This window comes from Pseudorasbora parva, chromosome 18, assembly GCF_024679245.1.
Source record: "Pseudorasbora parva isolate DD20220531a chromosome 18, ASM2467924v1, whole genome shotgun sequence".
Lineage (NCBI taxonomy): Eukaryota > Metazoa > Chordata > Actinopteri > Cypriniformes > Gobionidae > Pseudorasbora > Pseudorasbora parva.
Genome location: NC_090189.1, coordinates 32898486 through 32963388, shown reverse-complemented (window position 1 = coordinate 32963388; position 64903 = coordinate 32898486). Strand labels below are relative to the sequence as shown.

The window sequence follows — 64903 nt, the reverse complement described above, 5'->3', positions numbered from 1 at the left end:
GATAGATAGATAGATAGATAGATAGATAGATAGATAGATAGATAGATAGATAGATAGATAGATAGATAGATAGATAGATAGATAGATAGATAGATAGATAGATAGATAGATAGATAGATAGCATTCACACTAAACACAAAGATACTACAGAAAATGCTTCATATCCTGACCCAAGATCACTCATTGAATTAATTCCAAAAAAGCCCTCTTGTTGTAAGTGGAGGGATCTGGCCTGCTCAATTGAAGAACAGCAGGCCTCCATGCGTGACCATGGCCACAGGCCCAGGTCTCACCCCTCCTCCACCACAGCTGTTGTTTTGAAGGTTTATCTCAGGGCTACAGGTCAAGACTCTCAGTCCAGCACTGCAGACTCAATGTGGTCTTTGTGTGTGAATGGACAGTAAGGTGTGCCCTTTGGCTTGGAGGCCCATCAGCGGGGCAAAAGACCCCCAAGACTATTCACACCAAAAGAAAAATGAAAGATCATCGGAATGCGCCCCATCTAAAGAGGGGTACATGTATCTAAGTTAGTGTTGTAGTACTTGAGACTGGTCTAAAGAAGATTTTTGAAGGTATTGTCTCTGTCTCAGACTTAGAGGACTCTGGATTTTAATTCAAGAGTGGTCAAGACCACAACGGATAGGATATTACTAAATTGCTGATGCATTGCTTGATTTATTTATAAACATCATTAACGTGACTGGATGTAAAACTTACTGCTTTAGATGCAGTTAATCAATTTCTAATTAGATTTTACCAATTCAGATGCATCTTCTGTACCACCTCTGCAGTGTAAAGATGGTCTTGGTCTTGGTCTCAACCCCTCAAAGCCCTGGTCTTGGCCTCGACTTGGTATCGGCTTAGGTGGTCTTGACTACAATGTACTGTATAAGTGTATAATCATAGGTCCTGTAACTGTTTACCATTGTTAGAAAAAATACAACATTTTAAAATGTTTAAATAATCATGCTGTGTGACTGTGTGATTAAAGAATATTGTCATAATTGTCATAACAGAAAACATACCACAGAATCAGCTCTTGCTTTTATTGGCCATCAATGAACACAGATGTACGTACACACTGTTCCACATGCCCTGTCCGTCAGAAAACAAGTGTTTGCAGGACTGGGAATGTGCACAGATGATTTTTCAACTGTGTGAAGGCTTGTTCACAGTCCTCAGTGCAAGTCATCAGGTTTAAAACAGATTTTGGGGTCAGGTTAGTTAGGCTGTTAGTTAGAACTGTGATATGAAGCACCAGTACCATCCAACTAGTCCTAGAAAATAACATACCTCCTTTTTTGTACGGGGTCTGGGATAGTTGCGTATAGCTTCAACCTTGTCCATCTGGCTGAGGTCTTACTTCGTAATTTCCAAGTATCGGGCCTCTTGCCTTGCCCAAACACAATTAGATTGGCGTCTGGCCAGCTTCACTGATCTTGCTCAGGACTCAGCTCAAATGTTGGAGGTGATTGTCCCTGGTGTTACTATAGATGACGACATTGTCCAAGTAAGCGGCACAGCAAGTCCTCACAGGACCCCCGTTCTTTTGGCGAGTATAGTCCATAAGTCGTTGAAATGTTGCCAGAACCCGTGTAAACCAAATGGCACAGTAGCGGATTGAAAGGAGCATGTGGGTGTCCCGAACACAGTGTATTTCCTGGACTTCTTTTCCAGTGGAACCTGCCAGCATCCTTCCAGTCAAACTAAGAGACAGCGTTGAGTTTTCTAAAGTCCAGGCACCCTGAGAGGTCTGCAGCTATGCAGCCCCATACGCAACAAACAGTGATGCATTGCGTATTCTGACACCTTTCTATCAGAACCAGCATTAACTTCTTGAGCAATTTGAGCTATAGTAGCTCGTCTGTTTGATCGAACCACAGGCCAGCATTCTCTCCAACGTGCATCAATGAGCCTTGGCCACCCAGGTTCACCAGTTCAAATATGCCTCCGGTTTACCACAGTTTCTTCCTTGGGCCACTTTTGATAGTTACTGACCGCTACAGATCGGGAACGCCCCACAAGAGCTGCAGATGCTCTTACCCACTCGTCTAACCATCAAAATGTAGCAACTCGCTCAAATCCTTACGCTTGCCCATTTTTCTTGCTTCTAACACATCAACTTTGAGGACAAATTGTTCACTTTGGCTTGCCTTGCTCAGTTGGTGACACTAAAATATATTTTCAAAACTAAATATCCAAATAAATTAACTGCTCACTCTACTAAATTAACTGCATCAACTATATTACTGGCCTGCCAACATTTGTCGCTATATGATCAACTGAAATGAGCTGATGACATCACCGTTTTCAACCCCAGAGCAACGGTACAGCCAAATCAAATTTTGTTGCAATATTGTCCTGTTTAAAACTGAAGCTGCTTTGCAACAATCGTCATTGTAAAAGCGCTATATCAATAAAGTTGACTTGACTTGCTGTCTAATATATCCCACCCACTATCAGGTGCCGTGATGAAGAGATAATCAGGGTTATTCACTTCACCTGTAATGTGTGGTCATAATGTAATGCCTGATAGGTATATATTATAGTACTGGCTAAATACAGATGACTGTTCTACATTAAATTTTATTTTTTTAAAAAGATCATAAAATGGATAGTTGAAGTTCTGGATACTGATCAATAATGTTCCAGTCATATGAAAATACACAATATAGTAACAGCTATTAAACAATACACCTCATTAGCAGTTGTGTATAGTGTACAGCCTTAGTTTGTGTGTAAGGGCCTACATCCTTATAAAATGTACTTAAAAATATTTAAATAAATAAAAAATGCATAGATAATGTTTTACTGGATATATGGGTCTTATATTTTTTTATATATATAAAAGCAATAAGCTTTCTGTTATATTATATCCAGATAAATTAACTGGAATTGTTCTGCGCTAAATAATGCATTATTAATAATGTAATTCTTCAATGTAAATCTATAACAGGTCTTCTAAAACTGATGAACACTGGGTAACTCTCATCATGTTGTAAGATAAGCTTGCTGCACCGTGTTGGAAAAGAATGCAACCCCGAAGTATGCGAAAGAACGTGTTAGAGAACACAAGATTTCTGAAAGAAATCATTTCTAGTTCATTTTATGTACAACAAAGTTCCCAGAAAATATCTGGACATAGGTCGCTGAGGTCTTTGGTCAGGCATGTTTAGTTTGTTCACAGAAACCAATAGGCTGTGGCTTTGGATTCTCGTCCACTCCAAACCCAAGTTTCCTCTGTTTCCTTGACCGTGTTCATTCAGACAAGCTGTGCTCACTCATGCTTTCCGACAATAACATATTCCTGGAGTGGTTTGTGTGTGTGTGTGTGTGTGTGTGTGTGTGTGTGTGTGTGTGTGTGTGTGTGTGTGTGTGTGTGTGTGTGTGTGTGTGTGTGTGTGTGTGTGTGTGTTTTGCTTTGCTTTTGGCTAGTAAAGATTATATAGCAAATCACTTCCTGAGGAAACATCTCTTCCACTGACAGCATTCCTTGAGGGACTGTTATGCTAATCTGGCCTTCCTTAATATTGCAGAATGCATGCGGCCAACGTGGGGAAATGCACCGTGAAACGCAATAGCTCCAGGCAGGAAACTAAAATCCTGAGAAGGAAGAGGCAGGAAGCGAGCACGGCATGTTTGCCCTCCTAAAGCTTACACCTTCGGCTTGCTCTAACCCGGCTGAGTGGGGCAATATCTTGTTTTTAGAGGGGGTCCCGTCTCTACCCAATTTTACAGCTGGATGGAGAACTTCAATGGAGTCTCTGATGCCGGGTTTAGACAATGGACTGGTAGCCAAACCGGCACGCCAACCCAGGATTTCCTGGCTTATGGCACAAAAAGGTTAGCCGCCGTTGCACAATGAAGAATGAGTCTTGTGTACCGATGATCTGAATCGCAGTTCCGAACTGCGCCACATCTGTACGTTGGTGTTTACATTAGAGCACAGCATTCCTCCTCTTCCTGTAAAGGAAGTACTTAACTGGTATTGGAAGTGGTGCTGTCTTGAGACAGATGGGTGGCCACTTCAAGGGTCAATGACATATAAGAGAGTGATAAAGAAATGGTCAAATCTTTTTAAAATCTAGTTTACGAGTGCAAATTAATTTTTTTTAACTCTTTTTACACAGTTTTTTCATGTTGGATTTATATAATGCGGTGTAACTATTAAGTAAAAAGTTATATATTTTCTTTACACCTTTAATAATGTGAGAGTTCAGATTTTACATTTATTCATTTAGCAAATGCTTTTATCCAAAGCAACTTACACTGTAAAAAAAAAAAAAAAAAAAAAAAAAAAAAAGTTAAGAAAACTTTAAAGTTTAAGGTAACCAGCTGCAGAACATTTTTGAGTTTTCTCAACAATAGTTGTACACACTTTGTTTGAGTTATATCAACCTTTTTTATGTTAAATAGTTGAATAAACTTTAAAAGCTGAATTTGTCATACAAAACATAAGTTGGATTTTTTTCACAACAATTGATTGATAAGTTATTAGTCATTTTCAATAAGTTTAGGGTAGGAAGTAAACAAAAACGTTAAAGTGAAATGTTTTATTACAAATATAATTCATTATTAGTTTGTTTAATCATCAGGTGCATGGGTACATCCACAGCTTGACACAATGTAAAAAAGTTGCTGCATAAAATATTTAAGTACAATAAACTTGGATGTTTAAGTAATTTCAACTTAAATTCCATTAAACTGCCTTACTGAAATGGCTTAATTTATTTGATGAGTTACAGTTTACAGTGCACCTGAATTCACATTGCCTTTGGTTGGAATATCAGCTACGTAAAATAACTACATATCAGGTCCTCTATACAGACGTGGCAAAACGTATTTCAGTTGACATAATTCCAGTGACATAAGTTTGCTGCTTCATTTGTTTTGATACTGAGTCATATTTTTTTCTAGATTACTGTGCAGAGTTTTCAGATGCATTTAAAATTATTGAAAAAGATAAACTTAATTGGTAAAAAATAAATAAAAATATTATATCTATAATAAACTATATCACAAATAAACAAAATTTCGCTTTTTTTTTTTTTTTTTTTTTGCCTCTGGTACAAAATGACCATCTAACATCATTACACTAATCATATCATCTGCACATGGGAAAATCTGAACAAGCATTAGTCAGTATCATTCTGATTGGATTATAAGAGCAGTCTGATTGCTATAAAAGAGAGAAGAAGTGCTTCCAATCATTGTGTTCTAATGTCAGCAATGGTTACATCCAAAGTAAGATGTGGAACCATCATTGCTTTGCATCAAAATGGCCTCAAGTGAAAACTGATCTGAATAAGAAAGTTCAGCAAAGTTCCTGTGTCATGCCAATAGAGAAGCATCCTGAGACCATCAATGTGTGGGGTTGCTTTTCACCCACCTCTCACAGTTTTGTCCAAAACCACTGCCATGAATGCTACCAAAACGCTCTGCAAGAGCAACTTCTCCCCCATGTTCCAAGAGCAATTTGATGATGATCCCTACATTTGTCAGAATGGTGGAGCACCATGTCACAAGGCATGAGTAATAATGAAGCAACTCTGAGATTATTAAATTGAAATTTTGAGGGGAAACATTTAGAACGTAACAGAACCTGTGGTCAATCCTCAAAAAGTGAGTGGACAAGCAGAAGCCCACAAACAGTGATGAACTGTGAGCACTAAAAAGGCAAGAATGGACATCAGTCAAGGTTTGGCCCAGAAGTTCATGTCCAGCATGCCAGAGCGAATTGCAGAGGTTATGAAAAAGGGTCAACTGTAAATAATGGCTCTTTGCATATACTGAATGTTTTTGCCAACAAAAGACTTTAAAACACGAAATGCTTATCATTGTTTTCCAGTATACCAAAGAAAGCTGTGAAAAATAATCTACAAATACTGAAGCAGCAAACTTTGCAAAACACAAAATGCATGACAATACTTTATTTTACTGCCAATGCTTTTGGCCACAGCTGTATGATTTATGGGGTGTGTTTTTTTTTTTGTTTTTTTTTGCGAGAAAAAAAAAACGTTTAACTTTTTCCAATGAATTATATTCATTTTGATATATCAATGCATTTAAGGTTTCATTTTCAAGACTTCATTCTTATAATGAGTAAGACTAGTTTTTTTTTTCTTCATTATGATATCAGGAAAGCTATATAACCCCAATATTTTTTAATAAAAATAATTCATTAAAAGCATGCTCATCATAGAGGAGGTGTATTCAATCTTTTTGTATGTGTACATTTTTTTTTTTTTTTTTTTTTTTTTTTTACTACAAACCCGATTCCAAAAAGGTTGGGACACTGTACAAATTGTGAATAAAAACAGAATGCAATGATGTGGAAGTTTCACATTTCAATATTTCATTCAGAATATAACATAGATAGATGACATATCAAATGTTTAAACTGAGAAAATGCATCATTTTAAGGGGAAAATAAGTTGATTTAAATTTCATGGCATCAACACATCTCAAAAAAGTTCAGACAAGGCCATGTTTACCCCTGTGTGGCATCCTCTCTTCTTTTTATAACAGTCTGAAAAAGGCTGGAGGCTGAAGAGAAAAGTTGCTCAAGTTTAGGAATATAAATGTTGTCCCATTCTTGTCTAATACAGGCTTCAAGTCAATTGACTGTCTTATGTCTTCTTTGTCGCATCTTCCTCTTTATGATGCGCCAAATGTTTTCTATGGGTGAAAGATCTGGACTGCAGGCTGGCCAATTCAGTAGCCAGATCCTCTATGCAGCTATGACGTTGTAATTGATGCAGTATGTGGTCTGGCATTGTCATGTTGAAAAATGCAAAGTCTTCCCTGAAAGAGACGACGTCTGGATTGGAGCATATATTGTTCTAGAACTTGGATATACTTTTTTAGCATAGATGGTGCCTTTCCAGATGTGTAAGCTGCCCATGCCACACGCACTCATGCAGTCCCATACCATCACAGATGCAGGCTTCTGAACTGAGCACTGATAACAGCTTGGGTTGTCCTTTTCTTCTTTAGTCCTGATTACATGGCATCCCAGTTTTCCAAAAAGAACTTCAATTTTGATTTGTCTGACCACAGAACCGTTTTCCACTTTGCCACAGTCCATTTTAAATGAGCCTTGGCCCAGAGAAAACGGCTGTGGTTCTGGATCATGTTTAGATTATTTTTTGACTTATAGAGTTTTAGCCGGCAACGGAAAATGGCATGGTGGACTGTGTTCACCGACGATGTTTTCTGGAAGTATTCCTGAGCCCATGTTGCGATTTTCATTACAGTAGCATTCCTGTATGTGAGGCAGTGTCGTCTAAGGGCCCAAAGATCACGGTCTACCAGTATAGTTTTCTGGCCTTGACCGGAAACAGACACATAGATTGTTCCAGATTCTCTGAATCTTTGGATGATATTATGCACTGTAGATGATCATAACTTCAAACTCTTTGCAATATATCTCTGAGAACTTGGGTTCTCCTTTCTCTTATTGCTCCACTATTTTTGCTGCAGAATTGGGGGAATAGGTGATCCTCTGCCCATCTTGACTTCTGAGAGACACTGCCACTCTGAGAGGCACTTTTTATACCCAATCATGTTGCCAATGGACCTAATAAGTTGCAAATTGGTCCTCCAGCTGTTCCTTATATGTACCGGTACATTTAACTCTTATTGCTACCTGTTCCAACTTTTTTGGAATGCGTAGCTCTCATGAAATCCAAAATGAGCCAATATTTGGCATACCATTTCAAAATGTCTCACTTTCAACATTTGATATGGTATCTATAATATATTGTGAATGAAATAGGAAGTTGATGAGATTATAATTAAGTTTATGAGATTTGTTAATTATTGCATTCCTTTTTTTTATTCACAATTGGTACAGTGTCCCAACTTTTTTGGAATCAGGTTTGTAGACAGGACAAAAAATAAATGAGCGTTACAAACATGCCACTCCTGAGATGACACAGAAGAGAGAATGGCCTAGAAAACATGCTGGCTGTATTCATCTCTTCCGCATTGGACTTGCATGGGGGCTGTAAAACCATGTTAATGGCCTTTAACTGACGCTGTGCCAGTGTGCCATTCTCCAGGCATCAGGATTTGTGCATTGGGTGCCTGCTGCCAGGATTTTTCCAGATTAACTCCCGATTTCAAAGAAAGGTCCCTGTGGTCTTGTCATTGTGCAAAGCAATACGCTTGTATTCATCTGTTCAAGGAACTATTCATCCCTCCATTCTCATTCATTCACTGAATGGGGTCTTATTTAATAGACCCATCCTTCTCCTCTATCTCAATGTACTCATGCAAACAGCACTTCCTCCCAGATTAGCAAATAATTATGGATCCTTCTACATTGCCAAAACCCCTAGAGCACAGAAAAGAGATTCCTTTAAAGATGTTTGCATCTCCAGCTAAGCGTGACATCACCGGCATTCTGCTATTTCCTCATCTCTTCTTTGAAAGTCGACCAAACAGTTCACCGAGGGGAGTTTCGAATCTTAACGGAGAGATACAGCAGCAATGCTCATTCTCACTTTACCGGTCACTCTTCAGCTCCTCTGATCTCAGCGGTAACGTCTGATTGGGCCGATACCTTCCTCCTTCCTGCCCCTCCCTCCTTCATTCATTCATCCTGTGCTTCTTACCACCCCTGGGTGAGGACATAAGCCTCTTATAGGCAGGACGGAGCATTGAAAAGCTGCGGTGGAGGCTGGCTCTGTTTGCCTTGCGCCTGGCGTTTGGGTGGCTCAGCAAACGGCAGGGAGGGCTGCCGAACCGTGCAGGCTCAACGCCTTTAAAAAGGGCCCAACAGAGTGACCATTGTGTGCATGGAACAGGAGAAGTCACTTATTACAAGCAGGAAAGTGAAAGATCCTTCCTCCATAAGTCCGAAGGAAGGCTAAAACCCAAAAGCCAAAGCCCAGCCTTTTGTTTCACCCCACCACCCAAAACAAAAGCGCAACTTGAGCGCAACATCCAGCTTATGAAGCAACAAATGTGTTTTGGGTTCTCCTTGAGTTCAAGCTCAGAATGTGTTTCAATAGGATACATTCATTTTATAAAACACATAGGTTTTTTTTTATTGGCTGAGCCACATACGAAGCTGTTGTAACGCACTAAGAGGGATTTTTGATTCACATGAGTCATGAGTCCATTCACCACACAGGTTCAGACATTTTTTAGACATCCTTTTGCAGCTTAAAATGTTGCAGCAATGCTATAACGAATACCCCTTCAATGCATGAATGTTTCACCAATCGTTATTATGTATTATTACATAAATATTATTATATTATTACAGAAGAATAAACTAAAGCATATTTTGTTATCTTTTGGAGTTTGGATTTCAGTTTGAGCAGATGTTTTATACCATCATTACTATCCTCATCAGAGCTCATTTTCACCAGATCCAACATTAAGTGACAGTAACAGTAATATTTAATTGTTCAGTACTTGCTCTCCAGTAAATCAAAATTTCATAAATCAGCTTTCCGGTAGCTCAAGAATAAAGTGTGGTGCTAGTAACAGCAAGGTCTTGGTTTCGATTCTCAGGGAAAGCAAGAATTGACAAAATGTTTTTGACAAAACTTTTGAACCTTAAATGAAATGTAAGTCACTTTGGATAAAAACGTCATTTTCATAGGCCTTTTCAGAAATTCTCTCCTTGTTGATGCCAAACTGTTCAGTCTTTGTTCTTAAACGAGATGTCTTAATCTGCTTTCTGATTGACAGGGCCCCTAGACAGTTCACTGCGATGGGATATCAGTTGAAGTTCACTTGACAAAACACCCTGCAATGTTTTCTCTTACAGGAAAAAACACACAGAGGAGCTTCAGGTATGACACAATATCGATTATACATAAATGCTAAAAAAATTGCATACATTTGTGTAATGAACAGTTGCAGATGTGTATTCATATAAATATGTAGACCTATTATTAATAATAATAATATTTGAAAGTGCAAAACTAGGTGATAATTGTCTGTTGCAATGTTCAATATGAAAATAAATACAATGGCCCTCATTTATCAATCTTGCGTAGAAACTGGTGTATATGTTGGCGTAAGATTATGCTTACACTCCTCTCACCGCCTGATTTATGAAACTGTGCGCACCTCTGCAATCCAGGTGTACGCAATACTTGGCCTTGATAAATGCGGCGGCTGAAAACGATCGTCATTAGAATAACACGCCCCTATATATTCAAGTCTCCGCCTCCCCAACGCCCTCATTTTACGCCATGGACAAACAGAAGACGGCAAAGAAGCGAAACTTCTCTGACGTGGAGATCGGGCGCGCTCAATCATCTCACTAGTCCACTAGTCAGGGCAGTGATTAGGACATAAGTCAATGCTGATCAGTGCCCTGACTACTGAACTAGTGAAATGATTGAGACGCGCCCATCGAGACCATCACCAGCGAAGTGAAAAAAAAACAAAAACGAAATTGTTTTATTTGGGAGTTTAAAGAGTGGGAATAAAGGCACAGACAAAAACAAAATATGGACCCAAATTACGAGTACTGTTAATAGTGTGGAGGTTGAGAAGCGCACTCCAGCAGTTTAAAGCTGTTTGGATGATAAATTACATTGCATTATTTTACAGCACGTTTTGAAAAAATTAGCAATTTCGTATCACGGCACATATATTGGGGTGTACAATAGTGATGATGATGTGATGTGGAGTACTACCATTCATTCACAATAATATTTACATGACAATTTGTAAGATTATTATTATTATTATGATTATTATTCTTAATGACGCTCTTTATTCAGAAGAAGAATGTCGTTTTTATTGATTTTATTATTATTTAAAAGAAGGTGGTCATTTTTATTATTCTATCAGTCTGAATTATTTTAGTCCCAGTCCGTGCGCAGCTGCCGGGCCAGGCGGGCCTGAAACGTCAGATGAAGCGCACAGGCTCGCGACTGGAGGAATACATATGCCTACAAATCAAACTCTTTGGTAAAGTCACACAAATTAAACATTGACGTTCATGTTGCACAAAAATAAACACTGAATGTTGTTGTTGTGGTTTTTAACAGTGGGTCATATAGCATATCTTTGTCAGTGCGTTTTGTGGTGTTAGGAATTGTTTTTCTGCGCATTTTTCCACTAACTCAAACGTGCGTACACCACCTCCTGAGCTGGCGTAGGATTTGAGCGTGCTGTACGCCAACGTCCATATTGATAAATCTCAAAGTCACCGTGGGTTTGGGTGTACGCAAGGTGTACGCTGGAAATTTGGTGTACGCACTTTTGATAAATGAGGGCCAATGTGGCTACATTAGACATGTCTTTTATCTTACCATAATCACGATAGTTGCATTGTAATTGTTACATCTAAAAAACTGGGACAAGTTGTCACTCACATGAGACCCACAAATTCCATATTGAGAAAAACAAGTCCCGCATTTTAAGAAATTTCACTTGGATATGTGCAGTGTTGGTAGCCTAGAAATCTAGACGCACCCTAGCGGCAGCAAATTTAATCTGCCCGCAAGTGTCGTCTAGGAACTCTCAATACTCTTCTGAGCTGTATTCCTCTCAATCTGGACGGCCCAATCACATCATGTATAGAGTCGGCGGGCGGGGCCATAATGACGACGGCCGAGTTGCGTTTGCGTGCTTCTAGTTAACACAGAAACTGGCGAACGGCGGCGGTCTTTCGAATCAGCTCTGACTGCGACTCTGGAAGACTTGGAGTTAAGCTTTTCTCTGAGAAAAGAACAAAGAGCGGGAAGATGTGTTCGTAGTTTAGCCGACTGGATACAGTGAATGTTTAATCAGTCAGCGAGCTCTGTTTCACCTTCGTTGCTGCGGTTGGTGTAGCGCTATCCTATCGCATGCAGAGGGAGTTTGAAAGACAACCGTTTATCCCGCCCCTCGGATTGAGCCCTGTCTATGGTGAGTTTCCAGACCAAACATCTTGATGTGGGTCTGGCTTGTCAGGCTACAGTGTTGGGGTACTTACTCAAAAAAAGTAATTAGTTACTAGTTACTTACTTCTGTAAATTGTAATGAGATTACTTTACTAATTACAGCATTTGAAAAGTAACTTCACTACTTATTATTTTACTTTCCCGTTTCTTAATTTAGAGTACATGGACAAACATCATAGCCCTATCATCACTTAGCCTGTCAGCATAGCCTGTCAGCATAGCATAGCATTTACAAAATGGCACGTGAAACCATACCTGGCCGAATTGTCCCCGTCTCCCTCTCTCCTCGCACCAGGAGCTACGTCACTCAAATCGATCTATAGCAACGGTGCCCAGGCAAGCGCATACACAGAGCATGTAAATAGGTCAAAACTTCACACACAGGCAAACACGACTCGGGTAATGCACGAAAGCGCGATCCTATAGTCTAGTAAAGTAGTGTAGGTACTGATATATTTAGTGTAATGCTTTACTTTACTTCGTTACTCAAAAAAAGTGTAATCAGACCTAAGATGGAGGAATATGCTAGAGGCTGCAGTCTTTAGCATCTGTGTTATAGTGTGCTAGCCTCACACACTGGCTAGGAGCGGGGCAAGTAAGACCGGTTATATTTGGTGCTGTGACCCGGCTAGGAGTGAGGTTTAGGGGGTGAGTGTAACAGATATAGGCCAGTAAGAGCTGTGCATGTAAACGTCAGAACCCTGGCCTCAAGAGCTACTAGCGGCTGCAGTCTTTGCAGTCCTTGTTTGCAGACGCTCCTCTCGCGCTGGAGACCCCGGTTTGTATCCCACTTGGACTGGGTCGAGTAAGACCGGTTACAAAAAGTCCACTTCACAGGGCACACACGGCTGAACTCAAGAGCATCCAGGTTTGAATCTGACCTGAATCCTGTTCGGAAAAAACTTTAAAGGGTTAGTTCACCCAAAAATGAAAATTCTGTCATTAATTACTTACACTCATGTCGTTCAACACCCATAAGACCGCCGTTCATCTTCGAAAAACACAAATGAAGATATTAGTGTTGAAATCAGATGGCTCAGAAAGGCCTCCATTGACACCAATGTCATTTCCTCTCTCAAGACCCATAAAGGCACTAAAGACGTCGTTACAAAGCCCATCTCACTACAGTGGCTCTACAATCATTTTATAGAAGCGGCGAGAATATTTTTTGTGCGCAAATAAACTACACTGTAAAAAATATTTCAAAAATAAGTTACCTGAAAATTTTGAGTTCATTGAAATTAAAAATTTGAGTTTATACAATGAACTTTTTTGAGAGTCGACAACCTTTATTCAAATATTATTACAATATTTTGTAAGCATACTGGGCCATTGAGTGTATTTTATTTGGGAAGATGCAGTGAAACATGCCAAATTGTGCTATTTTCATGATTTATCAAATTTTTTATTGTGGTTTAGATACAATAATATTTAAATAGATTCTATTTATTAAACCAATTTCCTTCATTGTATAAACTCTTTTATTTTTTATTTCAATAAACTCAAAATTTTAGAGCAACAAGGTTACTTTTTTTAAGTTAAACCAACAATATTTTTTTTACAGTGTAAATAACCACTTATATAGTGTTGGGCTGATTTCAAAGAAAATAAGCATATTGATTCATGATTCGGAGCGTGTGTCAAACCGCAAAAATGCTGAAATCAGGTGTTTGGCTTGACTGATGCTGATTCATAACCGTTCAAATCTTTGTTTTGAAATCGGCCCATCACTATATAAGTTGTTATTTAGTTTATTTATTTATTTATTTATTGTGCACAAAAACTATTCTAGTCACTTCCTAACATTATTGTAGAGCCACTGTAGTGAGATGGGCTTTGTAACGACGTCTTTAGTGCCTTTATGGGTCTTGAGCGAGGAAATGACATTGGTGTCACTGAAGGCCTTTCTGAGCCATTGAATTTCTACAAAAATATCTTCATTTATGTTCCAAAGATGAACGGAGGTCTTACAGGTGTCGAACGACATTAGGGTAAGTCATTTTAATGACCAGCCTGCATTTTTGGGTGAACTAACCCTTTAATGCCAAGTATACACATTGTTCACATGAGCATCCAGTGTATAAAAAATAAGTACAGATATATGGGGTAAGGACAATTAAAAAAGAATATTTTAACATTAAAATGAAATACAATACAATACAATAATACAAAATATAGAAAACTCACAATAGACAGAGTTAAGTATAGATGTAAAGTTATGTGCGAAATGGAGTGTACGAATGTATATGTACCTATATATGGTAATGTGCAAATGAAATTAGAATGAACAATATTGCATAAAAGCATTTAATTATTGTCATGTGCAACAAAAGAGACCCTGCTGTCAGCTAACACTATCTTGTTTTCCATTGCTTCATAATTTTCCGAACTCGATTTAGCTAGTCCAACAGCACTCCTGCTTTCCATGCTGGTGACCAGCAAAACATCATCCAACATCCCATGCTGCTCTTAGCATGCAAAACATATCTTATGCTGGATGATTTTATATGCTGCAGAGTATACAAAAGCAGGGCAAAAAGGAAGAACACTCTGGCACTGTTAATTACTCAGGGAAAGATTTTTCCGAACCAAAAAGGGAAGCTGATTCTTGTTTGCACTCACTTTATCAGCTAAAGGTGCAGAATCTGGAAAGTCACTTTACTAGCTGCATAGTACAAGTATCCACCGGCTCATGCCAGCAGCCTGAAAGAGAAGCATTGTCCTGGGTCAGTTCTCTCCCAGCCAGCCTGCTTTCATTATCTCACTGTTAAGGCCACCGCCACAGATCTGCTTCACATTGAGTGGATCAAAGCACATGGAACAGGTCCTGCAATGCAATAATGTGTGTCTACAGGGGGAACCCTGTTCTGGGAAAGTTCAATAGGTTAGAATATCAGTAAGATTTGCCGGCTGACCGTAACCGCTCACCTGTTGTCTGGTCTATGGGCTCTTAGAGCAGCACTCCGTCTCTGCTTCCTCGGACACTTAAACTATCAAAATGATATCCATCTGTTGGCACGCTGTGGGAAACACCCCCTTTTTGGGGTGAAGTTAGAGATGTGTCATCTTGAGTAGGCTCTGAATGAATCACATTTACTTTTTCTTTTGCTTTTTCTTTACAAAAAAAGTTAAATCCAACAGTCCTTTTCAACTGCTTCTAAATCTGTTTTATACCTTTAACATATATCGACAGACACCATAATAACACTAATAAAGAGAAAGACACAATAAATCAAAGTTCATCACAAGTATCCCCATCCTAAGGCAAATACTATATAGAATGTGTACATTGTCAACACTAAAATAACACAATAAACATTAATTAACAACATAAGATGTAACATAAAACCCTATACACAACTAATAAAAAACTAAGAGCAACAATATTTATTCAAAGTAAACTGAAAAAAACTGCCTTTAATTTATTTAAGTATTATTAACGTGGATGTTTAAGTCATGTCGAATTGAATTATATTAAAATGACTTAAAAATGTGTTGAATATTGTATAAATTGTGTAAAAATGGCTTAACTTATTTTGATAATTTAACACAATGCAATGTAAAGCATGTGTTGTCATATCTTATTGACCAACCTTTTCGCAGATTTTAGTGAAGCATTTTTAGTGTTTTACAGTAAAAATTACAATGATTTTGTGACACTTTATTTTACAGTGTCCATGTTACACATTTTACATGAAGTTACCAAATTAATTACTAAATTAACTATATCAACTATATCACTGATCTGCCCACATTTGCAATACGATACATTTAAATAAGCTGATAACATTACCATTTTCTCCAGAACGACTTTACAGCCGAATCAAATTTTGATGCAATATAGTAACAACAGTCATTTATATAACAGAATAACAGTTCAACTAACTCTAAATCAAACCTTTATCCTAACACTGATTATATAGTAAGTACATGCAGTTAAAGGAAGTGTATGTAAGATTGTGGTCAAAACTGGTACTGCAGGTGAATCCCCTTTCCCCCTCCCCCTGACTGGAGGTTGCCAGATTGGCTGCAGGATCCAGCAGGAACGTTTGTAGCTGTAGTTGTGGTAACTAGAGTGGATCTGGCAACCCGGATGCTGAAACACTACTGACTTCGTGATTGGTAGATAGGTGGAGGGCGGAGCTTCAGAACAAAACACAACATGTCAACATCAACATCAGTTGAGGGCTGCAACAACAACTTTTAAATGACAATATCCTGGTCGGACTACTGCTGTCAGTAAAATAAGTATTTGCAATTAGCATGATTTGTTGATGTCTAGTGACATATCAGGGCCATTTCATGATTAATTGAACTACATTTCTTACATACAGTTCCTTTAATTATCATAACTTAGTACTTAATTGTATAATTACACTGTAACAATGGCACCTTAAAATAAAGTGTAACCTTTTTATCTTTTTACTAGAAGAAAGATTTAGTATGACAATATGTTTTTCCTACTTAAAATTGTGGATTTTAGGGATTCAAATACACGTTGGATGTATTTACTGCCTCGAAATAAACTTTATATAAAAATAAATGCACAATATGTCCCAATAGCCTAGCTGTGTGCCTTGCGGTGCCTATCATGTGACAGGGGTCCTGACAGGTGGCTGTCCTAGTTGCCTGTTCACAGGTTGTAGCACTTACTTCCAGCCTGACCGCTGCAGATTAAGTGTGTCCATCTGTCAGAAGAATTAGCAGTAGTTTGCAGGAATTCTCAGATCATGGAAAGGTTTGGCTTGGTGGGTAAAAGGGGGGGACGGGAAGGAGGGACCAGAGGGTAGGGGGAACTTTCATTTGGGTGTAATCCGAACCCCTCAGCCACCTGCACTTGTCTCGGAGCCCAGGAAATGGAGTACATGGGACTTTCTTTCAGCTCTCATAGAGAACTAATCCTACTTGAGAATTGTATGCAGACATGTACGGCTTCCTTTATGGAGTTTGTTTAGGGGTGGTATGAAATTCCCTCGTAGGTGGACTTGTTTAGAAATATCCTGCTAATGTTAGATATGTTTAGGAGACAATGTTGGACCCTACAAAATATTGTCACATGCATTATAACAATGTTTCAAAGTAAGTGATATGAGGATAATTTTGTCCAGTCTAAATTAAAAAATACATTAAAATACATTTATTTTTAAAAGCATGTTTTTTATTGCAATTAATTTTGATATTTTTTAGGGGAGCATAAAATCAAAATGTAAGTGATACAACTGTACTGATATGACAAAGAAGAAATTAAAACAAGGTTTGCATATATATATATATATATATATATATATATATATATATATATATATATATATATATATATATATATATATATATATATATATCTCAAAGTGCTATTTGCTGCCAAACATGCTGAACCAGGTCAATAAGTCTAAATAAAAATTAAGCTTCAAAAACATATTATTTATTTATTTATTTTATTCATTTTTTACTTGATGGTGACATTACATTTTAAGTTTTGAAAACATTTGTAATATAATTTTTTCATATGGAACCATCAGTGTACATTTGTGTTTTAAACTAGATTTTTCCTTTTCTTTAACATGGACACTCTTATATGTCATTAAAAATCACTTTGCAATCTAAAGCAGCCATAAAGATAAAAAGTCCCAGCCATAAGGCAAACAAATGTTTGGCCCCCTCTTATCACCAGTTCAACATTCTCTCATGTTTGTTGGATTATGTCAAGCAAACATCCGATTTGACGTTATGAAACAGCCTTTTTGTAACTGCCCATGAACGTCTGGTGGTGTTAATTCCTGGAACCATGGCTCAAGGGAAATATCATTTTTGGTTTTTTTTTGTTTTTATATATAATAAGTTTGAGCTGAAATTAAACAATTATATTATGGGCTGCTTGTTTTGAAGGACAAACACTTGAAAATGATTGCAAAATCTCAGGAGAAAGGCTCAACCCTTTCTGTGGCTAAAACTAAGCTTTTACTCAACCAGGGTGAAAAATGTGAGCCAACAGCTGTGCTTGTTTCATTTCTCACGTGTCTCTGGAAGAGGTTCTTGTTTAAAATGAGGATATTACTTCCATTTCATTTCTTTTAATTTTGCTTAAACCAAACCATATTATTGTATTATATTATTTATTACAATATTAAATGAGAATTGCTAATAATTAGTCTTAAGTCACTATGTAGCCAGACCTACAGATGGCAGAATGTCTGGACTCCATAGCAGCTTTCATTGGCCAAGCTCCGCCCAGAGGCCCCTGACTGACATAAAGCAACCAATCACAGTTTTTGTCATGTTTAGGGGTGTGGAAAGTAATGTCAATGTCCCTACAATAACAGAACGGTTAAATTCTAGGGAGTCTATGCTGTAAACTTTACATACTTCACATACTTTTGAAAATCCAGTTTAGTTCCTGAACAAAGCTCATTGTTACAGTTGTAAACACGACGGTGTTCTTCTTCTATGAGGGGTTTAGCATCACGGCATCTTTCCAGGGCATTCAGCCCGGCCAAAACGTTGCAAAACATTTTTTTTTAAAAACAGAAATGGCGGTGCATTGAAAACCCTGTTCTGATGACGACTCTGTTGGATCCTCTGTAGACATTATTTTATTCAGATTTCGGCCCCACTTTATATTAGGTGGCCTTAAGTACTATGTACTTACATCAAAAATAAGTACAATGTACTTACTGTGTTCAAATTGTATTGCAAAACATCTTTGCTAATATTGAGGTGGATACGGGTAGAGTTAGGGACAGGTGTGGTGATATGGGTAAGTTTAAGGGTAGGGTTAGGTGTAAGGGAACTGCCAACTGTGTAATTAGGGGCCAAGCACCGAAGGTGCGGAGGCACCTATTGAAACCGTTAGCGTTCCTATTATTAGGGGCCAAGCACCGAAGGTGCGGAGGCACCTATTGAAATCGTTAGTGTTCCTATTATTATTCTGCTTCTTCTTCTTTTTCCGCCATAGGAGTCTCTGGCAGCCCATAGAACCGTATGGTAAAAAGTTGTGAAATTTGGCACACTCATAGAGGCCAGTCTGAGCTGTCACTATAGCAAATTTGGTGCCTCTAACTCAATCCCTCTAGCGCCACCACCTGTCCAAAGTTTCACTCATATTTATGCTTATAACTTTTGACCCCTAAGGGCTAGAAACAAAATTCTTTTTTCATCGGATTCCTTGGCTCAAGCCGATTCGATTTCACCCTATGATGTCATTTTCCGGTATGCAAATTTTCCCGCCATTTTGAATTTTCTGAAAAACCTACTTTTTCGAACTCCTCCTAGGCCGTTGCTCCGATTTTCATGAAAATTGAAACAGATCATCTTCAGAGCATGTTGACAAAAAGTTATGGAATTCAAGTTGATTCGTCCAATCGTTTTCAATAAACGCACAAACAAATTTTACGTGGAGGTTGCAAAAACACACTAAAGGCTATATCTCCGCAACGCTTTATCGTATTCAAACCAACCTTGGTACATGTCATCACAAGCATGACTTGAAGCAACATGCAGCGTTTCGGCGCAGCGCCACCTACCTGTCCGGAGATACGAAAAATGCCTATTTTGGCTTATAACTTCTGAACCGTTTATCCAAAAATCATAAAATTGGTCTCATTAGATTCAGGGCGTCATGCCGAGTCGACTGATATCCAATTTTACCATGTCGGCCATTTTGGATGTCGGCCATTTTGAATTATGTGCAAAAATGCTGTATTTTATGAACGCATGAACAGATTGTTATGAAACTTGGTATGGGTCATCACCACGATGCCCTGAAGTAGCCTGAGAAGTTTCGAAACAGCGCCACCTAGTGGAGAATTTTTTTTTTCAAACGCTTATAACTTTGGGTGTGGTTGACATATTTTGATGGGAGTGTGTTTTTTGGTCTCCTGAATCCTTGCCGACTCCAACGATACCAGACTTGCCAGGTTTCGGCATATGGTTTGCGCAGAGTTGTAATTTAGTGCTTAAAAAACATTTGCTGATATCTTCGAAACCGCTAGTCCGATCGAGACGAAACCAGCCTCAGAAGTTCGGAAACATAGGTCGATAGCTATACGCTAATGCCCAAATCTCAAAATATTGATAGTAAGGGGTAGTAAAATCCAATCAAAGTCAGGTGTCAGTCATTTTTTACGTGTTTTTTCATATAAATGTCTATAACTCCAAAACAAAATGAAATATTTTCACCAAACTTGACACACATATGTATGGGCTCACTACGAGGACACATAAAAAAATTGGTGGGATTGTGCCTCTTGGTGGCGCTATAATAAAACAAAACATGAAATTCCCATTGACTTCAATGCAGTATTACGGTTTAAAATGCTAATGCTATAATTTAAGAATGCACTAGTGTATCATTACAAAACTCGGTATGTGTCTTCCGCTCTATGTCCCGAACATATTCAAAAAGTTTCGGGGCAGCGCCACCTTGTGGTCAAAAGTTGTAATAAAATGTACAAAAATGCTAATAACTTTTGATTAAATTAGCCTATTGTAATGAGACTGGTCATAATACATTCATTGGCTCATGCCGAGAAGATAGATACCAATTTTGCCATATTTTGCAAACATATCTGTGCTCCATCTTGTTATTTGTTAAAAATCTACTTTTTCAAACTCATCCTAGACCGTTTGTCCGATTTTCACCAAAATTGATCCGTATCGTCTTCAGACCATGCTGACAAATAGTTATGGATTTCGGATTGATAGACAAAACAGTTTTCATATACCACTGCAACAGAGTTGAGCCATGATGCAAAAATTACTCTTGAGGCTGTATCTCTGCAATGCTTTGACATATTGACACCAAACTTTGCATGTGTCATTGTCATCTCAATCTGACTAAACCACATCAGTTTCGTAACAGTGACACCTATTGGTCGAAAGTGATAAACCATTAAACCATTATTATTGACTGTATTTAAAATTTGACTGCTATTTTGCCTAAAATCAACTTAATAGGTCCTTAATGGCTCATTGTTGCAGTTGGCTTGAGACTTCCAGCCATGCTGGCATGTCTTGTCTTCTTCTTTGCGCTTGGCCCCGATAATGGCTGCTTGCAGCTATATTTATTATTATTCTTCTTCCGCTCACAAGTCTATGGCAGCCCATAGAACCGCTTACGGGAACATGATGAAATCTGGCACACATATAAAGGACAGGCACAACTGTCAATATAGCAAATTTTGAGTCTCTAACTCAATCCCTCTAGCGCCACCAACAGTCCAAAGTTGCACTCATGTTTATGCTAATAACTCCTGAACTAAAAGGGCTAGAAACAAAATCCAAATTTTCTCTGACTCCTTGGCTCAAGCCGATTCGATTGCACCCTATGACGTCGTTTTGCGTCATAAAAATTACCCGCCATTTTTAATTTTCCAAAAAAACTACTTTTTCGAACTCGTCCTAGACGGTTCATCTGATTTGCACGAACATTGAACCAGATCATCTTCAGACCATGGTGACAAAAAGTTATGGAATTCATGTTGATTCTTCAAATCGTTTACGATAAATGTGCGAACAAATTTTACGTAGAGGTTGCAAAAACAACTAAAGGCCATATCTCTGCAACGCTTTATCGTATTCAAACCAAACTTGGCACATGTCATCACAAGCATGACCTGAGGCAACATGCAGTGTTTCGGCGCAGTGCACCCTACTGGTCCGGAGATTCAAAAAAGGGCTATTTTGGCTTATAACTTCTAAACCATTTATCCAAAAATCATAAAATGTATCTCCTTAGATACGGGGAGTCATGTTGAGTCAACTGATATCCAAGTTTACTAGGTCTGCCTTTTTGGCTGTCGGCCATTTTGAATTATGTGCTAAAATGCTGTATTTTATGAACGCATGAACGGATTGTTACGAAACTTGGTATGGGTCATCAACACCATGCCCTGAAGTAGCCTGAGAAGTTTCGAAACAGCGCCACCTAGTGGATAATTTTTTCCCCAAAAGCTTATATCTTTGGGTGTGGTTGACATATTTGGATGGGAGTAACTTTTTTTGTCTCCTGAATCCTTGCCGAGTCCAACGATACCAGACTTGCCAGGTTTCGGCGTATGGTTTGCGCAGCATTGTAATTTAGTGCTTAAAAAACATTAGCTGATATCTTCAAAACCGCTAGTCCGATCGAGACGAAACCAGCCTCAGAAGTTCGGAAACATAGGTCGATAGCAATACAGTAATGCCCAAATGTCAAAATATTCATAGTAAGGGGTAGTAAAATCCAATCAAAGTCAGGTGTCAGTAATTTTTTACGTGTTTTTTCATGTAAATGTTTATAACTCCAAAACAAAATGAGATATTTTCACCAAACTCGACACGTATATGTATGGGCTCATACTGAGGAAAAATTAAAAAAATGGTGGGATTGTGCCTCTTGGTGGCGCTATAATAGAACAAAACATGAAATACCCATTGACTTCAATGCAGTATTAGGGAATAAAATGCTAATGTTACACTTAACGAATGCATTAGCTTATCATTACAAAACTCAGTATGTGTCTTCTGCTCCATGCCCTGAAGGTACTCAAAAAGTTTTCGGGCAGCGCCACCTTGTGGTCAAAAGTTGTAATAAGGTGTACAAAATGCTAATAACTTTTGATTAAATTAGCCTATTGTAATGAGACTGGTCACATTCATTGGCTCCTGCCGAGAACATGGATACCAATTTTGTCCATATTTGGCAAACCTTTCTGCCCTCTATCTTGTTATTGGTTAAAAACATACTTTTTCAAACTCGTCCTAGACCGTTTGTCCAATTTTCACCAAAATTGAATCGTATCGTCTTCAGACCATGTGAACAAATAATTATGGATTTCGTGTTGATAAACAAAAGAGTTGTCATATACCACTGCAACAGAGTTGAGCTATGATGCAAAAATTACTCTTGAGGCTGTATCTCTGCAATGCTTTGACATATTGACGCCAAACTTTGCATGTGTCATTTCCACCTCAGTTTGACTACGCCACATCAGTTTCGTAACAGTGCCACCTATTGGTCGAAAATGATAAACCATTAAATCATTATTATTGACTTTATTTAAAATTGTACTGCTTTTTTGCCTAAAATCAACTTAAGTCTTTAATGGCTCATTGTTGCAGTTGGTCTTACACTCCCAGCTAGCTATGCTGGCATGTCTTAGGGTCTTCTTTTCGCTTGGCCCCGACAATTGCTGCTTGCAGCTATATTTACAAATGTAACTACAAACATTTATTACAGACGTAATTACATGCAGGTATTTTTTAAATGTAAGTACAATTTAAAAACATGTATGTACACAATAAGTGCATTGTATCAAATGATTAATTACAATGTTAGTACATAGTAGTTAAGGCCACCTAATATAAAGTGGGTCCCAGATTTCTTTAAGTGGTGGAGTGATGCGCAATTTCCATCTCCACTTCCAGTGAGTTGCAACTATGGCAGCTGAGAAGGCTCCTCCTTCCCAGGGCCTGCCATCAGTGTTTTCCCGCGGAATTTAGCTACTTTAACACCAAAACTTTACGTATTTTGCTATACATGTAATGTAACTATATGACGTTACACTATTTCTATAAGTAATAAATAGCTAGTATAATATAACGTTACAGAATACAAGTATTCTATTGATATGTAATGCTAAATAAGGTTTGCTAGTACATTGTTTCAGCAACATGACAAGCCAGGGAATTAGTAGGTTTCAATAGTTGCTTTGCACAGTGAGTGACATTTTATCGGTATTATGTCGCTACAGTTTTGACACAGTTGTGTACTTCTTAAAGGAGTACTTCAGCACTGGAAAGATGAATCTGAATTTAAACTGGGTCATTAATGTGGTAGAAATGTGAAATTATTTTTGAATTTGGTGCCTTCTAGACTGAGAAAAGACAGAAAATGTTTTTTGTCTCATGGGGATGAAAGACTACAATTCCCAGAATGCTTCGCTGCCCTGTGAGGCCATTCCCAAAGCCACCAACCTGATTACTGTGACTGAGTTGGAGAAGACACTACAATTAAAAACTCAACGTGTCTGTTCAATATAACGATCGAGTTGCCGCGTGAGTCTCACAGCACTAACTGCATTCATTCATTCATTCATTCATTCATTCATTCATTCATTCATTCATTCATTCATTCATTCATTCATTCATTCACATTTAACGTCATAAATGAGCTGATGAGCTCTCGTGATGAGAGCTGAGGAAATCGCGACCACATTCGCGGCATAAATTCACAACGCGTGTTCAGTCTGGTGCGTTTTCAGTTCATGCCTTTGGAAAACGTAACTTTCACAGAAATTAATTTGAGAAGTTAAAACACTTACACTGCTTAGCATCTGTTTAAATGAATGCCTGCAGCTGTGAGCTGTGCAGTGAGTGTGATCTCCATCCCCCATGCGCGGGTTGTAAACGTGGAAATGACTCCCTCTGATGGCTGTAGTCTTTAGCCTTTGACCAAACATTCCAAAGATAATGCAAATATCGTCAATTTGGGTCACGGGAGGAATTTTTCCAGAACTAAAATGCTTAAATCTCTCATCTCAGGGGGATATGAGGGGGGAAAGCACAATCATTTGATTATACTCCAGGGTTTCTACTGATACAAAGCCATATGCTAATCGCTGAAGTAACCCTTTAAAAATGAAACAACTCAAGCAGGGATAATTACTTATCAAGCAGAAATGTGGCATCGGTTTTTAATCCTTTCAGGACACGTAAAGTTAGCTCCTCAGAAAAGCCGCTCTGATATATATCCTCGTTTTATTTCGAGCTCTATCGAATTGTTTCTTTTTGTCTTTTTTATCATCGTCTTTATTTTATGAGCAGGTGCCACTCGAGAATTGGCCATTTGGATTGTTTGTCCGCTATAAGCAGAGCTGCAGCACACTGGTAATCTTGAATTTGAACGCCTGTACGGGCTGTGCATGATAGAGGGATGTGATCAGCACCTACACGAGCTGGATTGACACTGCTACGACACTCCTCTTGGCTCTGATTGGTTGTTTCTTACCGGGAGCGGTGTAATTTCTGCAAATGGCAATAGGACCACTGGGAGCAGCCAGAGGAGCTTGATTTTTTTCACCGATTTTTCAAGCCTCGTACGGTCCTCCATGCTTTGTTTACATCTCAGCAACAGCTCAGGCAGTTTGGGGTGACATTGCCTGGAACGCTACAAAGTCACAAGTCATGGTTTGAGGTCGAAACTTACAGGCTTATGTAATTTACATAAAACACGAACATCCCAGGAGGACTTGAACACAACCAAAAGTATTGACCTTTCTTCTTGCATCCAGAATGGCAGCACATTTAAAAGGTTTGTTTGAAAGACGCCCTCTACTGTACAGGAGTGAATGTGCATTTCCTTAAGCCTGAGGCTTATTTATTTCACGTTTGGTGTGAAAGAGTAACATTTTTATTATTATTATTTGTATTATTATTATTATTACTATTAGTAGTAGTAGTAGGAGGAGGAGTAGTAGTAGTATTACTCAATCAAGCAAAGTCAGCCGAGCTCAGATAAGAAAAAGTAAAACTTTTCATAAAAAAGTAACTAAGTAACACAATTTGTTACTTTTTAGGGAGTAATGCAATACAGTAACACATTACTTTTAAAGTAGTTTAACTTGATTAATTATTATTTTACTGTTTTCTTTTATTTTTTTCATGCCAAAGTCATAATTAACTCTAAATGTATATTGCATAAAGGAAATTACTTTGCAAATTGGTGTTTATTTAAATTTACGTACTTACACGTTATGGGAGTATTGCAGAAAAACAATCTGTACATATTACAGCAAGATAATTTGCTCTCTTTTTTTTAAATGTCATGGGGAAAAAAATCCTAAATGTACATATTTTTCTTGAAGAAATAAATTTTTCTTGAAGGAACTTATTTAATTTGACCAGAACATTCTCAGTTTTCGTGAGATCCACACTACAACTCAGAAAATAAGAGGCCAGCAGTGCATCAAGCAAATTAGCAGTGGCTGCAGTGGGACGCTGAGAACAGTGAGCTCATTTCCATATAGATGTAGTCCATTCCTGCCACCTGTGATTCCCATTTGGTCTGTTCTTATACAGGGCTGTTTTGTTCCCTTCCTCACACAGGGTTTGAGGCATTGACCTCCGGATGTCTCCATCCTAGACAATACCCCCCTGAAACTTTGACAGGCAAAACAGAGAATACAGCCTCCTGCCGCCCACATGCCCCTCAACAACACTTTGTCTCTTCACCCATGAGCGAACCCCCGACCCTTATTTCCTGCATCTTGACTGTCCAAACACATACTGTACCATCAGTTAAAATATTAAAAATAGTTGTGATGTTTTAACACTGATACTCTAAATCGTGGTTCTTTATGAGGTTTATAATAAATCATATGGTCCTGATCTCAACACGCCAGAACACCTTTGGATGAATTAGAGCGGAGAAGTCAGGCCTTCTCATCCAACATCAGTACCTGACCTCACAAATGTGCTTCTAGAAGACTGGTTAAAAAATCCCATAAACACTCTAAACCTTGTGGAAAGCCTTCCCAGAACAGTTGAAGATGTTATAGCCGCAAAGGCTGGGCCAACTCCATATTAAACCCTACAGAATGGGATCTACTTAAAGTTCATGTGTGCATATAAAGGTGTCCCAAAACCTGTGTCAATATAGTGTATATTTAAAGTTATTTTTGTTGTCTTTTTTCACTCTATATATATATATATATATATATATATATATATATATATTCCTGCACTGAGCCTGTACTTCCCAGTTTTTTTTTTTTCATCCACAATAACATTTTATGGAATCACTTTATATTAGGTGGACACTGTTGACCCATCCCTTAGACCTAACCCTACCCTTTAACTTACCCATACCACCACACCTGACCCTAACTTTACCCTTAAACTCACCCATACCACCACACCTGACCCTAACTTTACCCTTAAACTCACCAATACCACCACACCTGACCCTAACTTTACCCTTAAACTCACCAATACCACCACACCTGACCCTAACTTTACCCTTAAACTCACCCATACCACCACACCTGACCCTAACTTTACCCTTAAACTCACCCATACCACCACACCTGACCCTAACTTTACCCTTAAACTCACCCATACCACCACACCTGACACTAACTTTACCCTTAAACTCACCAATACCACCACACCTGACCGTAACTTTACTCTTAAACTCACCCATACCTCCACACCTGACCATAACTTTACCCTTTAACTTACCAATACTACCACACCTGACCATAACTTTACCCTTAAACTTACCAATACCACCACACCTGACAGTAACTTTACCCTTTAACTTACCAATACTACCACACCTGACCATAACTTTACCCTTTAACTTACCAATACCACCACACCTGACCATAACTTTACCCTTTAACTTACCAATACTACCACAACTGACCATAACTTTACTCTTAAACTTACCAATACCACCACACCTGACCATAACTTTACCCTTAAACTTACCAATACCACCACACCTAACCATAACTTTACCCTTTAACTTACCAATACTACCACAACTGACCATAACTTTACCCTTTAACTTACCAATACCACCACACCTGACCATAACTTTACCCTTTAACTTACCAATACTACCACACCTGACCATAACTTTACCCTTTAACTTACCAATACCACCACACCTGACCATAACTTTACCCTTTAACTTACCAATACTACCACAACTGACCATAACTTTACTCTTAAACTTACCAATACTACCACACCTGACCATAACTTTACCCTTAAACTCACCCATACCACCACACCTGACCCTAACTTTACTCTTAAACTCACCCATACCACCACACCTGACCCTAACTTTACCCTTAAACTCACCCATACCACCACACCTGACCCTAACTTTACCCTTAAACTCACCCATACCACCACACCTGACCCTAACTTTACCCTTAAACTCACCCATACCACCACACCTAACCCTAACTGTACCCTTAAACTCACCCATACCACCACACCTGACCCTAACTTTACTCTTAAACTCACCCATACCACCACACCTGACCCTAACTTTACCCTTAAAATCACCCATACCACCACACCTGACCCTAACTTTACTCTTAAACTCACCCATCCCACCACACCTGACCATAACTTTACCCTTAAACTCACCCATACCACCACACCTGACCATAACTTTACTCTTAAACTTACCAATACTACCACACCTGACCATAACTTTACCCTTAAACTCACCCATACCACCACACATGACCATAACTTTACCCTTAAACTCACCCATACCACCACACCTGACCCTAACTTTACCCTTAAACTCACCCATACCACCACACCTAACCCTAACTGTACCCTTAAACTCACCCATACCACCACACCTGACCCTAACTTTACTCTTAAACTCACCCATACCACCACACCTGACCCTAACTTTACCCTTAAAATCACCCATACCACCACACCTGACCCTAACTTTACTCTTAAACTCACCCATCCCACCACACCTGACCATAACTTTACCCTTAAACTCACCCATACCACCACACCTGACCATAACTTTACTCTTAAACTTACCAATACTACCACACCTGACCATAACTTTACCCTTAAACTCACCCATACCACCACACATGACCATAACTTTACCCTTTAACTTACCAATACTACCACACATGACCATAACTTTACCCTTTAACTTACCAGTACCACCACACCTGACCATAACTTTACTCTTAAACTTACCAATACTACCACACCTGACCATAACTTTACCCTTAAACTCACCCATACCACCACACATGACCATAACTTTACCCTTTAACTTACCAATACTACCACACATGACCATAACTTTACCCTTTAACTTACCAATACCACCACACCTGACCATAACTTTACTCTTAAACTTACCAATACCACCACACCGGACCATAACTTTACCCTTTAACTTACCAATACCACCACACCTGACCATAACTTTACCCTTTAACTTACCAATACTACCACACCTGACCATAACTTTACCCTTAAACTTACCAATACCACCACACCTGACCCTAACTTTACCCTTTAACTTACCAATACTACCACACATGACCATAACTTTACCCTTTAACTTACCAATACCACCACACCTGACCATAACTTTACTCTTAAACTTACCAATACCACCACACCGGACCATAACTTTACCCTTTAACTTACCAATACCACCACACCTGACCATAACTGTACCCTTTAACTTACCAGTACTACCACACCTGACCATAACTTTACCCTTTAACTTACCAATACCACCACACCTGACCCTAACTTTACCCTTTAACTTACCAATACCACCACACCTGACCATAACTTTACCCTTTAACTTACCAATACCACCACACCTGACCCTACACCACATGTAAAAAGTGTACATACTTAAAAAAAATTGTTGGAATCTTGTATAATTTAAAGGATAACGTTTAAAATGGCTTTTTAATCATGTTGTCTTGACTGAAGAATTTGAAATAAGAATTTTGAACCTGATGTAAACGGAGGCCTCCTTGTTAGAGCGTCCAACTCCCATGCCAGCGGACTCGGGTTTGAGTCCCGCTTGGAGTGGGAGGTTTGAACAGGAGGGGTTACCATGACATTATCCAATGTTCGGATTTCTGTTCTGGAATTGTGTGCAAATTAGTGCATATTAATTAAACATATTTCAGAGATTAAAATAGTTCATTGTTAGCCTATAAGGCAAGACACCAATACCTTGCCTTAGGATAAAAAATAATAATAACAACAGAAAAATGAAATATCTACACATTAAATTAGAAGGACAGTTTGCTCAAGGTCTATTCCATGCAGGCCAAAAAGTGTGCAAGCAGCAAATAAAGGATGACTACACAGGCCGAAGAGGGGTTCAGCAAACAGCACTTGTGTCCATGTGGCCATTAAATACACAAGGGCATGTTTAGAAACGCGAGTGTAAACTTGAATGGGTCTGCCAAAGTCCAGCACTCATTCATCAAGTTACACTCAACATGACCCAAAGCTCCCCGGGCCTCATTTCGGATGAAATGTAGGGGTCAAACTATAAAACTACAGACTATAACTACTAAAGTTACAGCACGTTTCGCTACAGCCAGCTCGACACAATCCTCTTTTCACAGCACTGAGGTCCAGGTAATTCTAAACGTTTTTGTCGGGGCAAATGTGTAGAGATTAACCTGTCATGCCTGTAAATAACAGCAATTCATTGGAGAGCTAAACCTAACACGGTGCTAATATCTCTGCGATGAATATACATACAAGCTTTATATGATGGTGGGTGGGGTTTGTTCTGCTCACACAGGGGAGTCTATGTTTCAGCGTGCTGGTAGAACTGGGTTGTTTATACACCGTGGCGCCTCGCTGGAGGGGCAGTACCCCTCTCTCTCAGTGAATGGAAAGGCACCAGACACCTCCCACTTCGAGTAAACAGATCTTATCAATGAAAATAGTCAAGCCTCCTCCCCACTGCCCTTTTTATGAATGGAAATACCTGGCTAAATCTAGCCGCATTGATTTTTACAGCACATGAGGGATATAGGAACTGGAAATAGTGCTGATACACTGTGAAAGCAAACCTAGAACCTATACTCAATGAAACCGAGGTAACAGTTTGTAGTCAGTATAGGTTTATACACATCTAACAGAAAGAGAGTAATATTATGAAATCATCTGCACGTTCGCTTTTCTGTGGCTAGGATAGCAAGTTTGCAATGGACAAACAAGATATTTGCCACTTCTATTATTAATGCTATCACTTAATATAGAGCACACTAGCACAAGCTCTAATCTTCAACACAATGGCAACTGCAAAAAAAAAAAAAAAACTCAATATAACTCTTTTAAATGACATATAGGCCAATAACAAAGAGGTCTTTCCATTTACTTAAACATAACTTTTAATGCAACATTTAATCTCCTGATCCAGGCCACATCCACTGTTAAGTTTCCGTTTATGCTATACACTGAAAACCCAAATAAGTTGGCAAAACTCAAAAAAATTGAGGCAATCAATCCATTCTCCTTTTTGAGTGTCATAGCAAAGCATGCTTGGAAATGGAATCCCATGCCACTTTTAGTTAAATGTAAGTTTGTCTAAATTAAAAGAAACAAGTTCATAAAACTCAAATCAATGAAACGGTTCAGATTAATTAACATCTGTAGTTTAGAAAAAACTACGTTTTAAATACTCATAAGAGTTATTCTGAGTGAACTAATGTGTTTAATTTGAGTTAAATCTACTCAAACCAATTAATTATTTTGAGCATTGGGGTTTACAGTGTAATTTTTTTTTTTTTTTTTAGTAATCTCAACTCCAAAAAGTTAGGTAAACTTCAGTTTTACATATTTAACATAAGATCATTTTGCGGAGCAGCAGCAATAAATGTTTAACCAACTGTTGTTTGTGTGTTCTACTCATCGATTTATTATCTATGTTTTAGTTGCAAAGACAAAAGTTTATTGACAATAACAGTGCCATATTGACATTGAGAATCGTCTGTTTCTGATCTATGACCTTGCTTACAATTCATCCTTGATGATTAACGGATGGCGAATGGTTCTGTTAACAAAATGAGCAAAAAGACTGATTAGATTTACATTTCAGAGAAGATATATTAGCCATGTAATGTCCCAATTATTCATCTTTCACCAAATGTTGGGATTAAGAAAAGCGAAATACTAGTGTGTAAAGTGCGTCCTCTAGAGGACAAGGTCTGAACATGAATGCTTTTTGACAACATCTTGAAATGGTAAATGGAAATCTATTTATTAAACAAATATCCTTCATTGTATTAACTCAAATTTGTATTTTCAATTAATTCAAAATTTTAAGGCAACCAGGTGCTTCCTTTTTTAAGTTAAACCAACAATTGCATGTATATATATACACATATATCATATACCTTTCATATATCATATATCTTCATTTATCAGTCATATATCTTTTCAGTGCAAGTTAAATTAATTAGATATTACACAATCTGATATAAAGTGTAGTTTTGCACATTTTATTGTTGCAGAGATGCATGTATTTTGTAAAAAGTTTTCTACTGATTTTTATCACTTAATTAAATAGAAGCATCACAAATCGAGACATTTTACAGAGGGACTTAAGAACATACATTTAGTTTCCCACCTGAAGTCCAAGGCCCTGTCCCAAATCCATGTGCTCTTGACTTGTGGACTTACAATGTCTGCAGCGTGGGTCAGTAAAAATGACATGTTACATACATGGGATACATTATACATTATGTTATTCTTTTGCATCTTTTAAAAAAAAAAAAAAAAGCTTCATGCCGGTCGCCATTCTGCCATTATATGGACATTTAAAAAATAAAATAAAAATAAAATCTAATTTTGTGCTCCATAAAAGACAGAAAAGCATATAGCACAAGAGCAACACTGTGATTAATTTTTGACTTAAAGGGATAGTTCTCCCTAAAATGAAAATTAAGTCCACAGGTGTACCATTTGTCATTTTAGGCTTCAGAAGGGTGCTCGCGAGGCACCCCTCTCTGTGGCCGATATGTGCCAAGCCCGCAGTGACGCAGCATACTTTGAGAAAGAACGAGAGGGCTTTAGATTCCATTGTGGGACAGGGCCCAACTCGACTCGATCAACAAGTTAAATTATGTTGAAAAAACTAACAAACAGGTAATTCATTCCATATTCGGCAATCTGCCCATCAAAACAGGTCATATACAAATGGAAGTGTAAAAGGTGCAGTACCGAACTTTTTTTTTTTTTTATCAGCGTCTAAGGAAAGCTCTAGCAAAATATAGCATTGCTTATGGCAGCTTTAATTGAAAAGGTCAAAGAATAGATGAAAACTGGGCAACTTAATTATAAGTGGACTTGAATTTAAGTAGCTTGTCTTTTTTTTACAAGAGCAACACATCCATTTCTAACTCCTCTGCTCATTTTGACCGAAAATTTGTGTTTATCAGAGTGGTCCAAGACCTCAGGACTTTTGTCACACTTGAATAACGAAACACACTCACTAAAAAGTTGACCGGAACTGAGGAGTTTACATGGTTGTATTAAAAAAATAAAATAAATAATCCTTCCCTCTTGAGTCCATTTTACCCCCATAAAAATGTACGGAATTCTTCAGTTTACAAATAAAAATAAATAAATGAATAAATAAATAAATGCTAAAAACTATCTTGAGGCAAGAGTAATGAAATGTTATATATATTTTTTTCCACAAGAGGTCGGTAGAGACACCCAAATTGACCCATTGTGAGATAGTCATGTGAAAAAATTACACCCTATTAAATTCCATTGTTTTCTGTATAAGAACAACAACAACAACAACAACAAAAGACCTTTGGAGGTCTTACATTTTGGAAATTAAAACCTCAGATGACCAACAACACATGACATCACACTGTGTCAATATTTATTTAGCAAAAACAAAGATGGAAAACCCATGGGTGACCAAGTAGCAACAACTTGAAGTAATCACACATTTCTGCATGATTTATCAGCATCTCACATCATTCTGGAGAAATTTTAGCCTGCTCTTCTTTGGGTTGCTTCAGTTTATTGAGGCTTGTGGGTATTTGTTAATACAAAGCTCTTGCCACAGCATTTCAGTGAGGATGAGGTCTGGACTTGGTCATTGCCAAACCTGCACTTTTCTTTTTCAGCCATTCTATTGTAGATTTGCTGGTGATCTTCAGATGCATGACCCAACTTTGGCTTTAGCTGTCGGACAGATGGTCTCTGGAATACTTTGGTACAGATGAGTTCATGGTCGACTCAGTGACTGAGGTACCCATCTCCTGTGAACAAGCCCAAAATCATCACCCCTCCACCAACATGTTTGACCTTTTGTATGATGTGTTTGTGCTGATATGCTCTTTTGGTTTTCACCTAACCTGTTGCTGCGCATTTTATTTTTTTTATTTTTGATAGGGACAATGCTCATTGATCAACAACAGGTTACTTGCTGTAAACAAGCCAGAGTTAGCTACTAGTGCTAATTTCCATCTGTTGTCCCTAGCCAGATCTAATAGGCACCCTAAAATAAAAAAAGTCAAAAATACATATAAGAATTAACAGATGCAGTAGCAATGTAATAAATACAACAGAACTTTTAAAACAATGTAAGGAAACACTCAAACAGACAATTTTAGCCAAAAAAAAACATTATAGCCAAACATCTTCACTTCGGTCTCGTCTGTCTAAATGACATTGTTATAGAAGTCTCATGGTTTGTTCAGATGCATCTTTGCAAACCTAAGCCGTACTGCCATGTTTTTTTGTTGTTTTTTTTTAGATAGAAAAGGCTTTCTCCTGGCAACCTTTTCAAACATGCCATACCATCTTTTTCTAATTGTTACCACCATGAACTTTAACATTTAACATAACAACTGAGGCCTGAAGAGTGCGAGGTGTAGTTACTGGGTTGTCTACAATTTTTCTGAACATTACAGTCTAATCTTGGGGTGAATTTGCTGATACGTCCACTCATGGGAAGATTAGTGTCGGTTTTGAATGTCTTATTTGTGAATAATCTTCCTTTCTGTAGATTCACGGACTTCAAATGGTTTGGAAATGTCCTTATAACCTTTTGCAGACTGATGGCAGCAACAATTGCTTCTCTAAGATCATTGCTTATGTCTTTCCTCCTTGGCACCGTGTTAACACACACCTGAATTCTCCAGACCAGCAAACTGCTAGAACTTCAGCTTTTCTAGAGGTGATCACACTCACTAAAGATCAGCTAATCAAAGCCATTTGACTAGCATTGCCTGACTGTTACTTATCCTCTTAATTTGAATAAACCCTTGTTAACAGTAAGGGAGTCCTACCTTTGTCCCCCATGGCTTTTCCATTGTGGCTTTATTTTTGCTAAACAAATAATGCGCTGTGACATGTCATGTGTTGTTCTTCTGAGCATTTATGTTACAAATTAAGACCTTCCAATGAACAATGTTTTTTTTAATCATTATTATGACCTGATACAGAAAACCACGGAATTCAACAGGGTGTCCTAACTTCTTCACATGACTATTTTGAACTGTTTTCAGCTGTTTTTTGCAGCAGCAGTTACACTGCACAAAATACTTTTCTTACTAAGTAATTGAGTCTTGTTTATAGTCTAAACATCTAAAAAATCTTAAATCAAGATGCATTTACTACATAAGTAAAATGACAAGATATTTTTCCTTTTCTTAAAAATAAAATCAAAATGAAGTGGGGCTTTGCTTAAAACAAGCAAAATGATCTGCTAATGGGGTGAGAAAAATAATCTCGTTTCTGATTGAAATCTTGTTTCTATCCCAAACTGAAAACAGATTATTTTTCTCACCCCATTGGCAGATCATTTTGCTTGTTTTAAGCAGAAACACTTCATTTTGAATTTATTTTTAAGAAAACAAGGGAAATTATGTAATTTTACTTATCTAGTAAATGCATCTTGAATTAAGATTTTTCTGATATTTGGACTAGAAACAAGAAAAATACTAAATAAGAAGAGCATTTTATTTGCAGTGTATTTTGAATTTAAGTTAAAAGAATGTGATTAAATTATATAATGTATTGACCACATCAAGTAATTTAAAGAAAAGAAAAACAGCATTAAAAAAACAGATTGTATTTTTTACAAAATTGAAGTGATAAGCTTTCTGGGGGAAATTTTTTTGGGGGCCTTGGGTCATTTCGACCCACAAGGGAACAATTTGTTACAGGATGCGAGGAAATGTGCAAGGCTTCGGGTACAAGCCGCTTGTTTTTTTAGCTGTGCGAAAACAGTTTACGCTTCAAGAAGTTATGCTTCTAGATGTTGCAAACTGTATTTATCAATTTATCATCATAATCAAAAACACGCTGCATGGTTTAGTTTCATGCACATTTATGAGAAATAGCATACTTCCACATTTTAAAAAAACAAGGTTAGATAGGGCAATTTCAGGTGTGTTCATTAAAACATGTCAGAAATAAGAAATTTTCTCAAAACATTTTACTGGATGAAAAGTAACATACATTTGTTTAGGCTCACACTGTCTGTTGAAAAGAAAATTGACCAATAAAAGCAACATGACAAAAAAACGAATGCTACCAAGTTTAAAGGCCCTAACCCAACACGTAATAGCTGTTGTGCTGCTTAGAAGCCTTTAAGATCGCAAAAACATTAGTCAGCATCACACCTCAGGCTCCCTAGCTAGGCAGCATTGTCTATGCCCACAGTAGTTCTTTTTGCTGACTCCTATTGTGTTAAATAGCATAACGGATTATGAGTCTGTATGATTTTCCCACCCCATCGAACATTCATCTAACAGACGGAAGGGAGTAAAAAAAAAAATAATAAAAAAAATAGGCTCTTTCTGTTTGAGAAAACAAAAAGATTAAAGGTCTCTCACATTCAGTTCTTTAGTGACAAAGTAGCGCTTCAACCATTCACAATGACTTCAAGATACAATTCCCGGAATCCTAAACTGAACCATTTGTATTTAGAAGCTTAATATGGAGCTTAATAAATTGTAGCATTGACGTAAGTCTCTTATACCGAGAACAATCTGCAATGTACTTTGCAAAAAATAAACAATGCAAGCCGTACATTACACATATGCTCAATGGTCATCGAAAACCTTTTCGTTTCCTACTTGAAATTCAACTTGCAAGCACATTTGAAACTGATCCAATTTCTTACAGGTTTGACTTTGTAAAAAGAGTTAAAAGACACACCAGAATATACTGCAAATATCTAAGTTTTGACAACGTCAAGATGAACTTATGCGTTAGAGCCTAAATGGAAACTAAAATAAATAAATCACCCTTATGGAGTGACACTAATTTATGATTGGAGAATTTTAATCACTAGGACAAATTTGATGCGAGACCTGAAGCTTTAGCTTAAATCTCTAAGCATATAAAAATTACAACATACTTCCTACTTAAAGATTTACGATTACATGGAAAGGAGCGATGAGAAATGAAAGACAACTACTGCCTGGTCTAAACAGAACAAATAACTAAAATTGCTTAGTTCATAGAGTTCTCCAAAATTGACATACAAAACCAGAACTTAAGTAATAAAGCCCTCTAAGCTCCCCCCAAAAAACTATCTTTCCAAACGATGCACACTATCAAATTCAACGGCTTTGAACTCCACAGACATTCATTAAACACAAAACATGGAGCTTGAGCATTTTAAGATAAAAAGCATCAAATAAGAGTATCGATCATATAGACAAAACATCTCCTGAAACCACCTCCAGGACCTGCATCTGTATGTGGAGAATGTGGAAATGATTTTTTGTAAACCAAACAAATACATAACACTAATAAACACACTCCTAACACAGAAAAAAGCAGCACTCTTTAAGTTTCACCTCCGTTGCTTTCGGTTAGGGAGAGGAGAAAAAAAAAGCAGTGTAAGTTTTTTGTGGTCCCTTCGACTGTGTGAGAGCGACAGAAGGAAATCAATGGACGGGAAGAGATGTATTGTGGAGAATAGCTGGCATTAGGAGATGCACAGTGCAGACACACATTGACCTGTGCCTAAACAGAGGAAGCTTGTCACAAATGAACTGAGGGCGGCCAACGCTGTAGGCATCTTCTCACTCGTAGCCCTCAGTGAAGCTGTCCCAGTCCCCCGCGGCCTCCAGACCATCCTGGTTGGGCTGATACTGGAAATCGGGCTGGTAGTTATCGGGTGGGCAGGCGAAAGCATTCGGCGCTTTCTTGAGTTTATTGCTGTCGAAACGGGGGAATACGTTGTGCGTTGACCAATAAGAAAAGGACATTTTTTTCAAGAGGGCTGAGATTAAGCAGCATGAGATACTCACTGGTTCTTGTGTTTGGCGCCGCTGATGTGGGCCTGGTACTGCTCCACCGAGTTCAGCTCAATATTGCACACAGTACATGGGTAGCCCTTCAGTGTGGAGGCTGAGAGAAATGACAATTTACATTTTAGTAACATGTACTGCAGAGACAAAAACACAACAAGGAGTCCACAAATTAAAGCTGGACATTGACAAATTTCACAGTTCGATTTCAATTCACAAGATTGAGATTTGATTAAATTTTGATTTCAATTTGATTCATTTGGATATATATCAGGTACAGAACATCAATTGTGCTCAAGAAAAAACAAAAGCAAACTGATTTATATACAAATAAGGTTGTTTTTTGTATACAAATAAGGTATTTTTGTATAATAACTTTTTTATGATTCGGTTTCTACTCCAATTCATTTTTAACCGATAACCGATATATTGGCCGACAAATCTAAATCCAATTTTTTTATATAGTTTTTGAGATTTGCCTGATTACAGAAACAAAAGTCTTACAATTAAAAGCCATGTCCCAAGCACAAAATCAATGTTCTCATTCTAATTTTATGTAGTCTATATGAAAGATTTGTGCTGCACTGAACTTTATTTTCCTTTAAGCGATTCCAATCATATTTCAATTAATTCAATATCATCATAGCAAACAATGTATCAGAAGGATTATACTCTTAAAAATTAAGAGACCACTGACATTTTTTTTCTTAAATCAGCATCTCTAGAAGTATGGCAGCCATTAAATTCCAGTGTCTGTTGAATTCCAACACAGGCACAGCTAATTCTACTGAATGAGGTGCTGATTATGTGATCACCTGAATCAAATCTTATTTAATAAGGAAAAGTATTTTAAAAAACATTGTGGTCACTATACTCTTGCAGTAGGACCAGTTAGATGGCAAAACAGTGCTAGTAGTACCTCAAAAGTAATTGGAATAAAAAAAATTACTATTGACAATGCCAAAAAAGTTGAAAGGGAAAGATTTAGTGAGGAAAAAAAGGTTAAATTTTCGCTTTACTGGCAGAGGGATACTGTGAGCCTCGGGTTGCTTCCATCCTTAAAATGTCAAAGACGGCAGTTCATAAGAACAAGGTCAAGCAGCAGATATTGGGGACAAAGTTACAGCCCGGCAGATGGCAAAAAACGACTCTCCACTGACCAGAATGACCGCCAACTCATTTGAATGTCACTCAACAACCGTAGGATCCTCAAAAAGAATGGCTAATGGCAGCTAGGGTGAAGTGTAAGGCGAGGACGGTTCGAAACCGGCTCCAAGGGGCAGGACTTAAATCGTGCTAAGCTAGAAAAAAGCCCTTCATCAATGAGAAGGAAAAAAAGAGCCAGGCTGAGGTTCGCAAGAGACCATAAGGATTGGACTGTAGAGGACTGGAGTAAGGTCATCTTTTCTGATGAGTCCAATTTTCAGCTTTGTCCGACACCTGGTCGTCTAATGGTTAGACAGAGGCCTACAAACCACAGTGTCTCGCACCCACTGTGAAATTTGGTGGAGGATCGGTGATGATCTGGGGGTGCTTCAGCAAGGCTGGAATCGGCAGATTTGTCTTTGTGAAGGACGCATGAATTAAACCATGTAAAGGTTGTCCTGGAAGAAAATTTGCTTCCTTCTGCTCTGACAATGTTCCCCAACTCTGAGGACTGGTCTTTCCAGCAGGTCAATGCTCCATGCCACACAGCCAGGTCAATCAAGGTGTGGGTGGAGGACCACCAGATCAAGACCCTGTCATGGCCATCCCAATCTCCAGACCTGAACCCCATTGAAAAGCTCTGGAATGTGGTCAAGAAGATGATGGATAGTCATAAGCCATCAAACAAATCCAAGCTGCGTGAATTTTTGCACCAGGAGTGGCATAAAGTCACCCAACATCAATGTGAAAACTGGTGGAGAGCATGCCAAGACACATGAAATATGTGATTCAAAATCAGGGTTATTCCACAAATATTGATGTCTGAACTCTTCCTAAGTTAAAACATTAGTACCGTGTTGTTTAAAAATGAATATGAACTTATTTTCTTTGCATTATTTGAGGTCTAGTCGAAAAGGCCCTCAACATATTGGCCTGGGGGAAACCTATTTATTAGATATTAACAGAGTTGTTTATGTTATATAAATGAGTGTTGAGAAATGAGAATTGATTTTGACGGTAGATGAGAATATAGTTGTGTTTGCTCAGCTTTCCCATTACTAATAATAAAAAAAGCAATCTTTATATTTATTTTTTCAAATACCGTTTACTCTTTGTAAAGAGAGAAAATTGTGTGTGGCCCTGAACAACAAAGCCATAAATCATAAGTCGCATCGGTATATTTGTGGCAATAGCCAAAAATACATTACACGGGTCAAAATTATCGATTTATCTTTTATGCCAAAAATCATTAGGCTATTAAGTAAAGATCATGTTCTATGAAGCTATTTTGTTCATTTCCTACAATAAATAAATATATATATTATATATATATATATATATATATATATATATATATTACAATTATTAGTAGAATGCATTGCTAAGGACTTCATCTGGACAACTTGAAAGGCAATCAAATAGTTGACCAATGGCCTGTCCGAACAAACCATACATCAATGTAAAGCTCATAACTTAAAAAAAATATTAAAAAATTATCCTTGCGGTTTGTGGTCCAGGGTCACATTCTCTAATAAAATATTAGACAGAACTGTACAGGCAAACTAATGAAAACAGAGAATGGGCGGGCTGTGTGCACATGCACTGCTGTACTTAGTGCCGCCAAAATAAAAGTCCAAACCCACCGTCAAAATGAAAGCCCCGCTTCTGACACATCAGCCAAAAATAAACGTATCGTCCGATACTGATGGTTAAAAATATCGGCCGATATGTCTGTTGACCACTACTTGTGATAACCACGTTTGAAGGAATATCTTCAACCCAGTTTATTTAATTAAAACAGAATAAGATGTGCACGCATAATGTAGTCAATAATATTCCTTGTGTTTTGTGCAACTTATTTTTATGGCATCTGCAATATGGCGGCAAAGATTTAGAAGTACAATCATGTTGATTAATAGGAATTTAATTTAAAAAAGTTTCAAAATGAACATTCCAGGATAACTATAGATGCAGTTGCTTACCACCGAAAGCAAGGCTGCACCATTAATCATAATTACTGGATTAACTGGACATATTTTGTCAAAGGCTGCGTTTATTTTATGCGCAGCTTGTCAGTAAAGCATGGCTATGAGATCGGTAGTAATGCAGCTCCATCTGAAAGCCAGAGGACGCTCTCATGCAGAAATTGCAAATATGCCCTGCAGATGTACAATAAAGCACATCGTTCCAGGAAATCCCTAATGGGCATCAGACTAAAACACAGAGGATTGAAATGCTTTAATTGATTAATTGACTACAACAATATATGTTTTATCTGAGTTCTTCAAGTCTTCTCTGATACTTTCATGATAATAAAGTATATTTATAATTCAATGCTAATCAGCATAGCCTTTTTCACTGTATAGAATACTATGAAATATGTTGTGTGCCTTATTCTTTGTAAAAACATGTCATTGAATGTTGTCTGTTGTTGGAGAAGAGGTTCAAAAATGCTAATGTTTGGAAAAATGATTTGACACGTGTTGCTTTTCCAAATGCACGTTATAAGCGACTCCAACTGGCAGTGCTTTCAGATGGAGCAGCATTTACTACGAAGGGTGCTCCGATCAGGATTTTTGGTGCCGATCGCTGATCTCAGGAAGCAGTATCTGTCGATCCGATCACCGTTACTGATCTATTTAAAGCCTTCTTTTTCTCATATATAATTATTTATTAGGAATTTTACAGACATTCATTCAGGGCCTAGTTATATTTCTGAAAATGGGGGTTAATTGTGATTACAGTATTGTTAAGACTTGATTTATTTAATAATTAATATTTATATATAGATAGTATATATTTATATACAAGTAAAAACGAATTATCTATAAAGCAGTCTAAATGAATGCTACTTTTCTGAGATGTAATTCCTTACATGTGAGATGTAAATGTAACTGAAGTAATTCCTGTTTGATGTCCACATGAAGTTTTACATACAGGCTGTGAGACCCCCTTCTATGTTCTGACCTGGTGCAGAGGACGGCCCATAGGTCTCCATCAGCTTCTGTTTAGTCAGGTGTTTTTTATGTTTCTTGCCATTGTAGTGCTGCTGAGCCATGAGGGGATTGTTGAAGGAGGCCTGGCAGATGGAGCAGAAGCGGTTGGGGTCCTGCTCTGCCGGACCCTGCACACCTTTAGGTAGCCCTTCTTCCTTCTTCACCTGTGGTTTGGGCTGAGGTAATGCTGGAAGATGAGAGGAAACAACACGTCAGCTTTTTAGATGAAATGACTAGTTCTAACTGTATTCGGAATATAATATAAACATGTGGTGTAATATATACTGAATATTGTCAACAATTAGCATGTTAAACGGAATAAAATGCAGCATTACACTGTAGAGCTGCATGATTCTGGAAAAATTGAGAATCACCATTTTTTTGGTTTAAAAAAATGATCATGGTTCTCCCTCAATTCTGAACAGATAGTAAAAAAAATATTTACTAGGTTCTCACAAAGTATTGGTTTCAAGTAGGCCAACTAAATTTCATTTTACTTCTTACCAGGAGTCTGCTGACCATAGGTCTTCAAGCGAAGGTTCTTGGAGTGAACTTTGCCCATGTAATGGGACTGGGCCACCACTGGGGAAGAGAATGTCATGTTGCACACATTGCAGGCTTTGTATTTGCCCCCTTCATCAACATTACTTGTCTGCAAAACAGAACACTGGCCATTAATAAAGGGCATAAATATATCCGAGATCTAATATGCAATAAAACTTCTGACTTACAGCATCATCTGAAGACTTGAACCTTTTTGCAATGGGCTCCTCATTACCGTGAATGCTCATGTACCGGCGTACTTTGCTTTCATGTTTTTTGCTCTACAAAAAAAGACAGGAAAGTTAACATTGAGAAGGTCCTAATTTGCCATTTAGCTGATTTGATAAAGTGTTTTTGTCATAGGAACTTTAAAGGGTCAGTTCACCCAAAAATGAAAATTCTGTCATTAATTACTCACTCATGTTGTTCGACACCTGTAAGAGCTTTGTTTATCTTTGGAACACAAATGAAGATATTTTTGTTGAAATCCGATGGCTCAGAAAGGACTTTATTGGCAGCAATGACATTGCCTCTCTCAAGACCCATACAAGTTACTAAAGACGTTGTTAAAAAAAAAATCTCACTACAGTGGTTCTACAATAATTTTATGAAGCGACGAGAAGTTGTGTGGAAAAAAAAAATTAAAATATTTTGTCCTTCGTCTAGGCCTTTGATGTGAACACACGAAGCATGCGCGAGAATATACCATGATCAATATTAGTAGAGCCCTTCATTTCACGGCTATGATAAGGCAATTTTACGTGCACTTTTTAGTTTCTCACGTTTTGGGCATTCAGGAAATGCACACTTAAGCACTACGCCAAGACCTGAAGCACAATATATGTAGAATTCAAAAGCTTAGATAGTCTTCCTCTGCTTGTACAAAACAAAGTTCTTCGCTTACGGGTCATATTCTCACGCATGCATCATGGTGCTTCGGGAGTGTAATTCGTGTTCCGGAGATGAATAAAGGTCTTACGGGTGTGGAACAACATGAGGGTATGTCATTTCTGACAGAATTTTCATTTTTGGGCGAACTAACCCTTTAGCCAGTAAGCTACCACCAACAAGTACTACTCAGAGTTTAGTATATTTTAAGTAGGGCTGCACGATATTGGGGAAAAAATGGCATTACAATTGAAAACAATTTAACTAGATGACTTGATAGCTTTATTTGGAAATAATCTTTACTGTATTTAAAATATATTTATTATTTATTAAAGTTACCAACGTGTTTTTCTCAGGGGTTTTTTGTTGTTGTTGTTTGATTAAACTCAAATGACACAGACAGCAGCAGGATTATTCGGATGCTGTCACTTTAAGACAGAATGCATGGATCCAATATAATGATACAAATCCACACAATCTCTCAATTATTTAAGTTCATATAAGCAACTGTATTAACGAGGATACTCACAGAGACTGACATTGTGACAATTTTGCGTGTATGTATACGTACAAGTGTATATGTGTGTGTCTCTCTTTTCAATTATCTGAACAGTTTAAAATCTCTTGAATGTTTAGACTGACAGGACCCAGGTTGGTTTAACTTTACAATTAATCTGATAATCACACGTGTTTTGAATCGTGCTGTCTCGTCTGTACAGATCATATGATACTTGACATTGCACATCCTGGGATTAGACTAACGCCGATTCACTCATCAGGATATTGATGTTAATTGATATATTGTGCAGCCCTAGTTAAGCATATGAAACAGTGCAGTATGCTGCATACAAAGATACATGTTTTATCCAGTAGTACACTACAGTTGTATGACCTCAAACATTGTTTATGCTTTATTAAGTGGTAGTCAGTAATTATTTGTGAAATATGTATAGCATTTTTTAACCATATTTGTGTCAATGGTTCTTCAAATAATGAGCAGATGATGTCATCACGGCATCACGCTGGATATCGAAGATCACGTAAAAAATACGGCATTGTGGGATACACGATCCTCTTAAGATGGGCCTTCCCAGCATGTAACTCCATGTGACGTAGCTTCACATTTTCTTTATCCCTTTTGTCGGCAAAAATACGCATTGGCCGTGAGCGCACGATCTAGTGGACGTTGTTTTCAAAGTCCCTCACACAAGCACTATTTTATGTGCACTGCGTCTGTAGACCCACAGTGATGATGAAAATTATATCACACAGACCGACAAAAGTATACTTCGTTTTTTTAAATGTACGTCAGAGTGCGGACAACAGCACAGCCTTGAAAGGTATACCTTTTAATTCGTACACAGGGGTTAGACGTATGCAGTTTTCAGCATTCTCTCGGCGGGAGTTATAACCCATGTAAATACAGCAAAAAAATTCAATGGGCATACTCGTCATCATTCTGATTGCGAAATATTGCGTACGTGTAAAAAGTGAAGTATACTTTGGCCTTTGAATTCAAATACCGCTCAACTCAAATACAGTGGTTTTAGACAGAATGTAGATTTAGTGGGTTAAGGGCACTAAACATTGCCATTTTTCCAACCCGGCACAGCCTTGCACACTTCCTGTCACGAGCACACAGGCCCACAAGTGTGAAGGTTGGGACAGGCCCTTTGTACACACCAGACCGTTTAAGGCAAGCCAGCTGACCAGGGAAATATTTACTTTAACTGAACATATTTAATAATACATTTCAAATTAGCAATTAATTATATAATGAGCGGTACCAGATTGTTTTTAATTGGAAGGCTGAACTCCCATTATTTAGGGTGACCATACGTCTGGAATTTAAGCCCCCTGTCCCGGCGCAGCTTCAAGCCAGACATTCATTTGCCCTCCTTTTTGGAGTTGCGCGGAATTGGCCTAATAAACCCGCTCTAGAATCTTTATTGGGATGCGTTAACATGCCAAAATGTAAGACATTTTCATACGCAATGGACAAAAGGGCACAAATTTATATCAAAAAGCAGTAGAGACGATGGATTTTGCACACTGTGTCGCTGTGAAATGTTGTTTTCTGGGGCTGTGCCAGATTACTGTTTTTATTTTATTTCCATAAATCCAGAAATATTGTTTTCAGGCACTATGCACTTTGCAAGACAGGTTCATCTCAGTGGTCAGTTTTTGAAACCGATATCTTCTGAAATATCTTAAATACAAATACTGAGAACAAAAACTTTTACCTTTATTATTACCTTTATTTTGGTGTTATGGAAATGGCCACCCTACCTTTATTAGAACCACCATATTGGGCATAGAAATTTCTCCCTTTAAATATAATTCACATGTCCTTTTTCTATACTAGATAAGATACTATCTCTGATATGTGTCATATACTGCAGTTAGTCAAATTCAGTAAGTCATCTGGGTATCATGTGCATTAAAAATTATACAGTACACATACTGCAAAAACAGTATGTGTAGTATGCTAGTATGTCATTGTGAACACAGCCTGAAATACTTGCAATCAATATTTAGCCCTCAAAACCACGTTTTGGCTGAAGAACAAAGGATGTGGTGGGATCATATAAATGTCGTCTATGTGAATGTAAAATCTTACCTGATAATGTGCAAGTTTCTGGGATTCTGAGATTAAGACAGCGCTACACACTTTACACTGAGAATCAGAGAACAAGTCACTGTTCTCCTTTATCATTCGGTTCACTGAAAGACAGGTCAGCATCAGAAACAGTCACTACAAAGGGGCATTTCATTGTTATATAAAATAAACATACAAAACATCTTCAAAGCGAAGTATGCAAAGCTCAAATCAAACCTAAAATAGACTTTCCCTGCATTTAATTGCAAGTATCAGACTATGTCTTCCATCGACCTTGTGTACACTGTTCTACCCACAGGCAGTAAAGCAGCAGCAGTCCTGAGAGCTGAAGCTAGGCTACCATGCTTTACACTCCTTCTCACTCTCAGGCACTGTACGTCCTCCGAATTAAAATTCTCCGTCACATTTTACTTATAAAAAAAGCATCAGAAGTAACACCATTTATTCAGAATGAGTGTCGCCGATCTCTTACCCTCGGCCGCCCCTGAAGGTAAATATGGAAAATCTCCATTCGGCTCTTGCTGCGCCATGATGTTTGCAGGAGGCGGATCGCGCATGCGCATACCATACATGCGCTGCACAAGTCTCTTCATACGCTGTAAGTCCATTTTTATTCTATTTAAATTCAAACATATACACCCTTTACCATACATGCTTCACAAAATTTGTTTAATGTACTAACCAATGCGGATGACACAAGGATCTTTAGGAGAATCTAGAGGAGGTAAACATGACGTGTTGCCATAACAGTTACTTGGTAAATAGTTGTATATGCTAAAGTAAAGTTAGCATCCTTTTAAGTCACAGTAAATCTTCCAACTTCTAATTTGAAGTAAGGCAAAAGACCACAGACTTGACACAAAAATGTGTTTTTTTTTATTATTATTTATTATTTTGTGGACTGGTAAATTCAATACCCTTTCTCTCGCTAACTGAACCACAATTTTGGGGAATACTTTACAAATTTTTTTCTTCTTCCTGTTTATTTCTAAATTAAGGTTTTTAGCTGTATTGAGACACGAAGTTACTAAAAACAACTTATTATGAATTAGTAAAAAAAAAAATGTAAACAGTATGGGTAGCCTATTAATGCGATTTATTTGGACGTTGGTTCATTTGCAAACAGCCCTTGAAACTTATGAAATATAATAATGATAATAATACAAGTGAATGACAATAGTCTGAATTTTCGCACTAACTGAACCATAATTTTGGAAATATTACTTTACTTGATTTGTTTTCTCTAACTGTATTGATTTTTTACGGTCTATGATTGAGGCACATGAGGTTACTAAAAACAACATTATAAGTTAATAATAAACAGTATGAAGAGTATAAGTATCTATAAAATAGATAATTCATGTGATTTATTTGGACGTTGGAGCATTAATAAACCCCACTTTTTTACTTTTTTACATTATAGAGTAAGTGGAGTGATTTAACCCTATTGGAGTCTATCAATTTTAAACAGAAATTTTCTCTGTAATGTATGTTTGGGAATCATGATTTCCTTTTATTTCATTTTTTTTTTTACATTTTTTTCAAATGTATTTATTGTTGCATTTGTGTTTTTGTTAAATGTCTTGACAACCTAATGGATTTTTATACATTTAATTTAATAATATTCTGAATTTAAAGCCCTTTATTTTTTTAATTGCAAGAAAATAATTAGCATTGCTTTATTATTGCTTGATCAACAGTTACAGAACAGGAACAAGTTTAATAAAACAAAGATGAAAAAATGCCAAGAGAGTAAATAAAAATATAATAGACCAAACAAACAATAAAAGGCTTTTATATTTTTACAAAATCTTTAATATTCAATAAATTAATGGTTTAACAGTTTTTTTTGTGTGTGCACTGTCCTTACGGGAAATAATTTAAATGTCTAATTATTTCAAAATTTGTCATTAATAAATTTAGAAACTTCCCAACATAACCTCTTTGTATATTGACAGTGACAAAAATGTAGTTTCCAAAGAACAAAGTGAAATTTGTTTGTTAAACTTAGATAGAAAATGTTTAGAGGGGTAAAATTTGTGCAATATCTTAAATTAAAATGACTTGACCTTATTTGTAATGCATTTTTAGGTTGAAAAAAAAAATCAGCACTGCATTGAATCATAAATTTAAAACTCGGCTATGACGTAATGACGTAAAAGATTCACTGAACCGGTTCTTTGGAACGAACCGATTCACGGAAATGATTCGAGCCAGCGCGCGCGCTGTCGGCTATGACGTAACGTCTTTCCTTCTCTCTCTTGTCTCACGTGACCTGACAATCGCTTGTGAAAATATCCTGGAATCGAAATCCTTGTTTTTCGAGCCTTTGACTTTCCGTGCTAACATTGTATTACCGAAAATGAACACTGAACGTGTTCAGTAAAAGTTTCTGAGCAGTTAGCCGAGGTAGCGTCTCAGAGAGTGTGTCTAGGTGTGTTTAGAGAGGGAGAATTAATGTTATTGAGGTCGCAGGATGCCCCGCCGGAAGCGCACGCCGGATGAAAGCGGAAGAAGAGCGAAAGTCAGCAGAGTGGACAATGAAGAGACCCTGGTCATATCTGATTCTGATCAAGAGGTACAGTGTGTGCAGAGGACAACCACCTAGTGTGTGTGGGTGTTTGTGTTGGTTTGCGTTCGTTTAAAGGTTTGAGAGTTGGCTAAGGGAGGGAAACAACAACTTCTCTTGAGCTATTTTCTGTGCCAGTAACCTCACGAAATGTAATTACAAAATTATTTGGACACGTTCAACAAATATTCTATATTAAATGCACAACATAAAAATAAAAATAGTCTCTTGTAAACTTTAATCAGAAAAACTTCCCCTCCCTCTCGCAACAACATCTCTTGTCTAATGACTTGTTTACTGAAGCTAGGGTGAGACATCCTGTCACTCACATGAGATCCATAACAAACCACAACTATCTAATCAGTTGCCCTAAAATCAAGTCCAGCCCTACATATACATCATGATAGGTAACTTAATTTCATGCAGACTTTAATAACTAATATTTTATAGTAAATAAAAAGGGTTTGTTTAAATACTAGGAAAGGAATGACAATAAATTGACTTGATATTTTCATCCTAAGGAGGATGATTGTCCCATTAAACGTTCCTCTCGGACAGCCCGGTGGAGACGAAGAGAGAACAAGTCCCAGCTACAAGGTACTGCAACTCAGAATTTCCTAACAAATTATAAATTGTGCCTGAAATCTTAGGTGTACGTCTTATTCGGACCCTTCTGTGCCTAAATTTTAGAGATGACAGAAGATGAGATGCTGGACCTGGCCATGAGACTGAGCGCTCAGGAAGCTGCACAGAGACGACAGCTGGAAGACAGTGACATAGAGAAAGCCATAGCAGAAAGTCTTAATGTTGGTGGAACACTTATTCTCATAAAGGCTGGAATACACTGCGTGACTTTTAACACGGGACAGATTTTAAAACATTAGGCATCATGCACAAAATGAATGGGGATCACACACTACCATACTTTCAACTGGTTGCAAAAACAACTCATGCTAAAGAAAATGCACCTTATTGCTAGGAGATGCGTGGGGGTGGGGGGTGTAAGTGTCATGTAGTGTATTCCAGCCTTAAAGGGTTAGATCACTCAAAAATGAAAAGTATCCCATGATTTACTTGCCCTCAAGTCATCCTAGGCGTATATGACTTTCTTTTTTCAGACGAATAAAATCAGTTATATTAAAAATATCCTGGCTCTTCCAAGCTTTATAATGGCAGTGAATAGCTGTTTCTGTTTTAAAGTCCATAAAAGTGCATCTAGCCATCATAAAAGTGCTCCACATGGCTCAGAGGGTTAATAAAGACTTTTTGAAAGGTAAGCGGTGCATTTGTGTTATAAAAATATCCAACTTTACAATCTCTAATCTCTGACATCCGTTTACTGCCGTACGCGAGTTCACGAGAGACTGCCGTTAAGTAAGCGGATTTCAGAGATTACAGTTTGTAAAGTTTTAACAATTTCTTTGTGGGTTAAATATGGATATTTTTCTTACACAAATGCATCGCTTCACTTCATAAGGCATTTATTAACCCCCCAGAGCTGTGTTGAGCACTTTTATGATGGATAGATGCACTTTTATGGACTTCAAAACAGAAACTGGCATAAAGCTTGGAAGAGCCAGTATCATTTTTGATAGAACTCTGATTGTATTTGTCTGAAAGAAGAATGTCATATACACCTAGGATGACCTGAGGGTGAGTAAATCATGGGCACATTTTCATTTTTGGGTGACCTATCCCTTTAAGTCTCACAAGTCTCTCATACCAATCAAAGAGCAGAATGGCATTAAATAGATGTCGTGTTTCTACAACAGAGCAGTGCAAAAGCATCAAAGGGTCAGGATGAAGCATCCAGCTCTTCAGATCAACCACAGCAGAATGTAGCAAATACGATATCGCACTTGAGACGAAAGCTGTCTTACCCCAGCCAAGATCAGACACACAGCGAGAATGAGAGGGAAACGACTAGTCCGCTGCCAGAAATGCCTGATCTATCACAGATGACCTCCTCGCATGTTTCATCGAGGAGTTCAGCTCAGGTCTCCAGGACTCCTGCTACCACCCAGGTTAGCCTACTGTATATAATTTGATACACAAATTTCTAAGGCCTCTGAATTGTCAAAATGATCAAAACTTTGCTGTAAAACCTGTTGTACTACATACCTTTTATCATCTGATTAATAGTTTCAAATTTTGTAGCATGTAAAATGCCTTTTAGTATAATTCTAAATGCGTCTCCCTTTAGGTCATGGTACAAGTTTTTTTTTTTGCTGTATATGATACACAACAAAAAAGGTCTAAAAATTCAACAAACTGTTCCTTTAAAAAAAAATGTTTATCATATGTTAGGCTTTACTGGGTTAAAAAATGTATTAACCTTCCCAATTTTTCCCACATATTGATGCATATTCCCAGGACAAGACCTCAGATAAACAGACAGTCATCAGCGACACTCCAGACGATGAGCTCTTCAAATCCCGCTCAGAGTCCCAGTCGTCCCCTCTCTTCACCAGACATGGCAGCTTAGTTCGCCAGCCTGTGGTATGTGTGGAGAAACTGAGCCAGGAACTCATCCCGGCGAGCCCAGGCTCAATAAACTTTCACACAGATGACAGCACTGCCCTCTCCACCTGCGCTGACAGATTTCGGTCCCCCCAGCAGGATTCACCTTTTTCCAAATGGTCAGTCTTCACTCAGGATGGCAAACGCACAAGCAAAGTGCTAGAGGACAAAGATGGCCATCAAAATGCTAACGGGAATGAAGACGATACTCAAATACCTGATGAAGATATTCCTTTACCAACACAGCTAAGCCAAGGTTTGAGCACAGATCAGGATACGTGCCTTTCACCTTCTAGAACGTCGCAGATATCGAGCCCCAAATGTGTGCCTGAAAACAACAAAGACGTCACTGAAACAAGTGTAAGTATGACAGCTTAAAACGATGAAAATGTTTGTTTATCAGTTACGCTACTGTTCAAATGTTTGGGATTACTATGTTTTTTGTTGTTGTTGTTGTTGTTTGATATAAATTATTTTATTTAGCACAAATTAAAATTGAGTAAAGACATATAGGACCATATTTTAATGATCTAAGCGCAAGTGCACTTAGGGCATGTCCAAATCCACTTTTGCTAGTTTAATGACAAAAAATGTCCGGAAATGGTCCAAAAGGGTTGTCCCTAGTCTCTTAATCAGTCATGGGTGTGTAACGTGCAATAAACCAATCGGAGTCGCATCTCCCATTGTCTTTAAAAGCCAGTTGCAGTTGCACTATGGCGGATTCGCTATTTATATTGCGGAATATAGACACCCTCAACCTGACGAATCAGTTTAAACACATGTATTGCCACATTTGGTTAAATGAGTAACCAATTTAATTTGCCATTATTGCAAATACGTAATTCTCATACATGCCACGACTATCCATTATGACTTGTTGGCTTTAAAATCTTTAAAATGCAATAATAATCTTTTACATTGTAATCATTTTATTTTCAATATTTAAAGATGTTTGTGTGCTGCTGCGTCCCTATGTGTGTAGTAAGTGGAGTGTTGTGCGCCTGTCTTTAGCGCATATTACTAACGCAACCTTTAAATAACACAAAAAATACTGCTCCATTGACTTTAGAACAGGTTTGGTCATTGGTGCAGTCGTTTTCATTTGAATCAACTCAAAATAGCAACACTCCAACAATGCGCTTGAACACATCTCGTTTTCAGACCAGCACGCTCATGGGTGAACAGATGGGCGCAAATGCATTTGCTATTTAAACAAAGTGGCGCAGGACGTGAAAATGATAACGCGTCAGGCTTAAAATAGCAAAACAACACTTGTCACGCCTGCTATCACATTGTGCCGGTTATATGATATGGCCTGTAATGCTACAAAACATTTTTTTCAAATAAATGTTGTTCTTTTGAACAGCAAAGAAAATGTATCATGGTATCATTAATGCCAAAAAATGTATGCACCAAATCAGCATATTAGTCAGAATGATAGAAGAATCATGTGACCCTGACGACTGGAGAAATGGCTGCTGAACATTCAGCTTTACCATCACAGGAATTAATCACAATTAATATTACATTGAGAAAAAAAAAGTAAATTGTCAAATTTACATACTATGTTGCCTATACATTCTCATTCTGTATAGTATACATAAACTGAATCGAACATCTCTTATCTATCATCTCTGTTTGACCTCTAACTCGATTGTGTTGTCATTTTAACAGAAAACTCCTGACCAAAAGCAAGTGCAGGATGAGACCACTCAGGGTGAGAATGTAAAATCTGACACTGGTATGCCATTTCTTACACCCCACCTCTCTACTGTGGCCATACTGGCTATGTTTGACCTAGAACCAAGAATTTACAGTTTTCCACTTGCCATCTTTGTCTGATGTTTCTACACAAATATAGATTAGCTTGCATACTTCATTTCTCAGTTGTTTTTTTCGGGGCGTGTAGTCATGTTTGTCATATAATGCAGTTTTAGTTTGAGTTCTGGCAATAGAAAAGCATTTAAATTATGCTTTAAGTTGCGTGTGTGGTTGACCCACTGTTGCTGCAAGACTGAGCAGTGTTTTGTAGTATTCGTCACCACACACAGAGTGAGTTTGGTTCCTGCCGACAGGGCCTGTCAAGATATTGGGTTCTCTGTGCGATGGTTCCATACAAATGTTAATTCAGCCAGGCAAAAAAAAAAAAAAAAATTAATATAAAGGTTTGACAACTATTGACGAATACTCTTCCATTAAAGGGAAAGTTCATTCTCTAAAATGAAAATAAAGTCATCCTGAACGTCCGGCTGCTGACGGCTCACATGCACTCCCAGGAACACGCACAGAGTAAAGGCCAGGCTCAGTATTTTGTCTGAATAATAGGGTTCCTTTCTCACATAACCGTATGCCTCCTGAACACTTTCCATATATGGCTCATCTCATTGTATACCTGATACGTTTGTACCCTTTTTGTAAAGTTTTAGCCTGGTCACAATTCGCTGCAATTATATGGAGGAGCATGTGCAGGACTTTTTAAAAATGTCTCTTTTTGAGGCCAGAAAAAGATTAGCCATAGGGCATTGGAACAGCAGAGTAAAATTTAAGACTTTATTTTAATCTCAGGGTGAACTATCCCTTTAATACTCTTACACAGCAAGGACTTTATATAAATGTCTTTATTGTCATTATAAATGTTACAAAAGATTACTATTTCAAAATTATTGCTGACTTCTTTCAAAAACCAAAATCTTTTGAACATTAGTGTTTAACAATTATATCTTTGATTCTGAACACTTGGGTTAACCCTAAAAATTTCATCATGTTTTAAACTGCAGAAACTGTTCCAAGCACTCAGTCTTGGAATGAATTTACTAGTCACATGGTCTTGCATTTAACAGATGAAGATGACGATGAAGCCAGTGAGGAGGTAGGTGGGATATTCATCTGCTTTAGTGCATGTCCAAAAAAAGATCATTCTGGGTGATATTAGATACAAGAAGTATGTGCATGTCTTAGGTTATTGGGAATATGCTGATTACATGTAAACATGAAGGTTTAACCAGAATTGGAAAACTTTGTCATTTGCAGGTTCTCTCCCCGAGCCCAGTCAAGAAATGTTTTCGGCCAATCAGGACTAAGATTTCCCCAAACCAGTCCTGTTTCTCTTCAGCTACCATCACTCTCGATCCTTCCACACAAGACACCCAAATGTCTCGGTCTATCCTCGAGGAGGACTCAAGAGCATCCAAAGGTGCTGAATCCCAACCCTCCGACTGTAAACCTCCACATACTTCAGTGGAAAAAGGACAATGTACAATCTCTTACTATTGGGGAGTGCCTTTCTGTCCCATGGGGCAAAGCCCGGACGAGTACACGCGTGTGATCATGTGTCAGATGGAGGTGTACGAGAAGAGCCTGAAGGAGGCACAGCGAAGGCTGCTGCGCAAAGTAGATTGGGGACAGCCAGTGAGTTACACCAAAATTCAGTCAAAACGTCATATTACAACAGTTATAGAAACAATCTGAAACTATTCAGCTTTCCTCATGAATATGAATTGTCACATATTTAGATTTATTTTACATTTCCTAAACCCGTTGTAACGATACCTTTTTATACAGTTTTTGTAGTGTAGATTGCCAAATGATACATTTGTTTGTTTTTAGGTGGTCCCTGGCTCAGATAGGCCGTTTGGTGGAAGGAGATGGAAGCGCCACAGACCTCCTCAGCTGTCAGAAGATGAGGAGGAGAATGAAGAAGAGGGAGAGAAGAAAAATAACAGAAAAGAGGTAGATGAAGAGAGGGAGGAACCAAGGCAGGAGTCTATATTGGGGTCACAGGAGGAAGCTAAGGGAGGACCGAGTGAAACATACGTAGTTTTGTCATCTCCAGAGGCAAAAGATGAGGAAGTGGTAAGTATACTGTTTTTTGTATTACCGTAATCTCTGTATCAGGGCAACAGTTTAGATCTAGGGATGCCGTGTGAAATTAAATTATTATTAAATGTATTGTGTTAGAACCAGAATTTCAGCATGTCTGCTTAGATCAATGGATCCAAGTAACTTCAAAGTTGTTTCTTGTGTTTTAGTGTAATGCCATCATTAACCACAAGATGACACTCCAGTTATTGACAGTAACAAAGACAAACTGTTGTCAAGAATGTTGCTGCACCTGTTGCTGATATCTTGTTTGCCTTCTCAACAGGAAAAAGGCACTTTCTTCAGTCAAGAGGAGCCTGTAACTGCAGCTGCAAATAAATCTTTTAGGTAAAATAGCGTGTAGTTTTGGTGTTTAAATTTCCAACAAAGTATCTTTTCTGCCAATTATGCATCACATTGCACCCTTTGAAAGAATTAGAGGCTTATGTCAGAGAAACAAAGTCAGTTTAAAATGTAAAAACGCTCATCTATACATATATACATATACACTCACCTAAAGAATTATTAGGAACACCTGTTCAATATCTCATTAATGCAATTACCTAATCAACCAATCACATGGCAGTTGCCTCAATGCATTTAGGGGTGTGGTCCTGGTCAAGACAATCTTCTGAACTCCTAACTGAATGTCAGAATGGGAAAGAAAGGTGATTTAAGCAATTTTGAGCTTGGCATGGTTGTGTGTGCCAGACGGGGTGGTCTTTGATATTTCACAATCTGTTCAGTGACTGGGATTTTCACACACAACCATTTCTAGGGTTTACAAAGAATGGTGTGAAAAGGGAAAAACATCCAGTACGTGGCAGTCCTGTGGGTGAAAATGCCTTGTTGATGGTAGAGGTCAGATGAGAATGGGCCGACTGATTCAAGCTGATAGAAAAGCAACTTTGACTGAAATAACCACTCGTTACAACCGAGGTATGCAGCAAAGCATCTGTGAAGCCACAACACGCACAACCTTGAGGCGGATGGGCTACAACAGCAGAAGACCCCACCGGGTACCACTCATCTCCACTACAAATAGGAAAAAGAGGCTACAATTTGCACAAGCTCACCAAAATTGGACAGTTGAAGACTGGAAAAATGAGGCCTGGTCTGATGAGTCTCGATTTCTGTTGAGACATTCAGATGGAGTCAGAATTTGGAGTTAGAATATGGTGTAAACAGAATGAGAACATGGATCCATCATGCCTTTTTACCACTGTGCAGGCTGGTGGTGGTGTAATGCTGTGAGGGATGTTTTCTTGGCACATTGTAGGCACCTTAGTGCCAATTGGGCATTGTTTAAATTCCACGGCCTACCTGAGCATTGTTTCTGACCATGTCCACTCCTTTATGAGCACCATGTACCCATCCTCTGATGGCTACTTCCAGCAGGATAATGCACCATGTCACAAATCTTGTTTCTTGAAGATGACAATGAGTTCACTGAACTAAAATGCCCCCAACAGTCACCAGATCTCAACCCAATAGAGCATCTTTGGGATGTGGTGGAACGGGAGCTTCGTGCCCTTGATGTGCATCCCACAAATCTCCATCAACTGCAAGATGCTATCCTATCAATATGGGCCAACATTTCTAAAGAATGCTTTCAGCATCTTGTTGAATCAATGCCACAAAGAATTAAGGCAGTTCTGAAGGCGAATGGGGGTCAAACACAGTATTAGTATGATGTTCCTAATAAACCTTTAGGTGAGTGTACATCAATGAGCCAAAATATTATGACCATTATGCCTATTATGCTTTTTGTTCTCTGCGTGCTGCCAAAACAGCACTGACCCGCCGAGGCATGGACTCTACAAGATCCCTCAAGGTGTCAAGATGTCAAGTTCCTTCACATAACTCACTCATTCATGTCTTTATGTACCTTGATTTGTGCACTGGTGTGCAGTCATGTTGGAACAGGAAGGGGCCATCCCTAAACTGTTCCCACAAAGTTGGGAGCATGAAATTGTCCAAAGTGTCTTGGTATGCTGAAGCATTGAGTTCCTTTCACTGAATCCTAAGTGGCCAAGCCCAACCCCTGAAAATCAACCCCAAACCATAATCTCCCCTCCACCAAATTTTAGACTTGGCACAATTCAGTCAAGAAGTTACTGTTCTCCTGGAACCTGCCAAACCCAGGCTTGTTAATCGGATTGCCAGACAGTGTGAATTCATCGCTCCAGAGAACATGTATCCACTGCTCTAGAGTCCAGTGGCAACGTGTTACACAACTGTATCTGACGCTTTGCATTGCACTTGTTGATATAAGGCTTGGATGCAGCTGCTCAGCCATGGAAACCCATTCCATGAAGCTCTCTACGCACTGTTCTTGAGCTGATTTAAAGGCCACAAAGTTTGGAGGTCTGTATCTAGTGACGCTGCAGAAAGTTGGTGACTTCTGCGCACTGTGCACCTCAGCATATGCGCTGACTCCGCTCTGTGATTTTTATACATGGCCTACAACTTCGTGGATGAGTTGCTGCTGTTCCCAATTGCTCTCATTTTGTTACAATACCACTAACAGTTGACTGTGGAATATTTTAGTAATAAGGGAAATTTCACAACTTATTGCACAGGTGGCAACCTCTCACGGTACCACGCTTGAATTCACTGAGCTCCTGAGAGTGACCCGTTCTTTCACAAATGTTTGTAGAAGCATCTGCATGCCTAGATGATTTATAAATGTACTGTATTTTAAATTTGTATTTGCATTTGCTTTATTGCTTATCTACCCATTTTATTTATTTTTTATTATATTTATATAGAACTAAGTTATATAGATATATATAGAACTTAGACTTCAACTGAACATTTTAATAAATAAAGTGATGAAGTGGATGGTGATGAAGCTGTAGAAAGGACAAGTAGCATCATAACAGTATTATTAAGCTGTCCTATCGCATCTCATTGACAGGAAAAATGTTCCGTGGGATATTTCAGATGAAACTCAAATAAAGGGTCCAGCTGTGCAGGAGGAACAGGAAGCCCAGACTCATGAGGGCTGTGAAGAGGATGAAATCGTTTGTCCAGGTATGTGGCTGAAGTTTCCAGCTGTTCAGTAGATGATGAAATGGTTTCCTGTGGTATAAACGTAATTAGGTTATATGTGAATACAGAGACTCAGATGACTGAAAACAGCACACCAGAGTTAATGATGACCAGTCCTGCCAGTCCCACACAGGTACAGTAGCACTATACAGCTCTGATCCAACACAGGCAGAGTCCTAAAAGAAATGGAACATTTGATTTACTAACGGAGTTAAGGACTGAATTAATTCAAATAAGACCTTATAATTTTAAGTGAGCTTCTCTCATTCACATCCCTAGTCTGGCGCTGAGGGCGAGGTGATGGAGGTAGAGGAGGGAGGAGGTGCTTCTGTGGCAGCGGAGGATATGATGGAGCAGGAGAGCGATACAGCAGATGCAGCTCCTCCTCACAGTCAGAGGGTGGAGTGCCCCATGTGCTCTAAACTCTTCCCCTTCAGCAGGATCCAGACGCATGCAGCTTTTTGTGATGGAGAAGCAGACCAGCAGGAAGAACAGTCACAAGGTCAGCTCTCCAGCTTCTGTAGCTGTTTAAAGGAGTACTTCAGTGCTGGAAAGATGAATCTGTATTTAAACTGGGTCATTAATGTGGTAGAAATGTGAAATTATTTTTGAATTTGGTGCCTTCTAGACTGAGAAAAGACCGAAAATGTATTTTTGTCTCATGGGGATGAAAGACTACAATTCCCAGAATGCTTCGCTGCCCTGTGAGGCCACTCCCAAAGCCACAACTGGATTACAGTGACTGAGTTAGAGAACAGACACTACAATTAAATACTGAATGTGTCTGTTCAATATAACGATTGAGTTGCCACGTGAGTCTCACAGCACTAACTCAGATTAGGAGTCAGATTACATTTAACGTCATAAATGAGCTGATGAGCTCTGATGAGAGCTGAGGAAATCGCGACCACATTCGCGGCATATATTCACAACGCGTGTTCAGTCTGGTGCGTTTTCAGTTCATGCCTTTGGAAAACGTAACTTTCATAGAAATAATTTGAGAAGTTAAAACACTTACACTGCTTAGCATCCGTTTAAATGAATGCCTGCAGCTGTGAGCTGTGCAGTGAGTGTGATCTCCATCCCCCATGCACGGGTTGTAAACATGTGGAAATGGCTCCCTCTGCTGGCTGTAGTCTTTAGCCTTTGGCCAAACATTCCGAAGATAATGCAAATATCGTCAATTTGCGTCACAGGAGGAATTTTTCCAGAAATAAAATGTATAAATCTCTCATCTCAGGGGGATATGAGGGGGGAAAGCACAATCATTTGATTATACTCCAGGGTTTCTACTGATACAAAGCCATATGCTAAACGCTTTAACAAGTAACCCTTTAAGTCAAGTCCAGTCATCTTTTTTCTAAATAGGGCTCTATACAATGTAGATTGTTGCAATAGCCCGGTTTTTAACCGAAATTACCCGGAACAGTTTGTACCAGGAACTTTTTTCAGAGGAACTTTTACCTTTTACCTAATCTTCCAAAGTACCGCGAAGATTAGGCAAATTAGTCCGGTGATGTAGCTGCACAGGCCCAGTCAGCGACGGACAGTAATCATTTTTGTGCGACACTAGCCAAGTTTACATGCACACTTTTTTTGTCAATCCGATTCAAATCATTCTGATTGAAAGATTTGGTGTGTTTACATGAGACGTTATCTAAACCGATCTGGTGTTTACATATGATGACTTTCACTCGCAATCATTTTGTGATGTGCAGTTTGTCTGCCTCATCAAAAATGTCTACGATGTTTTCTCCACCAGCTGGAATGTGTTAACTGTGCCATAGTAGGGATGGTGAAAACTGAACATTTTCTTGACCGACCACCAAGCCTCTAGCCTGACGTGGTCATACTCAATTCTAATCAGAATATGAGTCTGAAACTGCTTCATTGGGCTGTGATTATGGGGCGCGTTTCAACCGAACCAGGAAAGACATCAATTGGATAGACCTATAGCCAATCAAAGCAACGAAGCGACGCATTGTCAAATGTCAACAGAGCTCAACTGCACTGTGTTGCCCATGGTGTTGCCAAGTCCCCTTTCTTTTTTCGCGGGTTGTTTTCTATGTCCACGAGTTGAAGCGACTATTATGTGATATATAGACCCATGAGTGCGAATTTTAGCAGGTAACCTTGCCAAAATAACACACATTTTACCCCTCAAACACAATTTTTCCCCTGGAGAACCCCCCGAGAAGCTATTGTTTAGGGCTAGTTGTTGGCGGGTTTTGTTGTAAAAACTTGGCAACCCTGTCTGCACGCGCGCTGAAATCAGGCTGGAATAAACGATCTTTGCCGGTGTTGTAAAAAAATAACATAATTGAATGATACACAGAGTACTTACCCAACATGATCATCATTTCTGAGAGAAATTGTGAAGGTGAATGCATATACAAACAAGCTTTCTGTTTAGGATTCAAAAAATATAATCCAAGCCCCTTTGATGACGTGCATGATTACGTTACTGTTGATCATCTGTCCGTCGTCGTCTAAAGCCCGCCCTGGTGATTTCATTGGTCCGAACAGTTTCTGTTCGGGGATAATTACTCCACTATGGAGCAAGGCCAGACCGAACTGCCCGACCTAAACATTTTGTGGGCGGGGCTGAGTTTGGCTGGCATCCAGGCTACCAAGCCTCATTAGCCAGTTGAAAACGGCCGATTAGTTTAAAATATGCTGCACTATTTGAAATAACAGCCGCGAGGCGCGCCTGCAATTTCGCAACTCTGTCGCATCTCTCTATGATCTCTCTGCCGCTCTGCTCTGCCTCCCGCTCTCTCTCACACACACACACACACACACTGTCCTTTTTTTTTTTTTAGCCGACAACCGACAACTTTGATCTGTTGACGTTGATACGGTCAACCATCTGTCAAACGGTCATAGGTTAATATCCCTATGCCATAGCAACTCTTAACGGCCACCAGGACTAATACTGTATTATATAAGCTATTTATTTGTTGTAAAGTGTAATAATCATCTCAGAAAAAAATGAATTGCAAACTTGAAAGTAATCGGGTCAGATTGTTTACATGGTGAAATTAATAATGAGTATGGAAGAGATTGAAGCTGTGCTGCTTTTGCTGGTTATGTATTGGTTTACCAGAACGAACCTTGCAAAGACTTTTAAAAATGCTGGTTGAAATAAAATGCTGCGTGAGCTCAACCAATCAGCATGTTCAGCGCCCAAGTCCCGCCCTCGAAAGTTCCTGAACTTTGAAAAAGTACTACCTCGCGAGCAGGGCCGTTTGGAGGGGGAAATATTTACCCAGAACTTCATTTAGACCCTGGTTCCTGCGGTCAAAACACACTGAGTACCACCCAAAGTTCCTGGTTCCTGGGGAAAGTTCCTGCGGTGGAAACGCAGCTAATGATGCAAATGCAGAATTAAGTTCTACTGTAAAGCACTTCTAAAAAGACAATAGTAAAGTCATTATTCAGTTCTGTGATCATATAGCTAAATTCAGCTCTCATCCAACAGTGTCAGTATAATCCAATCAGTAATCTTAAATGTGGAGTATGTATGCTGAATATAATATTCAGTATGCAAATAGATGTAGGAAAGAAGACCAATCAAATAAATTATGCAAATAGTATGATGCCTATTGCTGCTAATGCACTTTTGAATTTAACATCACTGGTCATCAAAATTTCCGGTGCTGTGCAATACCGTATATGTAAATGGTGAAAAAATTAAGCACAAAATTAAATATTGAGTATATTTACAATAAATATAAATATATATGACAGGACAGGACAAATCAAGATTGATCCAATCCACCTTCACATTAAAAGGTGTAATGCTTCTGGAATTTGTTACTAAAATGTTAGTGTTTAATGTTATATTTTATTTTCATATGATTTCATGTGATTACCAGAAAATTTAAATACAACACAGAATTTCTGAAAAAGAAAATAAGCCCATTTATTAAAAGCAAATTAATAAATGTAAATACATTTTTATTAATTAAATTCATTAGACATGCTTTATGTTATCAAAATTAAATGAAACCATTAAAATATAATCCATAAAAAAATGAAAACAGAATTTGGTAAATTAAATAAATAAATAACAGAACCCTAAAATGTATTTTTGCAAAACTTTTAATAAATTGGTGTTAAATTTAATGTTTCATGATTTCAGTAAATTAGACATGTGTTTTGATTAATACAATTTTATTCAACCATTAAAACAAAAAATTTAAAACACAATAAACTATAAAACAAAAAATATTTCATAGCGCCCTTAATTTAATTGCAAATTCCTCAGGATATTTGTTTTCCACTACAAATATCTTTATATCCTTAAATCATGATACATTTTCTTGAGAAACTAAATTTAGAAATCAAGTCTTGTTTTTTTAGAAATTGAAAAAAAAAAGTCTGTCATTGCGTATAATAATTACTTGCATTTGAAGTTAATTTAAATAACACTGACTATCTCTTCATCACAGCACCTGTTAGTGTGTGGGATATATTAGGCAGCAAGTGAACATTGTGTGCTCAAAGTTGATGTGTTAGAAGCAGGAAAAATGGCAAGCGTAAGAATATGAGCGAATTTGGCAAGGGCCAAATTGTGATGGTTAGAGGACTGCGTCAGAGCATCTTCAAAACTGCAGCTCTTGTGGGGTGTTCCCAGACCAGTCTGTAGTGGTCAGTATCTATCAAAAGTGCTCCAAGTCAGATCCATGGAGGCCCCACCTCGCAACTTTCAGAACATAAAGTATCTGCTGCTAACATCTTGCTGCCAGATACCACAGCACACCCTCAGGGTCTAGTGCCTCGACGGGTCAGAGCTGTTTTGGCAGCAAAAATGGGACCAACACAATATTAGGAATATATATATATATATATATATATATATGTATATATGTCATAATGTTAAGCCTGATTGTTGTGTATATAATATATAATGTAATTATCTATGTTCAACAGTTGTTAGAAATATGACAGGGTTCACATAGCAATTTTAGCAAGAATACATATGCAGTTGGTATGCATTGACCATTGACTGTGAGATATTTGTGGAATAGGTCAATAAATTTGTTAAATGAAATATTTTCTTTTATTGTAGTTGTTGCCCGACGGAAGAGGACCAGAGGAAATTTAACAGAGGAATCTCAACGATCTAGCAAGTGCGTACAGCAAACATCCAATGAACATGTTGAGAATACATTACAGTTGTAGTGTCAAAAACACGACTTCTTTGCAGATCAGCAGAGATGGAGAAGTGCTTCGTGTGCCAGGAGGTGTTTTCACCCCAGGAGTATCCAGAACATGTCGAATTGTGCTTGAAAAAAGACTCAAGAACTAATCAGGTGACAGTCACACACTAAAACAAGTATACTTACTCATCATTTCTAAATGATAAATGTCCTCTCAGAGGATTTGTGTTGTGTTTGTATGAAGTGTCATTATTGTAGTATTATTTATTTAGCAGGAAAACGGCCTACTTTCTGCTCTGGAGCGGACAGAACGGACACAGACTGGTGTGTAATATTCCTTGCATTTCTGACGTGTTATGCCGATAAAGCTTGACCGATGAGGCTTTTTATCATATGTAATTTATCACTTTCAGGCAGTGATGAACCTGGACCATCTGATGTTTCTACAAAGAGCAGCTGGTACAATTTTAATAAGTTTGCTATACATTGTATGTGCCTTTTACATTTTCATGTAAAAAAAAATCAGCATTAATCATTCCATGAATGCTTCCCCAGCGGTCTTGCCGATCCTGCGGTGATGGGGACGTCTCAAAGTGTAGACTGCTCAGCGATGACTTTCTGTCCCAGATCAGAAAACACAGACTGCCTTAGTGACTCCTCTAAGATCAGCCAAAGACTCTCAAGAAAAAGAAAATTCAAAAGATAGTGTGCGCGTGCTTTTAGTAACACTGGTGTCTGTGCTTTTCAATGCCTCTCCATTTGTATGGCTTTTTATAAAATGAAAAATGCACAAATTTATATATTTAAAGTCTGTTTTGTCTTATAAATGTGTATTAAAAGATATCGGCACCTCATGAAGTTTGTATTAAATGTCATCTTTTTTCAGGGTGAGTGGTTTGCGATAAGCAGTGTGAAAAAAGTACACAACTTAATTACGTGAGTAAAAGTATGAGTACTACTGGTCAAATATTACTCTGTTACAAGTGAAAGTTGTAAAAACAGATTTTTACTTAAAGGGTTAGTTCACTCAAAAAATGATATCAAATAAAGTTTGAAAACAAACGCGGAAGAGAAGACAATGCTGAATAAAGTCGTAGTTTTTGTTATATTTGGACCAAAATGTATTTTCGATGCTTCAAGATATTCTAATTAACTAACTGATGTCACATATGGACTACTTTGATTTTTTTGTTCCCTTTCTGGACATGGACAGTAAAGTGTGCCTACACTTAGATACGCGGTCAGACTAAATATAAAATATCTTACTGTCTGAAGATGAATGGAGGTCTTACGGGTGTGGAACAACATTAGGGGGAGTCATTAATGACATCAATTTCATTTTGGGGTAAACTAACCCTTTAAGTAAAAGTACAGAGGTATTTGTTTTCAAAAGTACTTAAGTAGCACTTTTTTTTTTTGTCAACACATTATTTAAATTTTTGTTGTATAAATGTACACTATGCCATCATGGTTTAAGCCAGTTAGTGATGCTCCATCCGACATACTAGCATACGACTAAATTAAACTCATTTAAATACTTGTATAAATGTTACAAAGCTTCTGTCACTTTACTGAAGAATGCACGGATCCTATAGTGATACACATCTGATATTCTCCCAACTGTTTCCCTTCACTTAAGACATACACTTTGTTTATCTGAATACTCAACAAAATGAGCATTTTGACATCTGTCCTCTTCCATTTTGCTTTAAACTGATCAGTATTAAAAAAAAAATGCTGGAAATCCTTGAACTTCACAAGACCCTATACAAGAGTGATTCCTGAAAGGCTTTCTGCAAAAACCCAAACACC

General features: G+C 38.1%; 2 protein-coding genes and 1 non-coding gene across 7 annotated transcripts; 2 read left to right on the top strand and 1 right to left on the bottom strand.

The window, feature by feature from the left end:
• Positions 1 to 36289: 36289 nt before the first annotated feature.
• Positions 36290 to 46523, bottom strand: znf346 (zinc finger protein 346). The gene is made up of 7 exons (XM_067424690.1): positions 46398 to 46523; positions 45926 to 46029; positions 42606 to 42698; positions 42379 to 42526; positions 41846 to 42061; positions 37733 to 37832; positions 36290 to 37640 (listed from the first exon to the last, which is right to left on the bottom strand). The coding sequence occupies exons 1-7, from the start codon at positions 46516 to 46518 to the stop codon at positions 37505 to 37507; spliced, it is 918 nt and encodes a 305-aa protein (XP_067280791.1). The 5' UTR covers positions 46519 to 46523; the 3' UTR covers positions 36290 to 37504.
• On the top strand, positions 46451 to 63945 carry uimc1 (ubiquitin interaction motif containing 1). Of its 5 annotated transcripts, none has more exons than XM_067424685.1 (19): positions 46451 to 46523; positions 48401 to 48503; positions 49016 to 49091; positions 49185 to 49300; positions 50267 to 50518; positions 50868 to 51374; positions 52689 to 52755; positions 53792 to 53883; positions 54045 to 54422; positions 54621 to 54866; positions 55159 to 55220; positions 57793 to 57908; positions 57995 to 58059; positions 58206 to 58428; positions 63001 to 63061; positions 63139 to 63244; positions 63364 to 63415; positions 63505 to 63550; positions 63647 to 63945. In XM_067424685.1, the coding sequence occupies exons 2-19, from the start codon at positions 48402 to 48404 to the stop codon at positions 63795 to 63797; spliced, it is 2718 nt and encodes a 905-aa protein (XP_067280786.1). In that variant the 5' UTR covers positions 46451 to 46523; position 48401; the 3' UTR covers positions 63798 to 63945. The 5 variants fall into 5 exon arrangements, with proteins under 5 accessions (XP_067280786.1, XP_067280787.1, XP_067280788.1 ...); XM_067424686.1 differs by lacking the exon at positions 46451 to 46523 and adding an exon at positions 46554 to 46649; XM_067424687.1 differs by lacking the exon at positions 46451 to 46523 and having other exon boundaries at positions 48166 to 48503; positions 63367 to 63415.
• Positions 53003 to 53134, top strand: LOC137047225 (small Cajal body-specific RNA 14). Its single transcript, XR_010899189.1, has one exon. It is a non-coding gene; the product is annotated as a small Cajal body-specific RNA 14 (non-coding RNA).
• Positions 63946 to 64903: the final 958 nt, after the last annotated feature.

Excerpts from the sequence above, each read along its gene's own strand:
- znf346 (XM_067424690.1), bottom strand. The coding sequence starts at position 46,518 with ATGAAGAGACTTGTGCAGCGCATGTATGGTATGCGCATGCGCGATCCG. Across the intron at positions 42,699-45,925 it reads AGAAACTTGCACATTATCAG|AGCAAAAAACATGAAAGCAA; the intron begins GTAAGATTTTAC and ends CTTTTTTTGTAG. Across the intron at positions 42,062-42,378 it reads CTATGGTCAGCAGACTCCTG|CATTACCTCAGCCCAAACCA; the intron begins GTAAGAAGTAAA and ends CTCATCTTCCAG.
- uimc1 (XM_067424685.1), top strand. The coding sequence starts at position 48,402 with ATGCCCCGCCGGAAGCGCACGCCGGATGAAAGCGGAAGAAGAGCGAAA. Across the intron at positions 53,884-54,044 it reads ACGATGAAGCCAGTGAGGAG|GTTCTCTCCCCGAGCCCAGT; the intron begins GTAGGTGGGATA and ends TGTCATTTGCAG. Across the intron at positions 54,867-55,158 it reads AGGCAAAAGATGAGGAAGTG|GAAAAAGGCACTTTCTTCAG; the intron begins GTAAGTATACTG and ends CCTTCTCAACAG.